Source organism: Lycium barbarum, chromosome 11, assembly GCF_019175385.1.
Source record: "Lycium barbarum isolate Lr01 chromosome 11, ASM1917538v2, whole genome shotgun sequence".
Taxonomy (NCBI): Eukaryota; Viridiplantae; Streptophyta; class Magnoliopsida; order Solanales; family Solanaceae; genus Lycium; species Lycium barbarum.
This window is the reverse complement of record NC_083347.1, coordinates 123,881,461-123,952,311: the sequence shown is the minus strand read 5'-3', so window position 1 is coordinate 123,952,311 and position 70,851 is coordinate 123,881,461. Positions and strand designations below refer to the sequence as shown.

At 35.7% G+C, this 70,851-nt stretch overlaps 7 protein-coding genes and 1 long non-coding RNA gene across 9 annotated transcripts in view; 5 read left to right on the top strand and 3 right to left on the bottom strand.

Moving 5' to 3' along the window:
- The window catches only part of LOC132618718 (uncharacterized), a 1,085-nt gene extending 484 nt beyond the window's left edge, over positions 1-601 (bottom strand). The window contains exon 1 of the long non-coding RNA XR_009574276.1: positions 48-601. This is a non-coding gene — a long non-coding RNA (uncharacterized LOC132618718). The remainder of the gene's footprint in view (positions 1-47) is intronic.
- A 1,177-nt stretch (positions 602-1,778) lies between these two features.
- On the top strand, positions 1,779-5,025 carry LOC132618935 (uncharacterized). The gene is made up of 3 exons (XM_060333921.1): positions 1,779-2,067; positions 4,434-4,574; positions 4,664-5,025. Exons 1-3 carry the CDS (start codon positions 1,828-1,830, stop codon positions 4,850-4,852), a joined length of 570 nt encoding a protein of 189 aa, XP_060189904.1. The 5' UTR covers positions 1,779-1,827; the 3' UTR covers positions 4,853-5,025.
- Positions 5,026-21,472: 16,447 nt separating this feature from the next.
- LOC132620278 (myb-related protein 315-like) lies at positions 21,473-23,785 on the top strand. Its single transcript, XM_060334951.1, has 3 exons — positions 21,473-22,152; positions 22,616-22,745; positions 23,218-23,785. The coding sequence occupies exons 1-3, from the start codon at positions 22,020-22,022 to the stop codon at positions 23,783-23,785; spliced, it is 831 nt and encodes a 276-aa protein (XP_060190934.1). The 5' UTR covers positions 21,473-22,019.
- An 839-nt stretch (positions 23,786-24,624) lies between these two features.
- On the bottom strand, positions 24,625-30,166 carry LOC132616766 (cystinosin homolog). Of its 2 annotated transcripts, none has more exons than XM_060331413.1 (8): positions 29,995-30,166; positions 28,067-28,199; positions 27,008-27,097; positions 26,693-26,817; positions 26,152-26,194; positions 25,872-25,989; positions 25,688-25,737; positions 24,625-25,086 (listed from the first exon to the last, which is right to left on the bottom strand). In XM_060331413.1, the coding sequence occupies exons 1-8, from the start codon at positions 30,111-30,113 to the stop codon at positions 24,940-24,942; spliced, it is 825 nt and encodes a 274-aa protein (XP_060187396.1). In that variant the 5' UTR covers positions 30,114-30,166; the 3' UTR covers positions 24,625-24,939. The 2 variants fall into 2 exon arrangements, with proteins under 2 accessions (XP_060187396.1, XP_060187397.1); XM_060331414.1 differs by lacking the exon at positions 29,995-30,166 and adding an exon at positions 29,607-29,740.
- A 13,278-nt stretch (positions 30,167-43,444) lies between these two features.
- On the top strand, positions 43,445-47,440 carry LOC132617218 (G-type lectin S-receptor-like serine/threonine-protein kinase At1g34300). The gene is made up of 3 exons (XM_060332177.1): positions 43,445-44,082; positions 45,317-46,454; positions 46,606-47,440. Exons 1-3 carry the CDS (start codon positions 43,485-43,487, stop codon positions 47,204-47,206), a joined length of 2,337 nt encoding a protein of 778 aa, XP_060188160.1. The 5' UTR covers positions 43,445-43,484; the 3' UTR covers positions 47,207-47,440.
- A 2,459-nt stretch (positions 47,441-49,899) lies between these two features.
- LOC132620277 (sugar transport protein 8-like) lies at positions 49,900-51,758 on the top strand. The gene is made up of 3 exons (XM_060334950.1): positions 49,900-50,008; positions 50,777-50,988; positions 51,510-51,758. The coding sequence occupies exons 1-3, from the start codon at positions 49,900-49,902 to the stop codon at positions 51,756-51,758; spliced, it is 570 nt and encodes a 189-aa protein (XP_060190933.1).
- Positions 51,759-62,486: 10,728 nt separating this feature from the next.
- Positions 62,487-66,017, top strand: LOC132617955 (sugar transport protein 8-like). Its single transcript, XM_060333019.1, has 4 exons — positions 62,487-62,658; positions 63,520-63,839; positions 64,378-65,004; positions 65,437-66,017. Exons 1-4 carry the CDS (start codon positions 62,553-62,555, stop codon positions 65,842-65,844), a joined length of 1,461 nt encoding a protein of 486 aa, XP_060189002.1. The 5' UTR covers positions 62,487-62,552; the 3' UTR covers positions 65,845-66,017.
- A 411-nt stretch (positions 66,018-66,428) lies between these two features.
- Positions 66,429-68,978, bottom strand: LOC132618551 (primary amine oxidase 1-like). Its single transcript, XM_060333583.1, has 4 exons — positions 67,787-68,978; positions 67,592-67,705; positions 66,968-67,509; positions 66,429-66,629 (listed from the first exon to the last, which is right to left on the bottom strand). The coding sequence occupies exons 1-4, from the start codon at positions 68,969-68,971 to the stop codon at positions 66,470-66,472; spliced, it is 2,001 nt and encodes a 666-aa protein (XP_060189566.1). The 5' UTR covers positions 68,972-68,978; the 3' UTR covers positions 66,429-66,469.
- Between the last annotated feature and the right edge of the window lie 1,873 nt (positions 68,979-70,851).

Here is a 70,851-nt window from a genome sequence, read left to right as displayed (position 1 = left end):
AGAAAATGGACAAACTGGCAAGACTAGAAAGAGCATTTAAAGTATACATTACTATCATTGTATAGCTTAAGTGCCCTTCCAGCATAATCCTTCAACTTGTTCACATTCTTTGGACAATCCAAGTAGTATGGCAGGGGGAAGACAATCGTCATCCAACACCGTCCAGGAAAATCTTCGATATCAAATCCCTACCAAAGTACAACAAAGCCAATAAGAGACAAATATCACCTAGAGCAACCAATTTGATATCTAACCAGTTAACCTTCAAAAAAATTGCAGAATCTATATCAGATGAGCATCCAAAAATTTATTGGCTTGTGCGTACCACATAACAGTGTTTCAATGCAGCCGCTGAAAACCAAGTAAAAGCTATAAATATTTATTCTTATTCCTTTATTTGGACAAGTAAATTTTCATGGTTTCTAACCCTACTTCCTTAATAACAGACAGAAATAGCCAGAGGTCGTGCACAGAATCCATTTTGTGCCATGATTCTGCCATTAATTTGAAATGTGCATAATCAATGCTAAACTCAGTAAATCCCTCATCTTTGAGGTAGGCTTCGCTTTGTCATTTAAATATAACCCTAAGCACCATTTGTCAGGCTAATAAAGGCTGGAGGAAACTTGGAGATCTTCTGTTACGGCTGTGCATTGAATGACGTTTGACCGGTGAGTTGGTACGCTCCTCCGAATGGGTTACCAAATTACTTATCCGGAGCTTCGTATGCTTTCCCATAAGCCCTCGTTCGTTGAATTGGATTTGACCTGTCGCCTTCGCCATGTGCCATCCTTTGATGCGTCCACTTGGTGTCGCCGGATGGTTTTGACAAAAAATAAAAATTAAAAAACACAAATATGAGGAGGGGCCATAAATTAAATAGCAATGCGTTTGAAGGACAATTCGTGCAAAAACTATCATATATATTACTATTATATATAAGAGCAAATGTGGGGACTTTTGTAGTCCTCACAATAATTTCCCAATTTTTTAAAAACTTTTTAATTAATTACTTTTAGGTCCTAATCTTATTTATTTAAATCAATTTTTTTTGTTTTTTGTTTTTAAGGTCTACTTTTCAAAAGCTATCGAACCTGGGGACTTTTGTAGTCCTCACAATAATTTTCAAATTTTTTTAAAACTTTTTCATTAATTACTTTTAGGTCCTAATCTTATTTATTCAAGTCAATTTTTTTTATTTTTTGTTTTTAAGGTCTACTTTTGAAAAACTATTGAACCTCCTACCTCATTTTTCATGCTCTTTGGTTTTTTGGTTGGTGCTCGATATCTGCATTTGAGCCCAATTAATCCAGATAATTCGCACTGTATCGCGCCTATTCGGGGAGAGCGCTTCCACCGAAGATTTTTTCCATATCCATGTTCGAACCGAGAAGAGCAGTTCCATCCGCTGCACAAGTTAAATTATGTATTTGTCTTAAAAGTTCATTAACTATGTATAGATTATTTATTTAGAACTAAATAACTTCAGAAAATTAGGATACATAAGTTATAAATGTCAAATTCTGGCTCCACATTTGATTTGAAGTAAATAATTTCATCGAAGTTAAAATATTAAAGGAGTGGGATGAAAATTTTGCTTTCATATAACTACCCACTTGTGGGACTACAATGGGTATATGGTTGTTGTTATTGTTGTTGTTGTACACTTGTACTAACACAAATTATATTTCTTTAGTTAAAATATCTACTTTTATATTAGCCCGGGCCTCACATAATATATATATATATATATATACATTAAAGGGCTAGACTAGAAATTTCGTTGCCAGTTTCCAACTGTAGGGTTGGGTTTTCTTTCTCTCTTTCATGATGAATTGTTGTTCGTCCCCACCGCAAAAGAAACCTAAAATCAATGAAGAGACAAGTTCCAGTGCTGAAACCACGATTTTCCCTGTTGATGAAGATGATGATTTTGATGATGATACATCCAGTCCAATAACACCTGATACTTACGATTCTGAGGAAGATTATTGTCCAGATTACCCTAACGGGAAAATGGATAAAGCTCTTTGGGACAAGTACTACAAACAGGTTGAGGAGAGCGAGGTAAATTTTTGAAATTGCTCTGTTTCTATCCTTGTTACATTTTGTTGTTATTATTCCCTCCGTCTCAATATATGTGATATATAGTTTGACTCAGCACGTAGTTTAAGAAATAAAGGAAAACTTTTGAATTTTGTGTTCACAGATCATTTCGTTAAGCATAAAATGTAAAATTTAAAGTTTAATTGTTGATAAATGAGTAAATGTATCATTCTTTTTGGACAGACTAAAATGGAAAGTGTATCACATAAATTGGGACAGAGTGAGTACAACGTTTGTATTGTATCATTCTTGGATTAACCTACCAGAAAAGTATGACATAGAGCGGATTAGTATTAGATAATATAAGTAAAGCTGATTTTGCATTAACCCACCCATGATTAGTTGGTTAGTTGAATTCTTGGCCAAAATTAAGCCTAGTTTTAACTTTGTTTGAGCACCATTTGTCCTCTAAGTTTTGAGAATCATAGAGTAATATAATATAGCTTTATTAAAGAGAAGATGTCTTCAAAATTTGTACTTTTATGTAACGGAATCATAGTAGAAAACTTAGACCAGTTTGTGGATTTCACTAAGTTGCACAGACTCTACACTTTTGCTGCCGCACCCGTCTCGACACGGTGTGGGTGCAGGATAAAGCATATTTAAGACCTGGGAAATGGCATACCTTCAATATTATAGTCCTTTTTGTCTCACCACTGCTTCATGTTTCATACCAAACAGAGAGAAATAAGAATTCAAGGGGTTGTGTACTTCTAGTAGACAATACGGTAAACCAACTTTGGTAGACGATCTGTAAGGAGAATTGGTGGAAGGCCTTGAATGACTTTCTTTTTTTATTTTTATAATTTTGCATTTTCTTAGCCGAATCCCCACACCTGTATTAATACCTGGATCTGCACCCCCGAATCTTAAAATTTAGATGTTGTCGAATACGACACTCGGATCCGTACCTGTATCGGATACCCGCAACCGGGTCCGAGCAACTTAGGGATTTCATAGGTGTTTTGGGTTCTGTAACTTGTTTTTCTTTGTGCTCCTTTAATGAAGTTTATTTACCTTATCAAATAAGTTATTGCTGACACATCAAAGAAACCCTTCAAACCGTAGAAATATAGGAAGCCAAATGAGGGAGATTTTAGTGTGTATCAAGTATAAAGTTAGCCACAATATTGCGGCAAAACAAGTTTAAGTTCCAACGTCCAACTACTATTATATTATGCAATGGTCAGTATCACATCAAATAATTAGAGTTTCATATTTGATCTATGAAGATGCCAAGTTTTCTTTTTACCGCTGTAACAACGTTTCTAAGTAAGACATAAGTCCTAAGTTGCTCGGACTCGGGTGCGGGTATCCGATTTGGGTACAGATCGGAGTGTCGGATTAGGCAAAATCTAAATTTTAAGATTCGGGAGTGCGAATCCAGGTATGGATACGGATGTGGGGATTCGGCTAATTACTCTCAAAATTATAAAAATAGAGCTGTAAAAAACATGACCCATTGAATTCTTGGTTTCTATCTGTTTGGCCTGAAACATGAAGCAACGAATATGAGACAAAAAGGCTATACTATTGAGGGTATGCCATTACCCATGTCTTAAATTTGTTTTATCATTCAGTTTGAGAAATCAAAATCTCAATTTTCCCCCTAAATTTGTCCATGGCCTCCGGTCAAAGTATCCGAAGTTGGTTTACCGTATTCAAGATGTATCTCGTGTCGAGACGGGTGCAGCATCAAAAACGAAGAGTCCGCGCAACTTAGGACATAAGAATTAAAAAAAAGGTTTCAAAGTCAGATTCAAAAAAAAAAAAAAAAAAACTTTCATAGTAAGCTGCATTGGCGACTTTCTTTTTATCTTGTCATGAGTAGCATGTGTTTTGTTAAGTTTTTTTCAAAGGTTTTAGCCACGTTTTGTTAGTTGGATTAAAGCTGCTCAAGTTTTGCAAACTGAAATGGTGTTTTAGGGTTATATTTAAATGACAAAGTGAAGCCTAGCTCAAAGATGAGGGATTTACTGAGTTTAGCATTGATTATGCACATATCAAATTAATGGCAAAATCATGGCACAAGATGGATTCTGTGCACGACCTTTGGCTATTTCTCTCTGTTATTAAGGAAGTAGGGTTAGAAACCATGAAAATTTACTTGTCCAAACAAAGGAATAAGAATAAGTATTTACAGCTTTTACTTGGTTTAATTCAGCGGCTGCATTGAAACACTGTTATGTGGTACCCACAAGCCAATAAATTTTTGGATGCTCGTCTGATATAGATTCTGCAATTTTTTTGAAGGTTAACTGGTTAGATATCAAATTGGTTGCTCTAGGTGATATTTGTCTCTTGTTGGCTTCGTTGTACTTTGGTAGGGATTTGATATCGAAGATTTTCCTGGACGGTGTTGGATGACGACTGTCTTCCCCCTGCCATACTACTTGGATTGTCCAAAGAATGTGAACAAGTTGAAGGATTATGCTGGACGGGCACTTAAGCTATACAATGATAGTAATGTATACTTTAAATGCTCTTACTAGTCTTGCCAGTTTGTCCATTTTCTTCTACTAACAAAGAAATTAAAGTTATCTCTACTGATGTTTAGGGCACCAGCTATGTGGTTGATGAGATTTTGAAGGTCAATGGAGGTGGTTGCCGTGCTTTTATTTTCTATATTACCTTTTCTGTCAAAAACGGCGTGGACAACATTTTTCAAGCAAAGGTGTCGGAAGATATAGGTTATCATTTGGAGTTTCCTATCGTCAGGCCAAAGCGTAAGGTTGTTGTGGGGTAAAAGCTGCTGTCAGAACCGTTAGTTTTGTGTTTCTTTTAATGTTCTTAGCGTGTTTGTGTTAAAGCAAGTTATTTGACTGCATTTTGAAATTGACAGTGTATCGAACATTTCCAAATGCATTATTTTCTATATACTCTAACCAAGAATGGGATAGGTGACGATGTTAAGGAGAATTATGTTGTGGGACTATTTGCTTAGTTTCTCAAACTAGATACAACATAATATAAATTGTATATTCTCAAAACAATTTCTGATAAATATTACACAGGTTAATTTTGTTGATTATACTTTCTTGCAATAGGTTATTAACTTATTCCAGCAAAAGCTCGTCTCTCACAAAGATTAACCTTTGGCGACATGTCATTGTTGCTGATTAGATTTTATTTGTCGGAAATCTTTCGTTATAACAGTGTGTCAAAAATCATGACGTATTTGCCATAAAAGTTAATCATTAACAACGGAAAAGGGCTAAAATTACCCCTGAACTTTCGGAAATAGTTTATTTATACCTTCGTTATACTATTAGGCTAATTGTGTCCTTACCATTATACTATGAGTCAAATATACCCCTGAACTTTTGGAAATATTTTATTTATACCCTTCGTTATACTATTGGGCCAATTGTGCCCTTACCATTATACTATGGGCCAAATTTGCCCTTTAGTTACACGGTCTGCCACGTGTCACAATCACAATGGCCCAACCCATTTCCCTCTATAATTACCCCCAATCACCAGATCCGACTCGTCATTTTATTCCACCCAACCCGTTTTGTTTATTTCAAACCCAAATAAAGTACTCGTACCCGTTTTGTTTATTTCATTACATGCTTCGTTTCATTACATTTTGGATTTTCATTTTGTAAACTACCATGTTTTACAGAAACGAAACCTGTAATGAAATAAACAAGATGGGTTTGAAATAAACAAAACGGTACTGGTACTTTATTTGGGTTTGAAATAAACAAAACGGGTTGTGTGAAATAAAATGACGGGGCGGATCCGGTGATTAGGGGTAATTATAGGGGGAAATGGGTTGGGTCATTGTGATTGTGACACGTGGCAGACCGTGTAACTTAAGGGCAAATTTGGCCCATAGTATATTGGTAAGGACACAATTGGCCCAATAGTATAACTAAGGGTATAAATTGTAACACCTCGTAACTTCGGACGAAAGTTTGACTCATAAGATGATAATATAATGGAACCAATATGAGGATTATAGGAAGTGTTTTGAAAACCAATTAAGTCATAAGAAATGTCTTTGGGCAAAGCAAAGTTGAAAACCACTCTACGGAGCATGTTTGCAAGAGAGTTTATAGAAGGTCATACTTCCAACGATTATAACCCCATTATTAATTTGGAATTTGGGAAAACATCCTTGATTAAAGTTGTAGCCCTTTGAAATAGCTTTCCAACGGTATATTATGGAGGTCAAACGGACATCTTTGCAAAGAGTTATGCCCATTTTACTGAAGCCTGTCTTCGCTGGAAAATGGGTGACTTCGACGGGAAGATCGACGTTTCGTCGATCTGATCGACGGTTCGTCCTTTGAACCGTCGATTGTGCATTGTTCACTGGAAATTTGACCAATTCGACGGAGCAGATCGACGCTCCGTCGATCTGATCGACGCTCCGTCGATCTGATCGACGGTTCGTCCTTTGAACCGTCGATTGTGCATTGTTCACTGGAAATTTGACCAATTCGACGGAGCAGATCGACGCTCCGTCGTTTGGTCCGTTAAGTACGTTTTCGGGTCAAAAGTCGGGTTTACGCGTTTTAAGCTATATTTAGGACTTGGGGTTATTTCCCCAGCCTCCCCATTCACGAAAATACTCTCTAAACTCATAGAGAACAAGTCCCAAATCTCAAGATCTTCCAAGGTAAGTTTCTATCATGATTCTAGATTGAATCCAAGTCCCTAATCCCGTTCTAACTTGAGTAAACCCTTCTAATCTATAGAGTTATGATTGGAACATTATAGTTGGAGGTGAAAACCCTAGAACCCGAACTCAAGAGGATTGGACTTCGAAAAGGTAATGTTTCTACTCTCTGAACATTTATAGTTGTGAATTGATGAGTTCTTGGGAGAATAGTAAATGGGTTTGATAAAGAGGATTATATGAACAATGCTAGAGTTTTGGATTGTTGACTTGGGATTGTTGTATTCATATGGGTGATGAAGGATGATGTTAGTTACATCTAATTAAGATTGTAGAATCACCTAGAAGTAATAGAATGGGAATTGGGTGAAGAAATCACCATTAATGAAGGTTGTGGAGCTTCATGCCCACCAAGTGTTTGATAAAATGCTTAGATGAACAAAATATGGATATGATTGCTAATATAGAATCCCTATGACTTGTATTGCTATAGATTGAAGTTGAAGGGGTTGAAGTACATTGTGATACGCTCAAAGGCGGAGGTTAAGGTAAGTAGAACTTCCATCCACATGTGGGAATCTCTACATTCTTCCCCATGATCCGTTTCGTAAAATCCATGAAGTTCAAATCCTAGGGCATTAAACCTAAATATTGGTAGCCCGTAATTATGTATTTATGTACATGAAGTTTGTATCCTTATTCGTTATTGTATTCCTAATCTTCCATTACGGTTATTAGGAATCCTAGCTAAATCCGTGAATCATGAATTCTTCCTCATGCGTTCTCATTATGTTTATATGAAACTTTATGATTTCATCTAGCAAGTTACAAGCATGTTTTCAAGACAAGTATATATATATATATATGATTTCGAACTATTGTTATTACTCATGAACGAAAAACATGTTTTTGCAAGATTATGACAAGTTATTTTATGAAACCATGTACAAGCAAGTTATGATTCATGATATACCATGGGCAGCAAGTGCCACTATTTTCATGTTCATGTTTTGGGAGTTGCATTAATTACCGAGGAGGGCTTCAGATAGCCTGAAACTACGTAGCCACCGTAGGATGAGGATCGCTCCACCCATGTCCCGGACGATCTCTCATAATGACTGGATCCTTTCATATTTTATTAAATCTCATGTTCCCTGGCAAGGACTGAGTGTTCTGCTGGCGGGACGCAAGCACCAGACCATGGATCGGTTATAAGTTATTGCTCTCCCTACTTATGATATATTTACCGTGTTTTTATATGTATATGTATGCACTCATGTTCATGTCCAGGTTTGCAGTTTCAGTTCTCATCATGTTATTCCATGTCCCGTGTTATTTCTTTCAGTTGCTATACATACCAGTACATTCAATGTGCTGACGTCCCCTTTTTATTGCCCGGGGGCCTGCATTTCACGATGCAGGTACGAACTTACAGGACGACGCCTCTGCTCATTAGGATCTGCACGTATCAGCTTATTGGTGAGCCCCATCTCATTCGGGGTTTAGTTAATTTTTGTTTATGATTAGTTATGCATCTGAGGTATGTTGGGGGCCTTGTCCCAGTAAGTATGTTTTCCAGACAGACTCATGATAGAGGTTTCATAGACTAGACAAGTCAGTTATGTCATGTCAAACATTTGGAGTCGTATAACCATTTTGGTTCACGTTATATTCCGCTTATGTTATGTATTATGCTGATTCAGCAAGCCATGTGGTTCGCTCGGTCACATGCAGTCAGGCACCGAGTGCCGTGTTACGTCTAGGTCATGGTTCGGGGCGTGACATAAATAAACTATTTATGAAAGTTCAGGTGTATGTTTGGCCCATAATATAACGGTAAGGGCACAATTAGCCTAATAGTATAATGAAGGATATAAATAAACTATTTTCGAAAGTTCAGGGGTAGTTTTGGCCCTTTTCCGTTGTTAAAGATTAACTTTTATGGCAAATACGTCATGATTTAAGATGTTATCGATGTGGTTAATTGTGCATTAGTAGAAGAATACAAGTTAATTAGACGTTTGGACATGTGATTTCATCTCATGAGATGAAATCAGCGTTTGGACATGCAATTTCATCTCATGATTTCATACCATGAGATGAAATCCCAAATCATCAAAAAGTACATGATTTGGGATTCCAAATCATGATTTCAAAATTTTAAAATGTAAATATTAACCCATAAGTTTATATTTTGTAAAAAAAAGATCCATAAGTTGGTAGATATATTTAACAACCATTTACATCATATATTAAAAGACCTACAAGTTGGTAGTATAGTTATAACAAATTTACTCTTACCAACCATGTGGAAGGATTATATCAAAGAGTAGCTACACTGCAACTCATGTTCAATTTTACATTTTATTGAATTAAAGTTTGATCAATTGATGTTGTATTCTTTAGAAATTCCTTTTATTAGAGTATTAATTTTGTTATAAATTATGACTTGTTCGTATGGTTAGATTGTATAAGAATTAGGAAAGTTTTGAAGGTTTTCACAACTTGTGGAAATTTTTATGTCTATAAGAAAAAATACAACTTAAAAATTTAAATTGCATGTCTAAACATGATTTCATATCATGATTTAAAATCACGAGATGAAATCATGTCTAAACGGCTCCTAAGTCTACAAAATTAGACGAATGAGTAATATATAGTAGTACTTCTTTAATTTAATAATTATAAGGCACAAATATTTTCTAGTTTTATGGCTAGTCCAATCAGGCATGCGTACGGATAACATGGTCTTGTCAAGTGTACATTGGTCAACGAATTTAAATAATTTCCTATGAGAATAACCAATAAGCTCTTACTTTTAAATGTTTAATATTAAATCCTTCCAAAGTTTAAATTTTGTGCATTGAGACCGTACAATGTCTTACACTATCGGGTAAAATTGATTTATAATAATAGAAAACTTTTTATATCAAGCCTAATACATTAACTTAATAAGCTTATAACAGTTAAATTGTATGGATATTGTTAAAATTATTTACACTGACATTGCATATAATTTAAATCATAAGCATAAATATCAAACCTCTACGCATAGACCCATTTCAAGATAACCTATGAAAAATATTGATTAGTGCATACATCAATACACACATAGGAGACAAGTGCAATCGTAGAATTACATGCAATTTTGACTTTGCGTATATGTCTGCACTCACAAGTCTTTGTCTACCAGTTTTCATTAAGATTTGAGCTGGTCGCATGATATCATTTTATTATTTCATAAAAGGCTTTATATACATCATTATAATAAATACTAATAATGAGAAGACCTCGAAGAAAAAGCAGATTAGAAAAAATGATTTCTGTATAATATATCTTTCTTTATAGACGATATGAACCTCATAACAGAAGTGGATGGAAGCTCCTATACGAAGCATAAAAATATATGTGAAATCATTAAAATTTCAATCACTATCAACAACAACAATAACAATATATCCAGTGAAATCTCATAATATGGAAAATTACAATCACTATCAAATTTCAGAAATCATAATTTTAGATGTACAATTAGTTTTGGGCTAACAACTTGAAGGTTCAACTAATCAAATTTACATGTTAAATTCATGCAATCAAGTTAAAATCTTAAATTGGTCTTTTCCTTTTGTCAATCAATGACATTAACTAGGTACTAGTAAATGAAATTTTGTATGCTCTATTTCATTCAGGACCTCGTCTTTTTTCGGATTTGATTCGTATACGATTTATAGCAATTAAAATATAAACTTACAATTCGTCGCAGCCCAACACTGACCAAATCAAACATCAAACTATATGAATGCCATTTGTTGTAATACCAAGAAAAGTTCTTTATTTTTTAGGAAAGATATTTTTTAAAAACACATAAATCTACTACATACCTAATTTAATTTTTTTAAGTTTTCTTACCAAGAATACAAGTGGAAGAAACTACTATAAAGCCATGAATTTGCAAGCTATTACTTACTATATCCAGCACATAACACATTATTACAAAGTCTAAAGTTTATTGAAAATGTCAAGTGCAAGGCCATTTTCTACATTAGTTATTTTTGTTGTAATGTTTTCAGTAGCAATAACATTGACGGGAATTTCTGAAGGGCAAACAAGTCCTCCAACAATTTCTCCTGTTCTTCCTCCAATATCTGGTGGTGGAGAAAATAGTCCAGCTCCCTCTGTTGCCGTTGTTAACTTTTCTCCAAATTTCTCAGTGACCATGATCGTCGCGTTGCTCGTTTCATTTTCTCTCTTTTTTTCTTCTAGATATTCATAGATCTGTATATTTTCTCATTTGTTCATGGTGATTGTGAAGTTACAGGGAGATGAATGATGATGCTTCTTTCGCACATCATGCTTAGTTGTGTTTGTTCTATTTCTTTGATGATTGTTCTGTTTTGGAATAAAGTAGAAGGTTTTCACATTATCTGGAAATCGCATGTGAGTTGCCATGAGAATTTATCTAGTATCATACCTTTCATCCCTAGTAGATTTGACCTTCCTGAAATCGCTATTTGCTAATTCAGCATATAAGGACCCCACCAACCAAGAAAATAGCATACAAATGACACACGAAACTTGATAGTCTTCGTATTGTTCTTATGCTCAAAATAGTCTCTAACAAACTTAACTATTCCATTAGCTGTCTCATATGCCTTATTTTTCAATTTAAAAATACAACCAAATGGGTTTTTTACATCAAGACCCATCATGTTCCATTCAATTACTATATTGGGGAAAAATTCAATGGTATCTAGATCGTCTCTATCAAACAATTGAGTGTGCAACCAGTTATAAAATGATTTGTCTCTTATCGGACCCCAAAATAAGGGTGATTGGTGCACTCATTTTGGCATGCTCTCTGCCAAAAAAATGTTAGCAAAAAAAAGTAATCAATTCATTCAAATAAATACTAAATAAAATATGTATCAACACAATGAGAAACTTACTTCCACTTAGATACATCCCAGTTGTTGAAGAGTTCATTAAAACCACATAGATAATGAAGTATCGACAATGGTTCATGGCATTTTAGTGCATTATTAACTATTGACTTAAACTTCAAATAAGCGATAACATCTTTGTTTGTTGCCTTTTTAATTAGCTTGTGTGACAATCTAGTTTGTTCTGTAAATTTGTTTGTTTAAACTTTAGACTAACATATATGATGGAATAATTGTAGGCTTGTTCCTATAAATTTGCTTAATGATAGGTGTGCCAACAGTTTCACGTTACTAGGCGATATATAGCATGTGTTGTGTGTTGTAAAATCTTATGATTGAGTTTAATCAGTTGAAATTAGGAGTGAAGACTACAATTGCAAGGGTAGAAAGACAGGATATGACAATTTGTGTATCATCTTTTATCGTCTAAATGATTGGACTCACTTTTATTTTTCTGTGAAGTAAAAAATTGCTACCTTTTCTCTTTTCCTCTTGGAGCCCGTTCAATAGTACTAGGACATGTACTTATAAAAAAATAATACTAGGACATGTAATTGTATATTGGATGTGCTATCATTTGAAAAAGGATAGAATAATAGCAGGATGCTTGTATAGGAGTTGTAACAAGAGTTAGCTTCTGAAAGATGTTAGTAGGTCTTTGTATTAGACCTACTGAAATCTTTCATTGAGAAAACCACCTGGACAAATCCTAACTTCTAAGAGCCCGTTTGGATTGGCTTACAGCTTAAAGCTGTTTGCAGCTTATAAGCTGAAAAAAATAAGTTGGGGTAGTCCAACTTATTTTTTTTGGCTTATAAGCTGTTTTCAGCTTATAAGCTGCTTTAGATAAACTAAGTCAAATGGGTCCAATTATTTTTTTGAGCTTATTTTAAACATAAAATGACTTTAAGCTGGCCAGCCAAACACTCAAAAAAGCTGAAAACAGCTTATAAGTCAACTTATAAGCCAATCCAAACGGGCTCTAAATCTCTATAGGGACACTATTTTGATTGTGGAATTTTTATACCATCTTGACTACATGTTCTCTAATCAGTAATCCTCATGGTTTTTATGGCCCTTATAACTTCATTAGACCTAATTATACTATTGTGACAAAAGTGCTGTATATCATTGCAGTAAGAAAATCTGTAAAGTTGCCCTTGTCAACTTAGTTTCCACTCTCTTTTAGACACACAATATCAACTTCCTCCTATCTAAGGCTTACGCTAATTCTTTTTGGTGTGTTTTTATTGATCCGAAAAATGTTTTCCCTCAAACTTTTAAGGAAAACATATTCCAAGATATTTAGTAACCAAACAAGGGAAATAGGAAAACATTTTCCATCATACCAAACACACCTTAAGTCTAAAGGAGATCAAAATTGACATTTTGAAAGGGAAAAAAGGGAAAGAAAAGAAGTTATGTTTCTTTGTAGAAAGTGGTGGTGTGGTTCAATGTTGAAATCAAAAAATGCACTACCATGTTTTCTCTTAATGTAAATTAGTTCTTGTTGTTTCAAATTCTAATCTGATTTGTGATGTTCTTAGGTGACATTTGAAAGCTAAATTGCATCTAGAGCCCAGGTCCTTATATTAAAAGTATTCTGCAGAGACTTAATTCTTAAAAGCATTCTGCATAGACTTAATTCTTTTGTTCATACAGCCAGATAAAGATTATCCTTTAGTATTACATAGAAGATGGTAATACTAATTGACATTTCCTTATTGTAAGTTCTGATGGCGAGCTCTTTGGCTAATAAGGAGAAGATGCCGGAAGAAAGGCTATGTGTCCCCGTACGACGGAGTTGCTCCAAGCCAGAAGCTAAAGAACTGGTCGACGACGATTTCTTTCAAAAGAACATAAGAACATCACTATTTTTAGATTGTATGTCCTTGTTTATTTCTAGCTTTATTAATTTGTTGCATCTACTGACTAGCCTGGGTATTATTTCAATTAGCTCAACATCAAATATATGCATATTTGAGTGCATTAATGTATTATATTTATTCAAAATATATATAATGAACTTGGAAAGTTAGTAATCTACCTACAGTTTAGGTAAAAGGGAATGTGAGGTTATTTTGAATGAATTTAAGAGATTTTGATTCGCATAATCCATATTTTTCAAGTTTCATAATGAGATATTTAAGGGATAATTGAAATTTATATATAATTTAATTAAAAAAGTCTTTAAAAGTTGTACATAAATTGTATTTGTGAAAATCTCTGGAAGTTATCATATTTTAAAAAAAAAATTACTACTCCTATTCAAATTTTGTATTCTGTGTAAATTTTTGCACAATTACAAAGATAATCAAATTACAAATTCAACTGCCAATTACATATATAGTCCACAATTGATGGCCTAATTACACATGTAGCCTCCAAATTATAAAAGTAACCTTCAATTGAAATCCAATGATCTTGATGGTTATCTTAATTCCTATCATCAGTATAATCTTAAGATTTTGTTTTATTTGTTTTAGATTGAATTCAGTTGGCTGGGCAGAGGAAAACTTCTTGATGTGGATGATCAAAAACATCTTCTCTAAAGAGGAGCTTTAGAGCAACGATAAAGTTGTTTCCATCTGATCCATAGGTCACGAGTTCGAGCCGTGGAAGCAGCCATTAATTTTTGCATTAGGGTAGGCTATTTACATCACACCTCTTGGGGTGCGACCCTTCCCCAGACCCTACTAATGAGGGGTGCTTTGTACACCGGACTGCCTTTTTTGCCAAATCTTCTTTATTGAAATTAAATTAGCCGATTAAAGGATTCAATATGTTTGACTCTCTGAATATGAAGATTTAATGCTCATACATACATAGTGCATTAGTGTCATCTGAGCTACCTGACTATTATCTGAAGGATAATAAAGTGTCAGTAATCTTTGTTCATTGTTATTGTCTTTTTTTTTTAAAAAAGAATTCATGAATGAGCATCAAGAATATGTTTTGATGGAGAGTCTCAACTACTAGCATATAATTTTGAGCCAAGTGTTTACTAAATTTGTTAATGAAAAAGTTTCCCCTTAACATGCCACTTATATATTATTCTACACCAGAAATAATTATACAAAACTTGTTCAAACTAACAAAATATAATAAGAAACACGATATAGTTGTTAGAGATGATAAAATATATCTTTATTTGTTAAAAACATAAAAAGAAATACCAAAATAAAATAAAAAAGTGGTATCAAAGCAAAGTTTAACATAAAATGAGTTCTGATACCGCATTTAAAATAACATTCAGAGCTCTGACACATTTGATAACTATTCGATATGTATATAAATATTTTGACATAAAATGACAATAATTTGTGACTAAACTAGTTACATAGGAGGGGGTCAAAATTCCTCGGGCCATTAAGGGGCGGCCTGAAGAATAAACGTCCGGATCAACTTTATTCTTTTGATGAGGAACTTGGTGGAGCTTACTTCCCATCGCCTGATTCACCAGTAGAATTGTCTTCGAGCACAAACTCTACCATACCATTGAGCGGCTCTTCATTTTTCTCAGAATTTTTGGGGAAACTAAGAGGAGGCCTGGAGAATAAGGGTTCTCAAGTGACACAACTTTTTGCTCACAATGAAAATAGCATTGGCTCAAGCATTGAAGATGTTGCTCACAATCAAGTATTTGATTCTGATTCAGATACTAAAGAATTCTTAACTGATGTGTCAAGCTCTGATTCTAGTCCAAAGAAAGTTGTAGAACAAAGCCAAATGGTTGTTTCTTGTTTCACTTTTCTAGGAGAATTCTTTAGGAGAGCATAGTACTCCTACTAAGAAAGAAATAACATTTTAACGGCATTTTGTTTTTGTCTACTGATGATGGAATGTGTAAGACGAGGTGACTTCATGTCTAGGTAAAGAGAGACTTCAATGGTCATTAGATGACATACTAATATTTTGTAAAGCTGAGACTACTTTAAGTTTGTATTTTAACCTATTTTAGTACTGTTAAGACTTAAGAGTCTCACGTCTGTCATTTAAGGAATGAGTGGTCTCCCATCATGATCGCTAGCTTTTGGGGTTGAATTAGGCTCAAGATTCATTTATTTACAAGAACTTTTAATACTATACTATGTCTATAATCAATTTTATTCTGTAATTATTTTTTCTCCTGTCAATATTATTGTTCTTATGAAAACAAATTTCTTTCAACATATTTATATGTAGTATTAAGTGTTCAACGTTTAGAAAAGTAAATTTAGTTTATTAATGTGCGGAAATATTCAATTCTTCTAACATATTAAAATACTACATCTAAAAAAATAGGAATATAACAAAAAAATTCATTAAAATACAACAAAAGTTCCATTCAAGCATGTTGTCTCTTTTCAAAAGAAAATGTTTTAATATCCAAACAAGCAAATCTAAAAGAAAGAAAGAAAAGAGTGAATTTCTATCTTTCTTCCAGACAAACGAATAAAATCCATATCCTTAGTCGAGTCGTGACTCACAAACGTGAAATCTATTTCCCAAGGACAAATATGTGGGTTTCTGTCCTTTCATTACCCCAAATTATTCAAACATTTTAATCCACAATGAATTTATTTAGAGAGTATTGGGTAAATTTATAAGTTAGGCAAATTAATTTATAAGCATCTTGTTGTCATAAAGTATAACTTGGTGCATTGGCCAGTGAAATTATAGCTTTGTTATATAAAAGTTGAAGAAGTGAGGTCATGCATTCGATGAAAAGACAAAAAGTTATTCATTGAACTAATAGAAGAAAACATACCATTAAGGGATAATAAGCTAGACACACTTGATTTTTGTATAATTTACAAAATGTGCAATATATCCACAAGATGAGTGACGTAAAAAGGTGGTGCAAAGACGGATGTGTGGTCATACAAGGTAAGATAAGATACAAGATAACTACATTTACCAGAAGGTGCAACTAGTACCCATCGAGGATAAAATCAGAGGAGGTCATTTGAGATGATTTGATCATGTCCTGCGTCCACCTGCAATGCACCGATATATAGGTGTAAACCTATGGTGAATGAATGATTGAATGTGTTAAAAAAAAAAAAACACGGTAGACCTAAATCACATGTAAGAAAATTATCCTTAAACAACTTACAATTTTTTGAAATTGATGCGCACTTATAGCTAAAAAAAAAAAAATAGAACTTAATGAAAGAGAAAGCTCTATTTAGGCGATATAAACTAGTTAGAAATAATTTTGTCTTATTAATAAGCTATTTAGCTCCGAACTTTTATTTTTAGAAGGATTTTAGCCTTATCATGGATTTATTATATGTCAGTAAAATCTATAGAAAACTTCTAATATTATATTTTATTGTACTCAGTAACTTTCTTATCCCGCGCAAGACTGATTTGTACTCAAATAAATGATTATACTTTAATTTATTCTATATTTTGATCATTTGTACTAACATTTTTTGTTTTGTTTAATGCATGTAGTAAATCAAGATTACGTGATTGATTATTTCAAGTTTAAATCTATAGTTAATAATGCGCTAAAGTGCTATAAGCCACTAGTGATACTTCATGATCTATATGGTTTCAATTTTTTCATCAATTTGGCCCATAGTATCTCAAATTGTACGAGAATATTGACTACCAATATATTATTATTGGAGATGATCAAAGAAGTGATAATATAATAATTTTCAAAAAATAGAAAAGTTGATTAAGCAACAACCAAATACTTGCATTACTCCTCATGTTCCAAACATTAAGAAATATCCTCGCAAAATACACGGATGATATTATTTTTTTGTCATCTTTAGCTAATTGATATGGTCTGTGTTATGCTTATTTTTGTGTTTTAAAATAATATACATGAGACCTAGTTTAACTTATCAAGTGAGTCCTATATCGTAAGTTATTGTGTTTGGGCCAGGTTCATTTTTTGACACCCGTATTTTTTAAAAATAATGTGCAATAGTCATCTATTTTTATGTATTTCAATTTTCAAACTCTCAAATAACTTATTTTCAATTAAGAGCTAAGAAAATACATTTTTCATTATTCAAAAAATCAAAACTTTAAATTCGGGAATCAATAAAATATGATTTCCATTTTGTTATTCTTGTATTTGTTTCTTTGTTAAAATAAAATATAAAGTATAAGGGAAAACATTAATGGACTAGCCCATTAAGATGATCTATTGAAGGTGGCCAGGAGTTACAGAGTCGGATTGGGTCTAAGGATGTCATAAAGTTGGGACCGTTGAACGTATCATTGTAAAATTTACAGCTAAGTTTCCTTTTATTTTTTATTACAGTTAATTTGTTAGCGACAAATTTTCGAGTGCTAAAAATTAACTGCAATCAAATAAAAAAGAAAAACGTAATCTTATTGATTAATCTAGTTGAGTACAATTTTGTTGTTCTCTTGATTCTTCTCTCCTAAACTTCTCTCCATGATTTGAGGGCCTTCAGTAACATATTTCTTGAGTTGCAAGATGATTTGGACCTCCTAGAAATGTATTTCGATCGCTAGGAATGTCGGGCAACACTTCGTCATTTCAGCTTGATCTCTGGAAGAACTCCGTTGACCACTTCTTCAAAGAACTAAGAACTATATGTAGTCGATGTTGATGTTTTCTCCAATGCTCGTTGAATTTCCTAAAGAGTAATGTAATCCCCCCCCCCCCCCCCTCTAGTTGTAGGGTGTAGGCAGTCCAAGTGAAAAATGAACTCTCTTGCCTCATTCTAATTGGTTCATGTGAGTCATCAAGCTTATCACAAACGCTATGTGATAAGGCTATTTGTGATTCGCCAAGACATAACATTTTGGACACTTGACAGCTTTTTTTTGGCATGTGCTTTGATTGGAAATTGCCACACCATTCGAACGCGTGACATCATTGTGTTGGTCTTGAATTTGACATGTCCGTTGACACGTGGCATGAGTTTGGGCCTTAAAATGAAATTGACCTTGCAATTAAATTAAATAAAATGGACGTATTTAATTATATTCCAAATTAATCGTTCAACCCAAATGAATATGGATTAATCCAAATTTTATATGAATTTAAATCAATAAAATTCGACAACAAATATTGGTCTGGGAAGAAGAAGGGGGAAAAAGTAAAGTCTAAGCGCATATGGCACGAAAAGGAAATCCTATTTCGATAAGACTTGATCTGAATCGTAGTTCAGATTCAAGTTGGTTTAGTGAGGGCAACCGCGAAAGTCATCGAATGGGTCTGTCTTTTAGTTCTCTCAGATTAGAATATCAAAGGAGGACGTTGCAGATGTCCGGAGTAGTGGCTGCAGTAAAAAGCAAGTTAACAGCTTTAAGAACCAACTAGTAGTTTATCTAGGTATGCAACTTCTTTCCCTTTTTATGTGACACACTTGTTATGTTTTTTGTTAGTATATAGCATATATATAGCTGGAGTGCCTTCTGTGAAGTTAATACTACAATAAATGTTATCCTTGGGATCCATAGGACTATGTAAGGTGCTAGAAATGCTAAAACACGACATATATGCATATTTTTCTTCTTTAAAGTTATGTTATATACGCGTATACACTGTTTTACACTAATATTGAAGTTTAACATGTGATAGTAGGTCAAATGCTAGGTTACCAATTAATCCTTTTTTTTAACCAATTAATACTTACCATTAAGATTTACATCTAATTTCCTTAAGAGTGATGTAGTTGTGTGAATATGTGATGTAGTTGTGTAAATATTTACACCACCTGTGTGTAAACCTTAAACTCTGATTTGTATAAGTATTAGGACAAAGTAAATGCCGTATCAACTTGTCCATTAATGGTCTCCAAGCTTGGGTCTAGTTCAACGCGCACTATGAAAGTAGGCATATGTTACTGGTACGATGAACCTCGAGGACAAAGGTGAAGTTTATACCGTGCTTCACTTGCCCCGGGTGATTTGTTGATTATCCAAAAACAAAAAACAAAATCAAATACCTCAAGTTATATGATCCATTTGACTTCACATGTATTTATGTTTTGTAGCTTGGCTCTTACGACTCTTCCAATTTTCATCAATATTATTGTCTTTTTTAGAACGGGAACCTAGATACGATGATAATAACTCTCACCTTCTGAATAAAGAGGTTATGAGCTTAAGCCGTGAAAATGTCCTCTTATAGAAATGCAGAACAACACTATGTACAATTGACCCAGTATCACTGTACGATCAAGAGGTCACGAGCCATTGCCAAGAAAATATTCTCTTACAGAAATGCAAGGCAACTGTGTACAATTTTTTATTTTTTATTTTCAAATCAGTCCTCTCTAACCGACTGTGTACAGTTGACCCAATGCAACCTTACCCTTCCCTAAATCCAGCGCATAACAGGAACTTATCGCATTGGGCTGACCTTTTATTACTTTCTTTTTAGTTCTCTGGAGCAAAAAAAAAAATTACTTTTGCTTAATAAACAGCAGGCTCAAAGTTCTTACAGCTAGCTGCAATTGAAAAAGAAACAACTTTTCTGTTAAAAATCCTCCAAAAGATTATGTTCCTTGTTGAATATTATAAATACATATTCAATAAACCAATTGTTTAATGCTCCCTTTATTAAACTTCATTCGTTGAACTTGACATTGCACTGAGTTCATAACAATCATTAGAGAATATGCCTGACTTGTATGCATGAAAAAGTCAGATACACGAACCCAACATTAACCATATTCAATCTGTATATTTAGTTTGGTTTCAAAACTTCATTGATTCCTTAAAGTTTGATAATGATGTTTTATGTACGTTGCTTTACAAGGTCGCAGGACCCTTTATGCCGCCAAAAAAAATACAAACATGCATATAATTTGACTTTTTGATTGGTTGAATTCTACCTTTGACAAAAAGTAGCTAAGCTTGGTGATGTAAAGTTCAAAATTGAAGAATTTCTTTTATCTCTATCCGAGATAATTTTTGAGGTGGTCATCCAACTTTTACTATATGGTATGGATTAGTTCATAACACTATTTTTTTGGTAACAGAAATAAATTCACCTATGGCTATATAATGCAGAAATTAAGAGATGCTAGCAAATGCTATAGTCAGTCTAGGAAAACGCAAATAGGTTGTCACATTTATAAATTTATCACGTAAGTATATCTACATCAAGAACTCACTTTACATAATACCCACGTTGCACTTGCACCTACTTAAAAATAAAATAAAAGTAAAATTCTTAAAGGTTGAATTTATAGAGCTTAAATGTTAAGATCTGCCTCTGGCACGAAGGAAGCTATTTCGTGCAATAATTTAATCTTCTGTCACCTTATTGTTTTAATGTTCCTGTTTGTGATAGTTACAAGTTAACAGTATGTGAGATGCCTAATTGAATTAAGCACTAAACAAAATTCTACATCTTAACCTTTAGTACTTTGAATGATTTTGAAAGGACGGAGAAAAGGAGTTGGCTACAACGACAAATTGCCAGCTTTTAAAGGGACCAAAGGAATATCATGCATTACATATTGTATTAATAGAAATCTTTCTTTTTAGTAGAAGAACCACTTATGAAGAAGACTTTGGCAGAATTATTCTTATTATATTTTCTCAATGGAATCAAAGACGACCCACGTCTGTTCTGTTGATACTTGGTGGCTTGGTTTTATTTTTTATCCCTTAATAGAAGAAATAACACCTTCAGAATTGTTTATTAGGTCCAAGCAATTGAGAAGTTGCACTATCGAGGATGTGATGGGATAGATAGTATCTCAACATTGTTAACTAGATGTCTTGGGTTCGAACCTCAAGACTGAAAAAAATCCTAAATAAGATATGTTTCGCCAGTCTAATCAGTCATTTACAGTGCGCAAATCTTGATTAGTCAAGCCAGAATTTTTGGGATGTCAAATTTTTATATCAAAAGAAACTATGAAGCTGCCATCACTACCAAAAAAAAATAATAATAATAGTAATAGCAATAGAATTAGCTACAAACCTCCTCTCTAAATACTTGTAGAGAACATTTTTTTGATAATTAGTTGTTAATCATCGTTAAATAGGATTGCCGACATATTTTATAGTTTAGCTACAAAGTTAGTTCTAGGGCATATAAATGATCAAGGTGATGGTGGATGGGCACTTCTATTAAAAATATATGATAAAAATTTCCTGCATGGTCATCAACCTTTGCAAGTTTTTTTTTTTTTTTTTTTTTTTTTTTTTTTTTTTTGCATTCAATCATGTATATACCCTCTTAAGAAGCACATCTCTTTTATTATTTGTCCTCACTGATCTGGCAGCATCTTTTCTTTTTTGCTTCTAATAAAAAATCCCCTTTGTGTGCCCCTCAAAGAAGGAAAACGAGTACCTATATATATTTGTGATTTTAATTAACTCTGCTTATCAGTTTCTTTTTCAAAATGGGAAGGCAGCCATGTTGTGATAAAGTTGGATTGAAGAGAGGTCCATGGACTATAGAAGAAAACCACAAGCTGTTGAATTTTATTATGAACAATGGCATTCTATGCTGGAGAATGGTTCCAAAGCTTGCAGGTTTCTTTCTTTACTGTCTATATCATCGCGAGATTTGCTGTCAAAGGCAAATTCAGGATTTAGAGTCCCGTATGTTCAAAATTCAGATTCGGTAGTCAATCTTGGCATTTGACAATTGATCCGATTTGACCATTATTTTCATATCCGTAAGCAAAAAAAAGGCTCCGTCTCCAAGTTGTTCAAGAATAGTAGCATTGAATTTCTTGACCCTTTGACTTAGGATTAGTCAATTCTATTTCTCGACGGGGCGGGGAGTGTGATCTTACTATATGTATGCATTTTAATTTGTGTTTGCATATGTATACATAGTTCAAGCCTAATGCAATGGATTCAGTTGGACTCACAGAACATGCCTTAGTTTTGCCTTTCTTTGCTGCTTGCATGTTTTAACTACTTTGTCCTATATGGATGGTAAACATGTTGTACTAATTAATTATTGACACTGCTTTAATTTGTGATGGAGGCTTGCTGAGATGTGGAAAGAGTTGTAGGCTAAGATGGATTAATTATCTGAGACCAGATCTTAAAAGAGGGCCACTATCAGAAGCTGAGGAGAATCAGATTATACAACTTCATGCCTCCCTTGGTAACAGGTCTTTTGCTCGTTTTCTCTAGTGTACAACAATATATTTTGTTGTATGATATTTACCACACTTTACATTTATAATGTTGGTTCTGATGAGGATTTAATGGTGTTGTATATTGTTATACACTTACTGTATGAACAATTTTTACACATCAATGTAGTTTAACCGGTATAGTACGTACGTAGGTTATTACTCTAGTTTTCAGTGAGTTTAATATATAGTAGCGTGAAAGAACTTACACTATCCGATCATCTAAAAGATATTTTACATGTAACCGTCCATAAAAAAGTAGGAATAGTAATCTGACAAATGAAACAAGTTACATGTTAAAATGAACTAGCATAATAACTCTTTTCACATATCAGACTTATTATAAAAGTTAACTGTTGTTTTAGGTTAATTTGGCATTATTTTGCAAAATAGTTTATACGCTGTTAGTGCTCGAAACTTCAACTTTTCTGTTAAACCCTTTATGCAGGTGGTCTAAGATAGCATCACATTTACCAGGCCGGACTGACAATGAGATCAAGAACCATTGGAACACTCGGATAAAGAAGAGGCTAAAGTTTCTGGGAATAGACCCTTTAACTCACAATCCAATTGAGCCAATTAATCTTGAAAATTTTGACCAAAAAGCAGATGAAACGATCATACAATCCAACATGCCAACACATACTCATGAAACAGAGAAGTCGTCGATAGATAGTGACACAAAGAGGATAGAAAGAGGCAACACATATGATAAGAGAAATGAAGCAAACATCAAGATTGATGATATTGCTAATGACTTTTCAGTAGAAGACAATGAGTACTACAATTTGTGCGGAAACTTGGATGTGGATTTGTTGAGCAATACTACTAAAACTATGTCCTATTCTATTGAAACTGCTGAATCTGCTACAGAATCCTCAAGTAATGTCATCCATGCAGGAGGACAAGACTCTATGAAACAATGGTGTTATAGTGTGGATTCACTTTTCTCGTGGGACAACAATGTCAATCAACTTGGAGAAGACTTTTTCTTTTGGAGAAACTACAATCACTGATTACTCAAATTTTTGATGTAATTTTGTCTACCATTAATATTCAAGAATTAATATTCGTTTTTGTAACAAAAGAAGGCCTTTATGCTAAGAAACTGGCCATTGTCATGCGATGAACATGAATTGTGAAACAGTGAGATTGGAAAAACTTCTAAAGCAACGGAACATACAACATCACACCATATTAGAATGCACTTACCATATATTATCTGTAAAGCTGGTTTCATCACCCAAAATACAACAAGTCAATAACACAAGAAACTAAAAGGGAGACAAGGGAGGTAAGAAGCTCAAAGAAACAAAGGTATTTGGAAATAAAGGAACAATAAGGGTGTGTTCGATATGAAAAAAAATGTTTTTCCATGAAAAATGTTTTTCAGAAAATTAAAGGGTTTCTTACTTATTTTCTTGTGTTCGATACGTAAACAATCAATGTGAAATGCCACTTGTGGAACTTGTTTTCCCTACTTTCACTAGAGAAGTCATTTTCTCCATTTTTAAGGAAATTGTTTTCCTAGAAAAAAAAAAAAAAATTGAGCAACCGAACATGGGAAAAATGGATATGGTGCTTGGCTAAGTATTTGCTATATTGCTCATAAAAGAATGACACTTCACACTGTCACAAGTGTTTTACCATTTCATCATAACAAAAGACCAGAATAAATGAAAAATTAACAGGGTTTCCTCTGATCCAATTGAATTATTCATACATGTCTATCGGTATTTTCACTATATTTTCTCTACTTAGCCAAGCACCATATCATATCACTTCAATCAATCCATCTTTCATCAACCAGCAGCAAGATATACATAAAGCGAGCAAAGAACCACACTGCCAAGCATTGCATACCCATTGTTCTTTATGCTTACAACTTCACAAATAGAAAAGTTACACATTGTTGTTTATGCTTACAAATTCACAAAATAGAAAAGTTACCAGGCGCAGTTTCTTTTCTTTAATTATGTATCTGTCTTCACTTCAGAATAACTGTATACAACAACACCTACACCTCAATCCCAAACAAGTTGTAGGCTATGTGAATTCTTACTGTCATGTGTCTCCATTTAGGCTCATCTACTTTAGAATAACCGTGAACATAATCAAAATATACATTTGCCATTTTACATTCGAGACACATTTTCTGATGAATAATGCATTATACATCTTCCTTGTTTTCGTCATCAGAAGTTTTAAGCAACGGCTTTTTGCCCGTCACATCAACATCTCGAGAAGTCACAGTCTTCCAAGCAGGATAGAGCAGATAATGTTGCAAAATGAAGAGAACATCAAAGAATATCGACACCTGCAACATTTATCGCCAAACCAAATAGTAGTCAGAGCCTCGTGATACTAGCAACAGAAGTGCTAAAATTAAGAAAAAAGAGGAACTTAGTTAAGAAGAAATTAGTTTTAATTGGTTCTGTATGCAGGTATTGCAGCGTCTTAGGCCTCAATTTCAGGAACCAAAGTTATTCTAACAAAGGCGAAAAAACATAGAAGATGTTCATCAGGCCAACCCGATCCCTAGTTCATACTGAGAAGGCCTTACAGGTTGGCAACGGCTAGTTCTAAGAATTTTTTTTGATTAAAATCTGGGCCGGTTCGCGGGAGGGGACCGGGCGGGTACACGGGAGGGGACTGGGCCAGTACCAGGATTGGACCGGTCCGAGACACTGGCCCAGTTCTTTGACCCATCTCATCCCCCAACCCCTTAACCCCTAAACTGATCCCACCCATGAACCAGGACCGGGCCGTTCCAGGACGGTACCGGGCTGGGATATCCCATCCCCCTGTACACTTTTAGGAAGTAGCAAAAAGTTTACAAACAGTGAAATTGAGTATAATAGCTATAGATATGATGAATGCAGCAAGCAAATAGATGGATAGAAAGTAATGTTTCATACCAATGACAATAAAGTCTTGCCTATGTTTCCATAAAAGTTCACCCACGAATCTGCGGAAAAGGAGTTCAAACAATATATTAACAATTAAGCACATGTATAACTTCTCCTTAGACTACACGAGAAAAATAACAAGAAACCGCAAATTATATCTGAAGAAGTCTATAATTGAAATACAGAAACTCACTCTGATCGATGGATTGCACTACCATCTGGCCATAATTTGTGACACCTCCAAGCAAGTCCAGCAAAATGTTGCCAATGCTAAATCCAATAGTGCTCTTCCGCTGAAAGTTCATAATAGCCTGTAGATTTGAAATAGGCAAGAAATTAATCCAGGAAGTACAAACAAACTTAACATAGAAGCAGAATCAACAAAACAAAGGACTTTAGACATCAAACAATTATGCTATTTTAAAGGGAAGAGAACTTCAATAGCAAATAATTTGAATGTATGCAGTTAATACCTGAGGAATGTACTTAATGACTGTCATGACAACCTGCAACGTGCTGCAATCAAGATTCAAACACAAAATGTTAGCACTGGGAACATTCACACTAGCGGTGAGTCTAAATAAGTCATACACAACGTACATAGCAATATAAGCACCTGGCCTTCAGAAAGAAAATGAAGAAGAAGATATCAAGGTCATAAGGTACTTCAGAAGTAGCAGGTCAACGGACAAACAAATACATCTATTACTCTACAAATTTCTCACCCTTTATATGAACACTCAAAAATCGGTGCCTTATTTGTTAAGTAATGATTCAACTTTAAACTTCTCATTTTACCCTTAATAAGATGATTTATAGCCGCATAAATATCTTTGGTTTGTTTTAGATCACAAGTTTCAAAAGTCTTCCTTTGATTCTTAAATTCCGTGCCCAATCAAACACCTTCACATAAACTGGGACGGAGGGAGTATTTATTTTGGAAGAAAGAGATATCATAGACTTATCAAAACTGATGAAATTTTCAGGAGGAACTAGAATAGGAAAGATTCTTACTTAAAGCAAGAGATCAGCCAAAGCCAGGAATGACTGGGGAAAGCTATGAACACACAAACTGCAACAGTTAACCAAGCAACACACACGATCCCAATGGAAGTCCTTGAGACCTTCTGGTTTCCACGCTGTAAAGAAAGAAATCAGTGCCAAAGTGAGTATAAAGGCATTTATAAGGGTCTCAATCAGCTTCAAATAGAATACACAGTCTCCATGAACTACCTTTCAGATATAGAAAAAAAAGAAAAGGAACAACCTTTACTAGAACGCATTCACCTCATTTGAACTGAAAAGGGTAAATAAGAATGGTCCACTTACATCATAAATAACAATCTGAAACAGGGTAAATGCTGTCAATAGAACAGCATGGATTGAGAAAGCAACGTCATTGGCAGCGACAGGTATCATCTGCAGTGAAATAATAAAACAGAATAAGCAAGAAAGTCACTAAACTACACGGAGGCTGCTTCCTCACATAATATCAATCAAGTTAACAAGAGATAAGACGCTAACAGTTCTTAAGAAAAGGAGACTAGACAAAAGTAGTATTATTATGACCGGTTAGTTATGAAAAAGACGCTGGTTTTCTTTCCAAAATAAGTATTTCGTTTTCAGAGCAGCTGTCATACTTCTTATTTTTTTCCTTTTTTGGAAGATAATGGTGTCTGATCAGCTTGCCTGCCTCGATCAATCAACGGACAGCTAACTACAAGTATACAACTCATAAGCATAGGTGCCAGCTAAAATCTGTCCACAAAGATGGGCTTACACTAGTGTTTTAGTACTCCCCCCGGTCCATTTTAGTTGTCATGCTGACTAAAAATAACTGGACCGATATAGTTGTCATTTTAGAAAATCAGGATATAATTAATTATTAGTTTTCACCTTTACCCTTACTCATTGATCAATTTAGAAAATCAAGATAAAATAGCCAGATAAAATAGCCAAACACCTCTACGTTTCTTATTGATCAATTTAAGCTACATATCAGTTTAATTTTTAAACGGGCTGAGCCAATAAGTTTGGCTGGTCATGTTTTCATGGGAATATTGCCACTCCAAGCCTCAATCACTCAACCATCCACTGCGGAGTTTGTTCTAACCACGAAATCAACTCAAGATTACCAGGGCATCCACTATTTCTTGGTCATCATATGTACAAATTTAAAATGAGTATCTATCTTAATTTTCTTTCACATATATATATATATATATATATATATATATATATATATGTATATATATATATAGTTCAAGCAGAAAGCAGTAGATGTGACTGTACACAGCTTACACAAGGCTAGATTCGCTCATGATTCAAATAGAAGCAGTGAACAATGAGAAATTAAAATAGAAAACCACAAAAAACAAAAATTCTAACCTCATTAAGGCCATATTTCTCAAGGTACTGCTTCTGAACAGCAGAACTAAAGAACATGGAAGCATTATAGATGAGATAAGACGAGTGTTTGGTCAAATTCAACAGCACGAAATCGAAATTCAACCCCACCACACTGCATTTCAATACACAAAACGAAAAGGGTCAGCAAGAAAATCCAAAAAGGCACAAGCTTTGATGAAAACAAACAGAGAAAAAGGATGTAACCGAAATCAACCCACGCTGCATTTCAATAAAAAACGAAAAGGGTCAGCAAGAAAATCCAAAAAGATACGCACTTTGATGAAAACAAACAGAAAAAAGGATGAATCGGAAACCTTTGAATCTCTTATTCATATCTACATATAGTTCATTAAGATTTCAATATTTCCCCTTTCGATATCGGGGAATCGCTCTTATAGTACATCTAACCACACAAACGTCCATAAATACTTATGTGCACCTGATGTTTACACTAGTCTAATAAATATATCAAACATGTCTTCAGATGCACTATCCTCACTATACTATAGCTAATTAATACATATCTTTTACATTTATTTATCACTTCATCATGACAAATTAGTATAATTTAGTGTAAACATCAAGTAAAGATAACTTTCAACCCCACCACACTACATTTCAATACACAAAACAAAAAGGGTCAGCAAGAAAACCCATAGAGATACCAACTTTGATGAAAACAAACAGAAAAAAAGGGAAGAAATCGAAATTCAACCCCACTATACTGCGTTTCAATACACAAACCAAAAAAGGTAAGTAAGAAAATCCATAGAGATACAAACTTTGATGAAAACAAACAGAAAAAAAGGATGAAATAGAAACTCAACCTCACTACACTGTATTTCAATACACAAAACAAAAAGGGTCAGCAACAAAATCCAAAAATATACAAACTTTGATGAAAACAAACAGAAAAAATGAAGAATCGGAAACCTTTGAATCTCTTATTCATATCTATATCTATTTCACAATAGCTAATGAATAAATATTTCTTACACTAATTTATCACTTAATCATAATAAATTAGGAGTATAATTTAGTGTAAACATCAAGTAGAGATAACTTTCAACCCTACCACACTACATTTCAACACACAAAACAAAAAGGGTCAGCAAGAAAATCAATAAAGATACAAACTTTGATGAAAAGCAAACAGGAAAAAGGATGAAATTGAAATTCAACCCCACTACACTGTGTTTCAGTACACAAAACTAAAAGGAACAGCAACAAAATGCAAAAAGATACCAACTTTGATGAAAAGAAAACAGAATAAAAAGGATGAAATCCAAATTCAACCCCACTACACTGTGTTTCAATACACAAAACAAAAAAAGGTAAGCAATAAAATCCATAAAGATACAAACTTTGATGAAAACAAACATAACAAAAAAAAAGATGAAATTGAAACTCAACCTTACTACACTGTATTTCAATACACAAAACAAAAAGGGTCAGCAAGAAAATCCAAAAAGATACCAACTTTGATGAAAACAAACAGAAAAAAGGATGAACCACAAACCTTTGAATCTCTAATTCATATCCTATGTTACTCGGACTATTCAAAAATGGACACGGGCGCGTGTCGAATCCTCCAAAAGTAGTGCATTTTTTAAGGATCCGACACGGGTGCGGCATCATTTTTTTAGAGTCCGAGCAACATAGTTCATATTTATATCTACTTCATCACTATACTGTAGCTAATTAATACATATTCTTACACTAATTTATCACTTAATCATAACAAATTAGCACCATAATTTAGTGTAAACATCAAGTAGAGATAACTTTCAACCCCACCACACTACATTTCAATACACAAAACAAAAAGGGTCAGCAATAAAATTCATAAAGATAAGATCTTGAATGAAAACAAACAGAAAAAAGAAGAAGAAGGTAGAATTGGAAACCTTTTGCGTTTGAAATTCAAGATGACTTGAGGGTAAAAGCTAATGGACCAAGAGAAAAATGCAATCCATCCTAAAGTAGTGTAAAGAACTTCAAGAGGAGTTGAATTCCATGATGCCATCACTACACTTTGATTTCTCCAAAATCCAAAATAATTGATCCAATTGGATTTCTCTGTTTATAGTAAAAGAAAAAAAAAGTAGATTCTTTTTGTGGAATCTCTAATCCAATTGGAATATTGGGTGTACCGTGCACGGTTCAACTGGGCAAGCGATTGGGCCCACCTTGGCGTTAAAAGGGGGACCCCATAGGTGTAAGCCTTTTGATGTAATGAATTAAGTCTACATTGCGGCTCAATGCTCATTGGGTCATGTGCACGATTGTCCTTTAAAGACAATGGTTCCCTGAAATCGGTGCTCTTTTAACTTTTGTCCTTCGTTTAATATTACGAGGTTTACGGTTTAAATCTAGATTCAATAAAAAAAAATCGCAAAATAGAGTTTCATAGCAAAGTTTAGCCTACCTTAAGATAGAATTTTATAAAATTCAACTGAATTAAAAAAATTGACCTTATTGCAAACCTCTACCTTAAGGTAGAGTTTTGCTTTCAGGTATAAGACAAAAGTCTGCCTTAAAGCAGAGTTTGCCTCAAAACTCAACCCGATCAGGTAGAGTTTGCAGGATCAGGCAGAGTTTGCCTGAAGATAGCAAAACTCTACCTGATTAGGTAGAGTTTGAGGCAAAACTCTGCTTTGCGAATTTTTATTTTTTATTTTTGACTAAGCAGGAATTCAAACTCGGAACCAAGGGATTTTTAGCGAAATGCAAAATTAAAGACCACCAATTTGGGTGGCAAAAATTAAAGATCAGTGCCTTTGAAGGACATTCCGCACAAAAAAAAATGATTTTCATTTGGATCATTTGAACTTTTGGGGATTTAGCGCACGTCTTTAATTTTTTCTCCTCATAACAAGTACTAAATGGGATATAAGTTTATATGATTGTTTCGAGGCATAGACGCTCCGGTGAGGAGGTGTGAGAGGCCAGTGATCGAGAGCCAGAAGAGAAATAGAGGTAGATCGAAGAAGATTTAGGGAGAGGTGATTAGGCAGGATATGGCTAGTCTTCAGCTGATCGAGGATATGACCCTAAATAGAAGGGTGTGGAGTTCGAAAATTAGGGAGGAAGGCTAGTCGTAGAATTAGTAGTATTTTCCTTTCTTGTTGGATCAATATTATTTCCGTCATTTTCTTGTATTTCTTATTTTAGGACTCGTTTGGCCATAAGAATTTTTCACTTTTTTGCGAAAAAACATTTTCATTTTATTTGGAAATCAACGTTTGGCCATGAAAATTCCAAATTGAAGTTGTACTTGGAATTTGAAAAATATCAAAAAATTTGTTTTCACTTTCAGTACATTCAAACAACAAAATATTTTTTGCAAAAATCTATATCCCTCCGGCATAACTTTAGTTTTTCCTTAAGGATTGTATGTCGGATCCGGCATACACTCCCCCCAGCCCTGCCTTGTGAAATTATTTTTTTATTTTATGCCCGAGCGAGGGTTCGAACCCAGAACCTCAGGTATCCAAGCGAAGGACAAAACTTAAAGAACACAAATATGAGGGGCAAAATTTAAAGACCACCCCAAAAGAAGGGCAATCCGTGCAAAAAAATGTAAGTAGAGAAGAAGGGATCATTTGCACTTTTGTCCCTATTTTATGCCGGTCTTTAATTTTTACTCCTACTCATTTTTCGCAGGTTATAAAGCTATATTTTAGCGTCATAATATTTCATAAGTTATGTCCTTCCTTAAAACGCTTATGCTCCATTTGGATATAGATTTTTGCAAAAAATATTTTGTTGTTTGAATGTACTGAAAGTGAAAACAGGTTTTTTGGTGTTTTTTAAATTCCAAATACAACTTCAATTTGGAATTTCCATGGCCAAACGTTGATTTCCAAATAAAATGAAAATGTTTTTCAAAAAAAAGTGAAAAATTCTTATGGCCAAACGAGTCCTAAAATAAGAAATACAAGAAAATGACGGAAATAATATTAATCCAACAAGAAAGGAAAATACTACTAATTCTACGACTAGCCTTTCTCCCTAATTCTCGAACTCCACACCCTTCTATTTAGGGTCATATCCTCGATCAGCTGAAGACTAGTCATATCCTGCCTAATCACCTCTCCCTAAATCTTCTTCGATCTACCTCTATTTCTCTTCTGGCCCTCGATCACTGGCCTCTCACACCTCCTCACCTGAGCGTCTATGCCTCGAAACAATCATATAAACTTATATCCCATTTAGTACTTGTTATGAGGAGAAAAAATTAAAGACGTGCGCTAAATCCCCAAAAGTTCAAATGATCCAAATGAAAATCTTTTTTTTTTGTGCGGAATGTCCTTCAAAGGCACTGATCTTTAATTTTTGCCACCCAAATTGGTGGTCTTTAATTTTGCATTTCGCTAAAAATCCCTTGGTTCCGAGTTTGAATTCCTGCTTAGTCAAAAATAAAAAATAAAAAATCGCAAAGCAGAGTTTTGCCTCAAATTCTACCTAATCAGGCAGAGTTTTGCTACCTTCAGGCAAACTCTGCCTGATCAGGCAGAGTTTGACTGCAAACTCTACCTGATCAGGTTGAGTTTTGAGGCAAACTCTGCCTTAAGGCAGACTTTTGTCTTATACCTGAAAGCAAAGGTAGAGGTTTGCAATAAGGCCAATTTTTTTTTTTTTTAATTCAATTGAATTTTATAAAATTCTATCTTAAGGCCTAACTTTGGCATGAATAGGCCAAACTTTACTATAAAACTCTGTCTTGCGATTTTTTATTATTGAGCCGAGATTTGAACCGCAAACCTCGTGATATTAAATGAAGGGTAAAAATTAAAGACCACCGATTTGAGGGACAAAAACTAAAGACCATTGTCTTTGAAGGACAATCGTGCGCATGACCCAATGAGCATTGAGCCGCAATGTAGGCTTAATTCATTAACATCAAAAGGCTTACACCTATGGGGTCCCCCTTTTAACGCCAAGGTAGGCCCAATCGCTCGACCAGTTGAACCGTGCACGGCACACCCAATATTCCAATCATTTTTTTGCACGGATTGCCCTTCTTTTGGGGTGGTCTTTAAATTTTGCCCCTCATATTTGTGTTCTTTAAGTTTTGCCCTTCGCTTGGATACTTGAGGTTCTGGATTCGAACCCCCGCTCAGGCATAAAATAAAAAAATAATTTCACAAGGCAGAGCTGGGGATAGTGTATGCCGAATTCGGCATACAATCCTTAAGGAAAAACTAAAGTTATGCCGGAGGGGGCAGACTTTTCCTTGAGACATATTTTTTTATTATTATTTTCAAGACAAACTTTTAATTATGCCTTAAGGAAAAGTTCCGCCTTATGGGTCATACTTTTAGTTAAGAAATATAACTAAAAGTATGCCCCATAAGGCGGAATTTTTCCTTAAGACATAACTAAAAGTTTGCCTTAAGGAAAAGTTCTGCCTTATGAAGCATACTTTTGGTTATGCTTTAATTAAAAGTCTGCCCCACAAGGCATAGTTCCTTAAGGAAAAGTTTTGCCCCATAAGGCATAACTAAATTATGCCTTGAGGAAAAGTTATGCCCCCTCCGGCATAACTTTAGTTTTTCCTTAAGGACTTTATGCCGGATCCGGCATACACTCCCTCCAGCCCTGCCTTGCGAATTTATTTTTTTATTTTATGTCTGAGCGGAGGTTCGAACCCAGAACCTCAGATATCCAAGCTAAGGGCAAAACTTAAAGACCATAAATATGATGGACAAAATTTAAAGACCATCCCAAAAGAAGGGCAATTCGTCTACTTATTGGGATTGACATTTTGGGCCTGCCTGCGTTTACCTGCCTGATATGGGCCCCATAGAGTTAAAGCCCTTTGATGTAATGATTTGAGTGTACATTACGTCTCCATTCTCATTTTCCACCGCTTGTAACAAAACGAATTATTTAACTATAATATATACTCCCGCTTTCCGATGTATGTGCATTATTTCAACTTGTATTACATTGTTTAAACCAACTGATATGACTCTAATAATAGAATATGTGAACACATGTGGGATGTATTCATTGAAAATTTGAAGTATTGTAATATCGGATGTGAAAAGATATTTATCGATATTTGTGTCTATAAATTATCTCATTAAGGATAGATGTGCAATAAAACGATTCCTGAGACCAGAAGGGGGGAGATTGAATTCTTAATGAAATAGAGTTATATAGGTATGGATAAGAGATAACAACAACTAACTACTTAATGTAATATTATAAGTGGAGTATGAAAAGAGGAGGGAGGGAGGATGTACACAAACCTTATTCCTATCTTTGTGGGTAGAGAAGTAGTTTTCGGTAGACCTTCGGCTTAAAAGTATGAAATAAAAAATATTCAAAATAATAAAACATTAGAAACATGATGAAAATATTGCCGCACGTGATCATATGCCCAATCAGTAATAAGTTGGCTTCATCTTAGAAGTCGGCGTCTAAGACTCAGGTAAAGATATTAGCCTAGCTAAGAACTAAAATAGAATAGCAATCCCCTAAAGCCTATTATTGACCAAAACTGAATAGTGAACTTAGCTGCAAAGCTTGAAGTGAAGGTTTTACCTTTCCTTTAATCAATTCAAAGCCAAAAAGTTTAACTTAAATTATTTCCTTTTTTTTTTGGCGCGGATTGTCCTTCATTTAGGGTGGTCTTTAATTTTTGCCCTTCAAATTTGTGGTCTTCAAGTTTTTCTCCTCAAAGTGGTGGTCTTTAATTTTTGTCCTCTGCCCATGCAAATTCTGTCTTAAGGTAAAATTTACAAAATTCTGCCTTATGCAATTGCCCAATTATTTCTAAATGAAAATAGTAAAACTTATATAAATAGCTACCTTTTAATAGCTTCTAACTAGTTATAACTACAAGTTGAAGATTTACAATTCGTAGTTGTTTTTTGTTGTATTTCAGTTGTATCTCGCATTTTTGAAATACAGTGAAATATAGCGAAATACAGAGAAATACAAAACACCTTAGAGTAAATTTAGGCTCTAATTTTGGAACATATATTTTTTTTTTAATTCTGAGAGAAAAAATAGGCTATATTTTTGGAACATAATATTTTTTTCCTTTTTAAATAGTAAGTCAAGTTAAATCAACCATATTTCACACAAATCACTGAAAAGTAAAATCAGGCCCTATTTATAGAACAATTTTTTTAAAAAAAAAATTATGGGATTCAATTTAAAACTTCCCATAAATCACGCATAACGGTTGTTCTTCCATAAAAGCTTACGAATCTCTCTCAACTTTTATCACTGAAAAATACATACCGAAATATAATGAAATATGGTTAATTGTTTAAGAAATATAAAGTTGTAGTATGCGTATATACAATGGAATACAATGAAATATCAGAAACTGTTTCATAAATTAGAAATACAAAATGCAGAAATACATTGAAATACAACGAAATACAAAAGTCGTGAAAACAAAGTGTAGTAAAAATAGGCTTTATATTTGGAACATTCACTATATTTACACCAAAAAAAGATAAATACATTGAAATACAGCGAAATAATATACTGAAATATACAAAAAATTAAATATACTATTTGTTAATACACTGAAATATACTGAAACATTTTATCAAACACTTGGTGGGCATGAAGCTCCACAACTCTCATCAATGGTGTTCTCATAGGAAAGAAGCGAGTCGTCTCAGATTGCTACAAAAAGGGCGTTATCCGGAAATAAAGACTTTCAATTGGACTAGTTAATAAAGCTTCACTCCGTCGTCCTTCACCGTTGTTAGAGCTCTTTTTTCCACTCCGTCGTCGACCATGGCTACTGCTACTACTATAGGATTCTTCTGATTTGTAAGAGAAAATGAGATCTAGGGTAGGTGATGGAACAGAGAGAGAAAGAGGGGTGAGGGAGAAAATAAATTTGGTAGGTGAGAGAAAATCAATTTAAAAGATTAGGAGATGGAACAGAGAGAGAAAGAGGGGTGAGGGATAAAATAGATTTGATAGGTGAGAGAAAAAAATTTGAAAAAAAAATTGTAGGTAAGTGGGAGAGAGATACCTTATTTTTAGGGAAATGCACTGCAGTTACAAAAATAATTTATAAATGGTAATTTGATAAATAATTAAGCTACCAAATATAATTAAAAAGAAGGTAGCTATTACTCATAAATAAGTCTTAGAGGTAGTTATGGATCATTTTTAACTTCTTAGTCTCTCTGTTTCTTGGGCCAGTAAGAATTGAGCCTTTAAGATAACCCTGAACAATTTAATTTGGGCCTAGCCCAAAACACTCCTCAGCTAGCAGTATCAATTCATTCGCCATTGAACTGTTTCCTACAAATATGGCCGCAAAGATCATGGAAATAACTCTTAAAACGTCAAAAGCTGCATTCTTTTGAACCTTAACCACTTCCCGGACATGAAGCCCCAATTTTCGCCTCTGAATGGGTCATTTGCTCTTTTCCCCTATTTTGTGTTGATCTCTTAACTTTTTGTCCCCAAGACAAACAACTTTTTCGTGCGGTATATGTTTATATTTTCACATCATAATATCCTACAAATTATGTCCCGTATGTCCCACTAGCTATACGTTCGATTTTAAAAGACAAACTTAAAGACCAACCCATTCAAGTTCTTCTTTTAGTTGTTGTATTTGTAATTGAATATGTTCCTTATACTATAGCTCCGCCTTAGCATAACCACAGCGTGAAAGTAGTGGTCCGTCAAAACTCATAGGCGTCGTTTGGTAGATAGTCGAAATTATCCCGGGACTAATTTATCCCATCTATTGAGATTATTTTATACCATCTAAATAAGTGGGATAAGAAGGTATAAGCTGAGATATCCTAGCACTAATTTTTGTACATGTTTGGTATAAGGTATAAATTTATCCCAACACTAATTTATACCTTGTACCAAACATGATATAAAAATTAGTGTTGGATATCCAACTTATACCTTCTACCAAACGAACCCATAAAATAGGTGTTTGAGTTTCCTTCACTTATACGACTAACAATAACATCTACATAAAAGCCCTCAAAAAAGACAAGTCCTTTTTCCTGGTCATCGCAAGGAGACGCTTGAGTGACTATGCTCACGCCATTTATAATGACTGGACCAGTTGTTGGTAAACGTCAGTCACAATTAAATTGAAATATTTATGTTTACTGTCCTTTAGAGACTAGTGTACAATTCCAGTTATGGTTTCAGCCGAATTCAATGAATTTAACCTAAACTTCTTTTCTTACAAAATATGTTAAAATATAGTGCTATATACGAGTAGTTGCTACTATTCCCTCCGGATCAAAATGTATATTCACTTAGCTATTTGCACACTCGTTAAGAAAATACTAACTTTTAGACAAAAATAGTAATTTGACTAAATTACCTCAAATTAAATAGATATTAGCATTTGATCACTTAATAAAGGTCATTTTGAAAGAATAAGGTCAATTATTTCTTGATTTGGTAAGTGAATACTCTTTTTGATCCAGCACTATTTTAGAACTTAGTAACTTAAAGGAATAGGATTTCAAATTCATGAATTTTAAATTTTGAATTAGCCTTAGTTGTCCTTCCAGTGTTGAAGAATACCTTCACAACAACACCTGCGTTTAATACTCCCTCCGTCCCAAAAAGATTTTCTAACTTTCTTTTTTAGTCCGTCTCAAAAAAATTAACACTTTTCTATATTTAGAAATAATTTAACTTTTTGAGATGATTTACAGCCACACAGATATCTAAGGTTTGTTTTGGACCACACATTTCAAAAGTCTTCCATTGTTTCTTAAACTTTGTGTCAATAGTGATAATTAAAGGAGCAGGTTTCGGGGCAACTTTGACTGTGGACACTGGAATCATCCCTTAGTGGTCGTTTGGTTTGAGGTATAAAATGGGTTATGCCAGTACTAATTTTTATACCACGTTTGGTATAAGGTATAGATTTATCCCGGGGTTATTTTATACCTTGTACCAAACGTGGTATAAAAATTAGTGCTGGAATAACTCAACTTATACCTTCTTAACCCACTTATACTGGGATTATTTTATACCATCTTTCAGATGGTATAAAATAATACCAACTGATGGGATAAATTAGTCCCGGGATTGTAATCCCGGGACTATTTTGACTAGCAACCAAACGACCACTAGTATCCACTGGAAATTCCATTCTCATAGTGAATGACTTTGAACTTTGAAGTTTGAACAGAGTCAAGAGACCCGTGTTTCAATTTTCTAATTCTCAATCATAAACAATGACAATAAAATATAGAATGGTACTTCTAGAGAATTTAAGGTCACTAAAATATAAGTCTCAATACTAAATGCAGTGCTCCATTTGTCTCAAATTTTGACATACCTAGTAAATTTTTTCAAGAATATAACCCTTTTATATTCTTAACAGATGGATCTATAGTTTTAATTGCGTATACACAATTACACATAGTATAATTTTCAAACAAAAACCCCATCCACTAGAATAGTCGTAGTTAAAGGAGTAGTTTCGGGGCAACTTTGACTGTCATAAAAAATACGATTTTCGTGCTACAGAAAATTCCTATTCTTTTGGTGATTCGTTAATGACCAGAAGTGGATTCAGAATTTAAATTTTATGGGTTCAGAATTAAGGTTTCTAGCATTAAATTCATTATATTTTTTTAAATTATGAGTTCATATCTATTATTTATTATAATTTTTTACACATAAATTATGTGTGTTTCGAAAGTTTATGGTTTTAATTGAACTCCTTACTCCTCTGTTAATGACTGAACATTGGGAATCGAGTCAAGAGACCCCATATTCCAATTTTTAGTTCTCAATAATAAATAATGTCAATATTAAAATTTGTTAATCCCTCCGTTTTAATTTATGTGAACTCATTTGACTGAACACGATATTTAAGAAAAAGTGAAGATTTTTGAAACTTGTGGTTCAAAATAAGTCTTGAATATTTGTGTGACTGTAAATCATTTCATAAAGTGAATTTGTTTTCAAATTAGGAAAGAGGTCATCCATTTTAGTATAAATTAAAAAGAAAATAGATTCACATAAAATTAAAACAGAGGAAGTAATAGAATTGCCTATTTCGTAGTTTGGGACTTGAGGTAACATTATCTGAGGAAGAGCTGAATTATAATAATACTTCAAGAAATTTGAGTTGACTAAAAGATATAAATCTCAAAACTATAATTAAGTAGTGCTCCCATTCGTCTTAAATTTTTAAAATACATAATAATGTTTTCAAGAACACAACCATTTTATAAACAATGAGCATATTATTTTTCTGAGATATAAGATTCTATATTATAGAACTACGTCCAAAACACTGAAGTGAATTTACAATTGAACTTCCAAAATTTCATAAGACCAATAAAAAACAAGGAAAAAGAGATTCATAATACCTTAAAAGGAGTCACTACAAAAAAAAAAAAAAATTGCGGAGGTTGAAAGTTACAATTCGTGGAGGTTTTAATCTCTAATAGTTATTAGAGGAAGCTAAAATCTCCGTAAATTATAACTTTCAACCTTAGCAAATTATATATATATATTGTTTTTTTGTAGTGAGTTCATCTAGAAGAATTAATTTAATAAGACTGTGACACGATGAAGAAGCAATGAATGATCCTTATCCCTTGTTTTCTCGTCTTCTTTGAAATGGTCCCAAATTATCGGCATACATCATAGGTTACTGAATTTAATTATCAAGTTATTATCCCACTTGCAATTTTTTTTTCAAATTATTTATTCCATATATATGTAGTCACCTACTTCAAAAGTTCTAGTCGCATTTAGAGGCGAAGCTATGATTTTCACTAAAGGAGTTTAAAAATATAAAAGTGTAAGAAATGAGGAAGCCAAGGGGGTTCAACACCTACTATTATACATAAAAAATAATTTTAATCTTGTATGTACATGATAATTTTTCAATGAAGGGTTCAGGTGAACACCCTGGCTACCATTTGACTCCGCCCGTGATCGCATTATGTAACTGAGAAAATGTCAAAAATAGTCCATTGTGTTTGATGGAATAAGGTGAGATATTCAGGATTAAGTTTGAAATTAAATTTATACTCTATTTGGTTGAAGGTATAAATTTATCCCATTATATTTGTAATAAGTCTAAAATAGTCTCGTAAATATTTTACTGGGTGGTAGTTTTCGTCACTTAAGTTTGTCCAAAATGACTACTTTCGATCTACGTCAAATATTTACAAATTTTGATTATTAGATTTCGCAAAATCTAGACTGTTTTTTCTTTTATGACAACTTAAAGAGTGCGATTTTTATTTATTTATTTATTTATTTTTGGTGTCTTGTACAATTTCTGAAATTTGACGTGACTTTCTGATATTTCAACTCAAAATTTATTTTTTCTTATACCTCTCGTTAAATCTAACTCCGAGTTATGAACCTAAAACTTTCCTAAAAATAGAGTTAGACAATCATTTTAAACCTATTTTTAAATCGGTAAATACTTACACCCACAGGGAATTTATATTGATCCAATAAATACCTGACATATGTCTTCACAAATATTGCTATCACTAAATTATAATTAATTAAATACTTCTTATTTTAATTATCACTTAATCGTGATAAATTAATATAAACTACTCTCAAATATATGGCACACTTGGTCTTGCGTAGGGTTGGGCATAAATACTGAAAACAAAAAAATCGAACCGAACCGAACTAGTTTTTGGTGTCCATCGTCAAAAAATCAAAACCGAAATAGCCGAACAGAAGTTTGATAAAACCGAACCGAAAAAATGAACGGGCACCGAAATTTAATACATTACCCAAAAAAATTTAAATAGTCCAGGCCCATTAAGTTTAAAGCAAAAAAAAAAAATCCAATTGTAATAAGTCCTCTTTTGCATTTGTATCCCTAATTTTCCACTTCAATTGAAAAAATCAAATATCCTTAACAAAGAAAGGTAACTAGGATGTCTCTTTAGGATTAATGTATGTCCTTTATGTGTTTTCTTAATTATTCTTACGGTATGTATATAACACCTAGTAATCCTATGTCATGATTATATTTTTATGTTCTTGTGTATCCTGTTTGTTTGATTTTGATTTCAATTTATCAGTTTTATGTTTTATTCCTTTTGAGAATATGAATTAATGTCAATGGAATCGCTTCTAATATTATATTAAAAAATCGAAACTGAATTGAAAAAATCGAAACCGAAAGAACCGAACCGAACTAGTTTGGTTCGGTATTTGGTGTCTACCTTAAAAAAATTGAATCCGAAATAGTCAAACTGAAGTTTGATAAAACCGAAGCGAAAAACCGAACGCCCACCCCTAATCTTGCGTATTGCAAGGTTCAATTGAACGCTATATATTATGTATTTATCTTTTCCGATGTTGTAGCAGCAAAATCAATGGAGATTTCTCCGGTGAAATGTTGGAACGATGGAACGATTGAAAGGTTTGTTGTTGGAATGATGGATAGGTTTAATTGGATGTTTGGGGTTCGTTACAGACTTTCAGATTTTTATATGTAATGGGTATGAATACTAACGTCTTTTCTTATTATTTTCTAGCTTAAAAGAGCAAATATTAAAACCACACATTACGGGGGCAAAAATTAAAGACCAACGCATTTGAAGGGCATTCGCGCGAATTGCCCCTCCAACAATAACATCTACATAAAAGCTCTCAAAAAAGACTAAGTCCTTTTTCCTGGTCATCGCAAGGAGACGCTTGAGTGACTATGCCCACGTCATTTATCATGACTGGACCAGTTGTTGGTAAACGCCAGACACAATTAAATTGATATATTTATGTTTACCGTCCTTTAGAGGCTAGTGTACACTTCCAGTTATGGTTTCAGCCGAATTCAATGAATTTAACCTAAACTTCTTTTCTTACAAAATATGTTAAAATATAGTGCTATATACGAGTAGTTGCTACTATTATTCCCTCCGGATCAAAATGTATATCCACTTAACTATTTACACACTCGTTAAAAAAATATTAATTCTTATGTAAAAATAAATAATTTGATTAAATTACCTCAAATTAATAGATATTAGCATTTGATCACTTAATAAGGGTCATTTTGAAAGAATAAGATTAATTATTTCTTGATTTGGTAAGTAAATATTCTTTTTGATTCGGCACTATTTTAGAACTTAGTAACTTAAAGGGATAGGATTTCGAATTCATGAATTTTAAATTTTGAATTAGGCTTAGTTGTCCTTCTAGTGTTAGAAGAATAGGGCTGTTCAAAACCGAACCGCCACCGATAACCCAACCGTAAAATTGGCTTATTGACTTATTGGTAGTGGGCTATCGAATTAGCGGTTGGGGAATGGATTAAAATTTTGTAGTTAATGGCTTATCGGTGCGGGAGCGGATTACACAATTTTCTTATTGGTCAAACCGTTAACCCGCTAAGAATTTATCATATTTATATTTTTACCCCTAAACATATAAAATATATATTGTAAACCTAAAACACTAAAATCTAAAGCTAAATCACTAAAGTGAAAAGTCTGAACCATTAGTAATTATCTTCGGTAAACTCTTCCATTAACCATAAATTATTATTATTATTATTATTATTATTATTATTATTATTATTATTATTATCATTATTATTTTGTGTTGGAAGTTACTATTGCAATAATTGTGGTTCCAGAGAAAGGTGGTGAAGTGATCACCATCGGAAGGGTTGAGATTAAACTTGTGAATTCTTAACTGTTAAGTCATGCCCTGTGGCTATGGGGCTTAATTGACTTCCTAGTTGTTAAATTATGAATAAAACGTTTGTCTTTCAAGGCAAAAAAAAAAGATAGTAGTTACGTAATTTAACCGATACACCGCCCGATAACCGTCCGATAATTGTTAACCCGATACCGAACCAACCGATATCTTATCGGTTGGCTAGCGGATTAGTACTTTTAAAAGCCGATAACCGTTAAGCCAAACCGTTAAGCGTAGTTATCCGTCCAATCCGCCCGATAAGCAGCCCTATTGAAGAATACCTTCACAACAACACTTGCGTTTAATACTCTCAAAAGGAATAAAACATAAAACATTTAGTTTTATGTTTTATTTCTTTTGAGAATATGAATTAATGTCAATGGAATAACTTCTAATATTATATTAAAAAATCGAATTGAAAAAATCGAAACTGAATTGAAAAAATCGAAACCGAAAGAACCGAACCGAACTAGTTTGGTTCAGTGTTTGGTGTCCACCTTAAAAAAATCGAATCCAAAATAATCAAATCAAAGTTTGATAAAACCGAATCGAAAAACCGAACGGCCACACCTTAATTTTGAGTATTGCAAGGTTCTAAAATCTGCCAGCCAAAGTCAACTGTCATAGCGTCAACTCATTATCACAACTCTACAAAAAGCCGCCATTAATCCAAACAAATGCACACCTTTTTTTTTTCTTTTTGCTTCTTCCAAATGCAACCATGTCTTTTCCTTCTTCTTCACTTCTCTTTCTCCTCTTCTTTTTCTTGAATCCATTAATCACTTCTTCTCAAAAAACAATATCATTTTTCAATTCCAAAAATACCTCTTGGAATCCAAACCAAAACCAAATCCTTATTTCACCCAACTCCACTTTTGCAGCTGGCTTTTACCCAATTTCCAATAACTCCTTCACTTTCTCCATTTGGTACAACAAACTCCCCCAAAACCCCAAAACTATAGTTTGGTCCATTAATTTCCCACTTAATTCCAATTCTACCCTTTTCATTTCTCCCTTAGGTGAACTAAAATTAACCCAAACCCCATCCACGTCAGCTCCAAACTTATGGCCCACAAATACCCAAAAAAACACGTCAGCTATCCTTGTTTTAACAGAATACGGTAACTTAATTTACGGTAACTGGAACAGTTTCTTAAGCCCAACTGATACTTATCTTCCAACCCAAAACATTACTGGAACGAATTTAACGTCGGGTAATACAAGATTCCAATTTAGTGGGGCCAATACGCTTTACTACGACGGAAACAATAGTTATTTCGATTTTCAAAATAATGCCCTTCAGCGTTTAGAAGAAACAGGTATTAATTAGAATTTGATATTTTAATTCATATCTTGTTACGAAATATATGAATAAGTTTTTTAATTTATTGTAAAAGTAGATTTTTTACTATTTATACGCTGGTACAAAATTCCCACCAAAATCATAACTTGGTCCACTAAACCAAATAAGTACCCACTTAATTCCAATTCTACCCTTTTCATTTCTCCCTTAGGTGAACTAAAATCAACACAAACTCCATCCACGTCAGCTCCAAATATATGGTCCACAAATACCCCAAAAAAAACGTCAGCTTTTCTTTTTTTAACGAAAAACGGTAACTTAGTTTACCAAGTTATTATGTGGTTACTTTATTGTCTAATTATTGAAAAAAATTATTCAATTTATGTCTTGATTTTTTAAGGTGATATTTATTATGAGATAAATTTTTTTGGCTAAGGTGACACTTATTATGGGACCGAGAGAGTAGCATTTAATAATAAGGATAAAATATAAAATGATAAATTTTCTGTTAATATTTTAAACTGGACAAGTAAAAATGAACTTATATTTTTAGTACAGTAGACAAGTAAAAGTTCAAGGAGGGAGTATTTGGGAAAATTGCGCTCTATGTCTACTGGGAGAAAAAATTTACACGATTTAGCCCATACGTTGAATTTGTTACGCAATTTAGCCCATATTTGTGTGTAAACATCTTTGATGCATTATTATACACTTTATAAAGGTTGATACATTATGTATAATGCTTTCCGCCCCAGGTATAATGTTGTATAATTTTGTATAAACTGAAAATATGGCTACGTGGCGTAATATTTCATGTTTAATTCTTGTTTAGTTAGGATTTATTGTCAAATTTATATAGGAATAGGTTCTCCAATTGGGAAACTTACATAAATATACCCTTCAGTTATCTAGTTTACGAAACGCGGCCGAAGTATACACTACCTATACACTTCAACTGTATAGGTAGTGTATATTACATGTATATGTATGTGTGTTATATGTATAAGTATGTATAGTATCTGCATATTTAGTATAAACTATGCACTACCTACACACTGTTTACATAATTTGTAAACTAGATGGCCAAATGGTATTTGATTGTAATTTTCTCTTTCCAATTTATAGTAGAAGTAGGTTTCGTATTATTATTATTATTATTATTATTATTATTATTATTATTATTATAAATAGGGGTGTTGCTAGCTATTTTTCTATAGTGGAGATTCTGAATAAATATTTTTCCTTCACAGGTGACGTTATTCAAACTAATGGAAAATTTTACTCATCCGATTTCGGCGAGCCAGGGAAATTAAGAAGGTTGAAGCTGGATAATGATGGGAACTTGAGAGTTTACAGTTTTGATTTCAATTCAAGAAATTGGACTGTTGTTTGGCAAGCCATTTATGAGTTATGTACAATACATGGTACGTGTGGTACAAACTCTATATGCATGTATGATACTTCTACAACTCAAACTTCTTGTGTTTGTCCACCTGGTTTTAGGAAGACAAACAGTAAATCTTGTGAGAGGAAAATTTCGATGACAAAGGCCACCAAGTTTTTACCTCTTGATTTTGTTAGTTTTACTGGTGTGGGTAACCAAACAGACCTTAAAGTTTCGAACTTTTCGAGTTGTGAAAAGAAATGTTCGGATAAGGATAATTGCTTAGGTTTTATGTTCAAGTATGATGGGACTGGCTATTGTGTGCTTGTATTGGAGAAACTGTTGTATGGATATTGGTCACCGGGGACTGAAGTTGTTATGTATTTGAAAGTCGATAATAGAGAGACCGATCTTTCGAATTTTAAAGGCATGACTAGTTTGATGGAAACTTCATGTCCAGTGAAAATTAGTCTTCCATTTCCACCAGAAGAATCTAAGGCAACCACTAGAAATATTGCGATCATTTCGACTATTTTTGCAGCTGAGTTGATTAGTGGAGTTTTCTTCTTTTGGGCATTTCTCAAAAAGTATATTAAGTATAGGGACATGGCTAGGACTTTTGGTCTTGAAGTCATGCCCGCGATTGGACCGAAAAGGTTTAGTTTTTCTGAGATAAAGAATGCAACTAACAATTTCACTGATAAAATTGGGAGGGGTGGATTTGGTGATGTTTACAAAGGAAAGTTGAGTGATGGTCGGGTTGTCGCCGTGAAGTGCTTGAAGAATGTTAAAGGCGGTGATACTGAGTTCTGGGCCGAGGTCACGATCATTGCACGGATGCACCATTTGAATTTGGTGAGGTTATGGGGCTTTTGTGCTGAAAAAGGTAGAAGGATACTTATATATGAGTATGTACCTAATGGTTCATTGGGTGAATTCTTGTTCCAAAAGGCTCCGATCGGGTCACCAGACCAACAGAAACCCATACTTGATTGGAATATCAGGTATATTTTTTTCATTTATTTTAGGCGTTTTTATTTGGAATATCAGTCCAAGCAAGTATATTTTTTTCATTTATTTTAGGTGTTTTTATTTGGAATATCAGGTGTATATATATACATATATTTTTTTTTTAATTTTTTTTTGGAATATCAGGTATAGGATAGCACTTGGCGTGGCACGAGCAATTGCCTATCTACATGAAGAGTGTTTGGAATGGGTATTACATTGTGATATCAAGCCTGAAAATATTCTCTTAGGCGACGATTTTTGCCCAAAGGTGTCTGATTTTGGGCTAGCGAAGCTAAAGAAAAAAGAGGAGATGATGACCATATCAAGATTTCGAGGCACACCAGGATACGTAGCACCGGAATGGACCAAGGCTGACCCAATCACTCCGAAAGCTGATGTGTATAGTTTCGGATTGGTGCTGTTTGAGATAGTTTCAGGTTCAAGGAACTTTGAGCAACATAACTCGAAGGTGGAAAGCGATCAATGGTTTTTCCCTGCTTGGGCATTTGATAAGGTGTTCAAAGAGATGAATGTTGATGATATTTTGGACCCTCGAATCAAACATTCATATGACTCGAGAGCACACTTTGACTTGGTGAACAGGATGGTGAAGACAGCAATGTGGTGCATCCAAGATCGTCCAGATGCACGACCATCAATGGGGAAAGTGGCCAAGATGTTGGAAGGGACAGTTGAGATCATCGAGCCAAAGAAGCCTACCATTTTCTTTTTATCAGAAGAATAATATATAGCTCCAATCCTGTTTATGATTTCCTTAAAATGCTGTCTCGACTAGTTGCAGCGAGCATGTATTCCCTATTACGTGTTGTATATTAATAAAAAAGTAGATGGGAATCAGGATCATGTTGTGTGTTTTGTCTTTTTTTTTTTTTTTTTTTTCAGTCTTGTAATCTTGATTGAGTTGTAATTTTAAAGTATATTTTGATCAATGAAGAAGTACCTGGTTGTTTGGTAAGAAGCACTTGGTTGTTTGGGAAACGAACTTTTTTCTTTCTTCAGTTGGAACGAACTGATTTGGGAAATTCACCCCTCATAAGCCATTATCTTCACGTGGAGAACCTACAACCAAAGTTTACTCAGTTTTTGTGCTTCCTTGTATATCCATAGGTACATCTATTTTTATCAATCATTAATACACAACTTTCTTGAATTTGTTTTTATAATTTAAAGGGTCTTTCATGTTATGAAAATAACTAGTCGTATAGCACGACGAACATGAATTGTAAACTAAACTAGTGAGATTGGAGAAAACTCTCAAACAACAAAGAGAACAATACTCACACCATGTTAAGAGTACAGTTAACAAGTTTTCTCACTAAACGTGTTTCGTCGCCAAAAGAAGGTATTTGCCAATAAAGGAACAACAAGTAATTGCTCTATTGCTCATTCAAGAATTCATGCTTACAAATTTACCAAAGTGTTAGGTTACTATTTTGTGTGCAACAACAAAGGCAACACTTGCACCTCAATAGCAAGTAAGCTGAGGTCAATTATATGAATCATCATTGTTTATAGCTATTTTGTTCGGACTGTTCAAATATATTGTCGCACCATTATCAGATCCTCAAAATATATACTCCCTCTGTTCCAATTTATGTGATACACTTTTCTTTTTAGTATGTCCCAAAAGGAATGATACATTTCTACAATTAGAAATAATATAACTTTGAACTTCCATTTTTATCCTTAATGAAATGATTTACAGTCACACAAATATCTATGACTTGTTTTAGACTACAAGTTTCAAAAGTCTTCATTTCTTTCTTAAACTCCGTATCTAGTCAAACTATATCACATAAATTGAGATGGAGGGAGTGCTACTTTTGCAGGATTTTCTTTTTTACACACACCCGGAGATATTTTTGAAGAGTCGGAGAAACATTGGCGAACATCACTCCATTTAGACTTAGTTACCTCAAATCCAAGCTTAACAAGCTTAATGGGTGATTATACATATATATATATATATATATATATATATATATATATATATATATATATATATATATATATATATATATATATTTAAAAAAAAATCAAAATAACTTTGTACATAATCAAAATAGATATTTGCTATTTTAAAGTGGAGACATTTTCCAACGAATGGTGCATTACTGTATTGTATATCTAGCCGAATTTTACACACGGTCATAACATTATGAATCGGTCAACAAGTGAAATCAACAAGCATGGTAAGAAGAACTTTCATATATGCTAATAATAAAATATAGTATATGGTAATAGTTTAAAGTTTCTTATTGATTTATGCTAAGGAAATCTTTGACTGATTGTTAATGTCTATCCAAAACATATCACTTTTGAAATGATTGTAACTGCCCCTTTTGTCTTTTTTTTTTTTTTTTAGCAATCCTCCCAAACATTTCTTATGTACAAATAAATATACAGTAGATAAAATATTGCAGTAGCAATTTTGTTACAAAAATTGCGATGCTTAAAACTTGTAAATGCATGAATATGATGAAATTAATTAATATATGCCCCTTCTACTTCCTTGAATTACGATGGATTTTTTATTTCTACTCCTCAAAAATATTTACAAAAAAAAATAACAAAACATCAATCAAGAACCGACATTTTAAAGAGTTTACACAATCACGGTAGGGGAGTTAATAAATAGTTACACAATTAGGTTACCTAAAGCTAAAAGGTACTAATTGCATGTAACTCTATGTAATAGCATTGGCCGGAAACCTCTAGTAAAGAACAAGCAGCTTGTTATAACATGTTAAATTGCACTCATAATTAATGGTGGATGAATATCCAAATTTTTTGGAAAACCAAAGATTAATTAGGAACCTAATTAAATATGAGCCCGTTTGGATTGGCTTATAAGTTAGCTTATAAGCTGTTTTCAGCTTTTTTGAGTGTTTGGCTAGCCAGCTTAAAGTCATTTTGTGCTTAAAATAAGCTCAAAAAAATAATTGGGCCCATTTGACCTAGCTTATCTAAAGCAGCTTATAAGCTGAAAACAGCTTATAAGCCAAAAAAAATAAGTTAGACTACCCAACTTATTTTTTTTAGCTTATAAGCTGCAAACAGCTTATAGGCATAAGCCCATCCAAACAGGCTCATAGTCAGTAGTTAAATCGAAAAGTAAGCAAGAAATCAACTATAATCTGACACTATAAAAGGCATTGACTTTATTACATTAATTTATTTCCAGCAAAAAAACAAAAACTAGAGAGTCAGAGACAAAGAATAGAGTATTAATCTGCTCTAGAATTCTTTGTCTCTTCTCTTCTATGTAATATTTTGGGCTGGTTTATGTAAAAAGATTGTATATATAGGGAAGTGCAGAAACTAATCAAAACAAGAGTGTAAAATACTATACATTAGAATTATCTTTTGAAATTTTTTGCAATTTTGGAGATTTTAGAAAAAAAAACAAAAACAAAAATGACGAGTGCTCAGACGAATAATTCTAAAATCACAATTTATGTGCTCTCTTGTTGGATTTTTGCTGCCTTTGGTGGCCTCATGTTTGGTTATGATATTGGTATTTCAGGTATTTTTTTTTTCTTGTTCTATTTGTTTGAGTTTTTTATACTTGAACATTTCTTATGTTGTCAGTATAAAAAAAAACAAGAGAATTACTTATTCGTAGTTACTCTATTGCTAAATAAGTTTTTTTTAGTGATCACTTCAAACTAAGTAAGATTAACGATGATTTTTTATTGAAATAACAGGCTTTCATAAAAATTCTTGTGGAATCGAGAATGAGGCTTTAGTTCTGTATATGTCAGATCATGAACTAGTAACTTCTTTTACTTTCCAAAATAAAAAATCCCAGTTCCGTTGAAAATTCCATTTTTAGAATAGTTACGGAACCTCCATGAATAGGCCCAAACCTTATTCCATGGTGTTTACATGAGGTTTCTCTTTAAGAAAGTTCTTAGAGGGCTTAGTTGATCCATGATTTATGTTCCATCGGGATATAATTTGTCCATTGTTAATTTCCTAGTGAAAATTCTGATTCTGCCACTGTTTGTTGCTACGCGTATTAATTCGTCGCTAAATAGGATTAGCAGTTTTTTTTGTTCTTTGGCAATGAAATATGTACGTAACTATAACGGTAGCTCCGCCTCTGTTAATTTGAGTTTGCTATAGGAATTCATAAACTTCAAATCTTAGATCTGCCTTTAGGATTAGCGACAAAATTTATAAGTTGCTAACTCCTATTTTTGTCAACTGCATTCTTACATCAAGAAGTGCAAAAGATTAAATTTTTTATGTTAATTTTTGTTTTGTGTCGGGTTTTATTTGTTTTAATCAGGAGGAGTTTCTAGAATGGATGATCCTTTGATGAAATTTTTCCCACATGTGTATGAAAGAAAGCTACATGCCAAAGAGAATAACTATTGCAAATATGATGATCAACTTCTCCAACTCTTTACTTCATCCTTGTACTTGTCGGCTCTTATCGCGAGCTTTTTCGCTTCAAAGGCCGCCACTAAATTAGGGAGAAGACCTACCATTGAAATGGTTGTAACTCTTACATTATCTTTCGTTCAATTCCAAATTTTGTGAATTGGATTAATTCAGTCTAAGTTGTTGTTGTTTTTTTTTTTTTTTTTTTGGTGGAATATTTACAGACTGTTCCACCTTTTCTAACTGAAGTAGCACCAATCCAACATAGAGGAGCTGTGAATATTCTCTTCTAACTCTTTGCGACAATAGGGATATTCATTGCAAATCTTGTCAACTATGGAACTTCAATGATGCATCCACATGGTTGGAGAATGTCACTCGGCTTTGCAGCAGAGCCTGCAGTAGTTCTGCTTATTGGTTGCTTTGTGATCACTGACACCCCCACGAGTCTGATTGAGCGCGGCAAGGATGAACAAGGCAAGGCTGCGCTCAAGAAGATTAGGGGTGTTAGTGACGTTGAGGTTGAGCACCAAGAAATCATGGTGGCGTGTGAACAAGCCAAGCAAGTTAAGCATCCGTTCAGGAACTTAGCAAAGGCTGCTAGCATTCCACCACTTGTGATTGCTATCTTGTTGCAGATTTTCCAGCAATTTACTGGAATCAACGCCATTATGTTTTACGCGCCTGTCCTGTTCCAAACTATGGGTTTCAAGACCGATGGCTCGCTTCTATCCTCTGTCATTACTGGACTTGTTAATGTTGGCAACACATTTGTTTCCATCTACCTTATTGACAAGGTTGGAAGGAGAAAATTGCTCCTCCAAGCGTGTTGCCAAATGTTAATTTCTCAGGTACAATATAATGTTCATCTACAAAACTATGCATGATTCATCTAACTGTCATTACTACGTAAAGGCCAAATTTTACTTATATTAAATCTTGAACTCCCTTGCCCAAAGTTCGTGGTTTTGTCTCACAAGAGGATTCAACAAATGCTAAAACGTCACTACTAGGAGTCGAACGCATGATCAAAAACATTTTTTTGAACCCCCTTTGACAAACGGATTTCAATTGGCCAACCTTGGACCGATGTGGCGCCTCCACAGTCTGTTATATCAAAATTGAGAAGCTTTTTTTTTTTTTTTTGGTCCTTTTCTGATGGCGCCTCGGTTTTAATGTTGCAGCTGGCAATTGGAGCTATTTTGGTATCAAATCTGAAGGAGACCAGAACGTTGGACAGGAAACTGGCAGCAATAGTGGTGTTTCTCGTGTGTACTGTTACGCGGCGCCTTCCTGAGACTTCTTGGAAGGGCGACGTAAGGCTAAGCAACCGAAGATTCCAAAGTTGCTATCCGCCAACCGGGGTCCCCTCCGCACGCTAGACGAGACTGTCACTGCCGTGCGGGAAAACCAATGTCAGGAACAATTGAGAGAACAGAAAAGTGAATTGAGAATGAGAAAGAAAGAGAGCTTGTTTGCATTAATGAAAATTGATTACAATGAGAGCAAGCGGTGTCGAGGGGGAGAGACACCAGTACAGAGAATTGATTGCTTGCTTGAAAGTTTTGATTGTTTGATCCCCCCTAATAATGCTTAAAAAATAAAAACCCAAGTCATAGAGCTAGACATGGTTTTGCTAGAGAAACACAACCAAAATTACATAAAGTAAACTACTCTATAATTACAACAAAAGAGACCTAACTAGAGCAGGTCCATGTGCACCCTCGGTCGGGGCACTGTCATGCGCGCAAGGCACGGTGCGCGCGCGCACTGGGGCGCGGGCGCTAGGTGCTGGGCGCTGGCACTGTAGCTGGGCTGCACTGACATTGGGCGCTGGGCACGCGTTGGGGCACGGCCAGCACAGGGGCGCGCGCACTGGAAATTGATGGGGCGACATAGGCAGAAGCAACCTTGTCACTTGGGGCGTCCGAGACCACGGGGCCGTCCATGGCGCTAGGCGCTGAGAGGCTTGCCATGGCGCCATGGGGCGCGCCCAAGGGGTCATGGGGCATGGCTGGAAAGCCGCCCATGACATTCTCCCCCACCTGAGTTGGCGACGTCCTCGGCGCCTTGTTTGCAAGATAGTCATCGATCAGGTGCTTGTAGGCTTTGAGGCTGGTGCCTCTCTCCCATGTATTCTCTTCGGCATCACATCCCAACCATTTCACCAGGAACTCTTGGTGATCTTTTCTTGAGGCATGTATGACTCGATCGTTGAGGATGGCTTCTACTATCTTTTTTTCGGTTGCTTGTGGGCCTCGGATACTGGGTATTGTGAGCTGGCTGCGTGAAGGATCTTCTTTGTCTTCTCGAAAAGGCTTTAGAAGACTGACATGAAACACAGGATGAATCTTCCACCAAGCTGGGGTATCCACCCGGTATGCTACCTTCCCAATGCGCCTCTCAATGGACAGAGGGCCAATGTATTTTTGCAACAGGCGGGGGTCATGGACCCCTGCAAATAGGTATCTCTTTGGGATCTTCACCATCACCTTGTCCCCAACCTGATATTCCACAAAGCGGCGATTTTGATCTGCATGCCTCTTCATCCGCTTTTGTGCCTTCACTAGATAGCTCCGCACTATCTCTAAATTCTGCTTCCATTCTTTCGAGAAGCTAGCTGCTCGTGGAGATTTGGCCATGTTTGGGGCATTCACAGTGTGTGGGAGTAGCGGTTGCTGCCCGGTAACAATTTCAAAAGCGCTCCTGTTTGTGCTAGAGCTCTTTTGTGAGTTGAAACACAGTTGGGCCGCATCCAATAGCTTCACCCAATTCTTCTGCGAGCCGGTAACAAAGTGCCGCAAGTATTCCTCCAACATGCCATTGAACCGCTCCGTCTGGCCATCGGATTGTGGGTGAAAACTTGAGCTGTGACTCAATTTAGACCCCAAGCACTTAAAGAGCTGGGTCCAAAAGTTGCTAGTGAAGCGAGAGTCACGATCGCTAACAATATCCTTGGGCAGACCCCAATATTTGACAACATGGGTGAAGAAGAGTCGAGCTGTCTCCTCTGCTGATATATACTTGGGTGCTGAAATGAAAGTAGCATATTTGGAAAACCGATCAACCACGACCAAGATAGTCGTGAGATCTCCAACCTTGGGCAAGCCGGTGATGAAATCCAATGAGACGCTTTCCCAAGGCCTCTTTGGGACAGGTAATGGCTCCAACAGGCCCGCTTGCGTCAAGCGATCGGACTTGTCTTTCTGGCATACTAGGCAAGTCTTCACATACTGAGCGACATCATCTGCCATCTGGGGCCAATAATATGCACGGCGTAGCAGTGCCATGGTACGCTCTTCTCCCGGGTGGCCTGCCCATAGAGTATCGTGACATTCCATTAGGAGAGTTCTCCGCAAATCTCCTCCTTTAGGAACATAAAGGCGGTTTCCTTTTGCCTTCAAGAACCCGTCCTCCATGTAGAACTGGCGAGTTTTCCCTTGACCTGCTAGGTCGACCAAGTACTGTGCCGAAGGGTCTTTGCTGAGAAGATCCTGGATTTGATCTTTTATGGTGGTAGCTACTTCGCTCCCCCTGAGGGTGGCGAGCAAGCATACCGATGCTAGATCGGCCCTTCGGCTAAGTGCATCCGCAACATGGTTGGTCTTCCCACTTCGGTATTCCAGATTGAAGTGAAATTCCGCTAGGAGTTCCTGCCATCTGGCCTGGCGGCCATTTAGACTTGGCTGGGTCATGAAGTGACTGACAGCCGTGTTATCCGTCTTCACCACAAATGGGGATCCCAGAAGATAGTGCCTCCAAAGGCGCAAGCAGTGGACAACAGCCAATAATTCTTTCTCGTGAGCCGCATAGCGCCGTTCTGCATCCTTCAACTTTCTACTCTCGTAGGCCACCGGGTGCCCCTCTTGTAGCAAGACTCCGCCCAAGGCGTAGTCGGAGGCATCCGTTTCCACCTCGAAAGGTTTGGTCAAATCAGGCAAGGCCAAGACAGGGCTACTAGACATAGCCGCTTTTAGTGAATTGAAAGCGTCTGCTCTCTTTGGCGACCAATCCCAAGGTGTGATCTTCTTGAGTAGTTCCGTCAGTGGTAATGCAATGAGGGAGTAGTCCTTGACGAACCGCCGATAAAAGTTGCATAGGCCAAGGAAAGCCCTCACGGCATGGATATCCTTGGGTGGTGGCCAATCTGTGATAGCCCTGATCTTTTGTTGGTCCATCTTGATGCGACCTTCTTCAACAACATGCCCGAGGAAGTCAATCTGTTTTTGGGCAAAAGAGCATTTGGACAGCTTTACGTACAATTCATGCTCTCGCAACCGAGTTAGGACTTTCCTCAGGTGCTCCAGGTGTTCGCCTAACGTTTTGCTGTACACCACAATGTCGTCCAGGTATACTACCACAAATTCGTCAATGTATTCTCGAAAGACCTGGTTCATTAGGGTGCAAAACGTGGCCGGAGCATTGGTCAAGCCGAACGGCATGACCAGGAAGTCGAACGAGCCATATCTGGTTACACATGTCGTCTTGGACTCGTCTCCTTCAGCAATGCGGACTTGCCAATAACCTGTCTTCAGGTCTACTTTGGTGAACACTGTGGCTCCGCCCAGTCTATCAAACAAGTCCGCCATTAGTGGTATGGGATACTTGTTCTTCACGGTGATCTTGTTGAGAGCTCGATAGTCAACACAGAGCCTTAGGGTACCGTCATGTTTCTTTTGGAATAGTACAGGTGACCCATAAGGTGATTTGGAGGGAACGATGATCCCCGTGTCCAGCATCTCCGTCAATTGTCTCCGAAGCTCGGTGAGTTCGGGTTGTGACATTCTGTAGGGTGCGCGGGCAGGTGGCTTCGCGCCAGGCACCAATTCAATTTCATGATCGACCGTCCGCCTAGGCGGGAGTCGCTTCGGCATGTCTTGTGGCATGACATCCTCAAACTCCTTCATGAGCTCCTTCACAGGCGTTGGAATGGGGCCTGAAGAAGACTCAATCTCTTCATTGCAAAGGGTAGCCAGGAACGTGGGTTCTTGTCGATGGACCCCCTTCTTCAGTTGCAATGCAGAGATATTTCCTGATGCCATCTTTATGGTTGTGCACGGGACAATGCAAGGTTTGGCCCCGTTTGCTCCCATCATCAGAAGCATGTCCGCATAGGGTATGGGAATGATGTTAGTTTGCCTCATGAATTCCAACCCCACTATCAAGTCGAAATCGTCAATGATCACAACCCGCAAGTCGAACTTGCCTTCATAAGGACCCATCTTTACCGGCACTCCTTTGGCTATTCCGCCCACCAATTGGGGTGGCGAGTTGATAGCTTTGACACGACCCTTACCCTTTCCAACAACTAGACCAAGGCGTTCCACTTCTGTGGTGGCCAAGTAGTTGTGCGTAGCGCCTGTGTCTATCATGGCCTTAATAGGCTTGCCATTTACTCTCAAGTCGACAAACATCAGGGTCTTCTCCTTTCTGGGAGGAGGCCCGTTGCCTGCCTTTGCTTTTCCCTTCTTGGCCGTTGAGCTTGGGTCTTTCTTTTTGCATATGCCGGCACTGGTGCCTTCTACAGCATTGGAAATGGAACAAACAAGTGCATTGAAGGCACCTATTGGTTCTGTCTGATCCGCATCATCCTCATCATCCGTCCCATCATCCAAAATTTGATGGGCGTTCATCTGTGCCTGTGGGCATTCATTGTTCCAATGTGGTCCGCCGCAATGACGACACCCTGAGGGGGGCTTCCGCCCCCGATCATTATTATGAGATGCAGCACTATTGCTGCCTGAGGAAGAACCTTTTGATTTGGTCGCACTACGATCTCCCCCACTTCTGCTGGGGCCAGCATTGTAGGATTGGCCCCCTTTGAATCCCCCACGGGCTGGTGGTTGAGGTTTATCCTTTCGAGCATCCACTTGATAGTCACTGAGGCATTCCGCAGCTTGGATGGCCTTGGGCAACGTATCCACCCTCTGTCTTTGTATTTCCATGCGGGCATAGGGTTTCAAGCCTTCCATGAACGTGAAAAGTTTGTCCTTGTCGCCCATGTCCCTTATGTTCAGCATGAGGGCAGAGAACTCGCGGACATAATCTCGGACTGACTTCGTTTGCCTGAGCTCCCGAAGTTTCCTCCGTGCATTATACTCGACGTTCTCGGGGAAGAACTGTAAGCGGATGGCTGCTTTTAGTTCATCCCATGTCTCAAGAGCATCCTCGCCCGCTTTTATGGCTTCATATTTAACACGCCACCAGAGTTTGGCGTCGCCTTGTAGATACATGGCAGCAGTTGCGACCTTCTTTGGCTCTTCCAGTTCGCCCACAGCGTCAAAGTACTGCTCGATGTCAAAGATAAAATTTTCCACTTCTTTGGCATTTCGAGAACCCTGGTAGGGCTTTGGTTCAGGAATCTTGAGTTTCTGGGGTGCCAGGGCAATGTTTGCCGCGCCCCCAATGGGATTGCCCCCTCCTCGGAGTAGGCCTTGTAAGGCAGCATTGACAACATTGATCTGATTAGTCAAATTGTCGATGGTTACTTGCATGGCAGTCAGTCGATCTGCCTCCTGAGTCCTATGGGCTAGGTCCTCATCTCTTTGTGTGGCGGCCGCCTGTGCGGCTGCATCAGTGTCAGTAGCAATGTTTACAATGTCTTGTTCGGCCTGCCGCATCCTGCGGTCCAGGTCCTCCACCCTTTCAGGCACGGGTCGAAATCTGTTGACCGCCGTTTCCAAAACCAAGAGGCGGTCTCCATGGTTCACCATGGTCAGAAAATGATGACAATAGCAACGTGTTCCCTCGTCCGATGTCGAGCCTAAGCTCTGATACCAACTGTTACGCGGCGCCTTCCTGAGACTTCTTGGAAGGGCGACGTAAGGCTAAGCAACCGAAGATTCCAAAGTTGCTATCCGCCAACCGGGGTCCCCTCCGCACGCTAGACAAGACTGTCAGTGCCGTGCGGGAAAACCAATGTCAGGAACAATTGAGAGAACAGAAAAGTGAATTGAGAATGAGAAAAAAAGAGAGCTTGTTTGCATTAATGAAAATTGATTACAATGAGAGCAAGCGGTGTCGAGGGGGAGAGACACCAGTACAGAGAATTGATTGCTTGCTTGAAAGTTTTGATTGTTTGATCCCCCCTAATAATGCTTAAAAAATAAAAACCCAAGTCATAGAGCTAGACATGGTTTTGCTAGAGAAACACAACCAAAATTACATAAAGTAAACTACTCTATAATTACAACAAAAGAGACCTAACTAGAGCAGGTCCATGTGCACCCTCGGTCGGGGCACTGTCATGCGCGCAAGGCACGGTGCGCGCGCGCACTGGGGCGCGGGCGCTAGGTGCTGGGCGCTGGCACTGTAGCTGGGCTGCACTGACATTGGGCGCTGGGCACGCGTTGGGGCACGGCCAGCACAGGGGCGCGCGCACTGGAAATTGATGGGGCGACATAGGCAGAAGCAACCTTGTCACTTGGGGCGTCCGAGACCACGGGGCCGTCCATGGCGCTAGGCGCTGAGAGGCTTGCCATGGCGCCATGGGGCGCGCCCAAGGGGTCATGGGGCATGGCTGGAAAGCCGCCCATGACAGTACGTATGTAATGCCGTTCGCGTGGTCATGAGGACCACTTGGTTGGTTAATTCCGAGTGAGACATTCCCGTTGGAAACAAGGACAGCTGGTTTCGCGTTCGCGGTCAGCACGAACATGCTTTTCACTTCTCTCATTGCACAAGCTTTCTTGACTATGCTATGCACTATGCAAGCCTACATTTTCTTCTTCTTTTCCGGCTGGATCGTTGTTATGGGACTTTTCATCATCTTCCTCTTGCCTGAAACGAAGGGAGTCCCGATTGATTCCATGGTCGAAAGAGTGGATGCAACACCCCGTTTGGAAGAAACTCTTCTAAAATGCATTGATTTGATCAGATGGATTAGAATATCAGTTTTAGTGATCAAAAGTTTGTTAGCTTCTTATTTGTTCCCTCCTCCCTATGTTCCTATCCTTTTATCGAGTTTTGACTCCAAGTTTTGTTCATAAAAGAAGAATATATAAATCTAGAAAAGTTAGTGTCGTCTGGATTTTATAGATTGATTGTTTAATTACCCAAACATACAAACACGTCTCGAGAAACTTTATTTTGTGCCTAGCACTATGTTTGAGGGTTGTCTATGTTTGGTAAGTGGATTATGGATCCCACACATTCAACGTGTCAAACATTGGTCAGGCGAGGCTCAATAAGACCCGGGGCCTAAAGTCAACTTTAACTGGAGGCCTTATTTTTTCGGCTCAATATTTTTTTTAAAAAGATTAACCTATAAATCTATTGTAGGTAAAAATTATGCCTCATTCTCCCTTAACTAAATGTCTTGGGTTCAAGCCTCAGAACAAAAAAATCTTGCTTAGGAGTGCTTCCCTCTTTAACCGGCCACTGACAATATTCACACAACTTGAATCAGTTGTATACGGTACAAAGTAAAAAATTTCATATTTCTCCTTCACGGTGACTTGTTTTTCCACTTCCCAAAAGTAACGAGGATTGTTAGTCCTTTAGGCAATTTGTCAGAGTCCGGAGCCTAAAGGGTATAAAAATACACGGTCTTTACCAAAAGGGAATGACAAAAACTTAATATACCAAAAGGGGTATATCGTGGATCAGCCCACGATATACCCCAAATTTTTTTTTCCGTGTCAGAGTTAGTCAACGAAAAAAAAAATTATTGTATAACGTGGACTGATCCACATTATACAATATAAATTGTATAACGTGGATCAGTCCACGTTATACAAGTTATAATTGTATAACGTGGACTGATCCACGTTATACAAGTTATATTTTTTTCCCAACGTTTTACAAAATAGGAGTCTGGAACCAAAATGCCTGAAGTGTTTTTTTCATACTTTGACCAACGATTAGTCGTGTGTCAAGACTCCGAAACGTCAATATTTTATCTAGAACCTGATATTTTTTTCTGCGTACAATAATGTAGGCCCAATATGTCGAGAAATTTAGTCAGCTTTGTTTTCAAAAATTGAAACCATAGAAGTGAAATTGACATTCACAGCTACATTACCCCAGAATTTTTACGTTGAAATCTATTGCGTATCATCATCTTATAAGTACATAAAACTGAAAATTTCAGGCCAATTTGGGGGAAAATTGAAATTGAATGGGATAAAAGGTGTTTTTTCAAAAATCGGCTCGGCCAGTTTATCCGCGTAGATCTCGAAAAAATACGCAGGTTAAAAAAAAAACGCGTAAAACGGACGTCCGAGCGCAAAGTTATGACCATCTAAAGTTTGACCACTTTACAACTAATTTTCAAACAAAAATTACTTCGGGCACCTTTTCAACCCCTAAAATGACGATCCGAACGTCTACGTATCCTTGATGTATTGAGCCTACATTATTGTACGCAGAAAAAAATATCAGGTACTATATAAAATATTGACGTTTCGGAGTCTTGACACACGACTAATCGTTGGTCAAAGTATGGAAAAATCACTAAGTTTTTTCAAACAAAACTTACTTCGGGCACCTTTTCAACCCCTGAAATGACTATCCGAACGTCTACGTATCCTTGATGTATTGGACCTACATTATTGTACGAAGAAAAAAATATCAGGTTCTAGATAAAATATTGACGTTTCGGAGTCTTGACACACGACTAATCGTTGGTCAAAGTATGGAAAAAACACTTCGGGCATTTTGGTTCCGGACTCCTATTTTGTAAAATGTTGGGAAAAAAATATAACTTGTATAACGTGGATTGATCCACGTTATACAATATAAATTGTATAACATGGATCAGTCCACGTTATACAATAATTTATTTATTTTTTTTCGTTAACTCTGACAAGGAAAAAAAAATTTGGGGTATATCGTGGGCTGATCCACGATATACCCCTTTTGGTATATTAATTTTTTGTCATCCCCTTTTGGTAAAGACTGTGTATTTTTATACCCTTTAGGCTCCGGACTCCAATTTGTCACCTACGTACTTGTGAATATGATCAGAGCGGATCCTTTTAAGAGTTTCAAGGTGTATCCGGTTTGGTCAAAAATTTTGAAAATCATTTTCTTTAGGAAAATAAGTTTCTTAAAAATGGTAAATTGACTTCCCTAATCAAAGTAGGGAAAATAAGTCCACAAGTGATATTTTACCAACCACCGACCAACCCCTCCCACAACCCCACGCACCACCCCCACCCCCTCAAAAAATTCTTTTTAAAAAAGATTTCAAACTTTTTTTTTTGAGTCCCACCTCCCCCCCCCCCCCCCAGCGGTCCAAAAATATTCTTTTTAAAATAAGTTATAAAAACTTTTTTTTTTGGATTTTCTACACTCTCCCTTTCCTCTCCCCTTCCAAAAATATTATTTTTTTCTAAAAAAAAGTTTTAATTATTTTTTTATTTTTTACACCACCCACCCCCACGACAGCCCCTCCCCTCTCCCCCCTCCCCGAAACACTCCACCACCCCCTCCAATTTTTTTTTTTTTTTTTTTGTGTGTGTTTTCTACAACACCCCACCCCACCCTCCCCCCTCATACCCCCTCTCGAATTTTCTACTTTATAGTTAATTTTACCTTTATTAAAAATTTATAAGGATGAAAAGTTTATGTGGTTAAATTTGGTATGGGGTGGGGGTGGGGTGGGGTGGGGTGGGTGTGAGGGTTGGTGTGGTATGGGCTGGTGGGGTTGAGTGGGGCTGGTGGGACTCGGGTGGGTATTTTACTTATTTCTCAAGAACACGTTTTTCAGGAAAACATTTTCTTCCATACCGAACACACCCTTAGTCACTGACAGAGTAAAAAAAAATATTTACTTAATGAGATTACTTAAAAGGTATTAATTATAGACAACTCTATTTATTAACATTGATCGGTAACCTCAAGTAAATGGCAAGCAACTTGTTATTGTATTTTGACTTGTACAGGGGTGTCTCAAGGGGGAGATGAGTAAAATATTTGTTTTAGACCTCCAAAATTTTGAGGCCTCAAAAATATTTAATAGTATATTTATGATTTTATTATCGCGTAGATAATATCGAAATTTGTAGAAAAATGAAAAGGTAAAAAATCTTTAAGAAAGAAAGACCCAAGATTTTTAACACTATAAATATTTTAGATCTGTGAATTAAACTACTTAATTCTTCATAGTAAATTAAGTTTTTTACAACAATAGCCAAGGTAATGTATTGCAAACACATGGCTAACATCGTTTTCACTTGAATTAATTCATATAATATAAATAATAATAATAATACTATGTGAAGTTAAATGCCTTGTGTCTTCTAAGAATACCATATTATAAACAACAAATATGGTAATTTTAATGAGCCACTCTTGAACTTGTACAGATGGTAACAAATTTATTACACTGTCAGCGTATTACACTGTCAGTGTAAATCTCCAGCTTAAAAGAACTGTAACCAAAGTGTATATAAAGTACTATTTTTTTCAGATCTACTATAAAAAGTTTGAACATGGATAATGTTGGATGAATAGCCAAAATTCATGGAAGACCAAATCTCACACTATAACAGACATTGACTTTATCAAATTAAGTTACTTCCACCATAATAGTAGGGATAAAAAAATTAATCTGCTCTAGATTTCTGTCTTTCTCTTTCTATGTAAAAATATTTTATATATAGTTAAGAGCACAGTGTGTAAAATACTTTACAGAGAATTATCTTTTAAAATTTGGGATTTCTGAAAAGAGAGTAAAAATGTCTGCTGAAAAGAATAATTCTAAAGTCACAATTTATGTGTTCTCATGTTGGATCTTAGCTGCCTTTGGTGGTCTCATGTTTGGTTATGATATTGGTATTTCAGGTGTGTTCATCTTGTTTTATTTGCTAGGGTTCTTTTTATTGTACATGCCATTACTATTAAACAAAATGAATTAGCTATTGATTCGTCTCTAAATATCTAGTCCTTAATAGCATCTTTCGATAATTTGTCGCTACTCATAATCTGTCGTTAAATAGGATTATCCGGGGGCGGATCTAGAGAGTAAGTGGTGTAGCCACATAGTGTAATGGGTGGTTGAACACCCTTCGTCGAAATCTTTTAGTGTGTACATAGGTCAAAACCTACTTTTCATACATACATATTAAACCTTAAAAACACTCAGTGATATTAATGAGCCACCGTAGTGGGTCAGTTATGGGTTCATGTGTGTGTGTATATATATATATATTAAAATATTCATTAAATATCTATAAATATTTTATTATGAATCTAGTTAGCATTGTATTCTTAATTTGCAGAGGCGGATCCATGATTTTTAGTTTATGGCTTCTAAGCCATAATCCTTTGTTACTTACTAGATTATTGACTACGAATCCAGTTATCATTGTACTATTAATTTGCAGAGGCGGATCCAAGATTTTTAGTTTCACAATCCATATTACTTATTAGGTTCTTGATAGATTATTATACATATTAGATAAAAATTGAATTCAAAAATAATGTTTAAGCCAAAGCTACTGGTTCTTCCGAACACTATAATGGTAGTTCTACTACTGTTAATTTGAGGTCGCTATAGGAATTTATAAACTTCAAATTCTAGATCCACCTTTAGGATTTATCCATTGCTAAATCTTGCTTTCTGTCAAGTGTATTTTTACATCAAGAAGTGCAAAAGATAATTTTTTGATGTTATTCTTTTTTTTTTGTTTTTGTTTTAATCAGGAGGAGTTTCTGGCATGGATGATTTTTTGATAAAATTTTTCCCAAATGTGCATGAAAGAAAGAAACATGTCAAAGAGAATAACTACTGTAAATATGATGATCAATATCTCCAACTCTTCACTTCATCCTTGTACTTGGCGGCTCTTGTTGCGAGCTTTTTTGCTTCAAAGGCCGCCACTAAATTAGGGAGAAGGGTTACCATGTTGATGGCTTCAATTGTTTTCATCGCCGGAGCTGGCTTGAGTGCCGCCGCGAATAACAAAGTGATGCTCATTTTTGGTAGAATTTTGTTTGGTATTGGTGTTGGCTTCGGAAATGAGGTATGTTTAGTCAAAAAGATTTCGTTCACTATCTGTGCATTTTGACCTTTTACCGATTAATGTTTGTATACATTTTACTGCAATTGCATTTTAATTGACCTGATAATGTAAATTGTTTTTTTATCGTCAGTGCATAGAACTTATACTTGAGGTGCTTAGAATATTTTGAAATGGTTGTAGCTTTATGGTATCTTTCGTTGAATGTGTAAATATTTTACCAAAAAAAAAAAGTCCTTTTTGAAGTTGTTTTTGGTTGGCAAAAATATTTTCCCGCGGAAGTCATGTTTCTTCGTAATTATCTCAACTCTTAATTTCATATCACCATTTCAACCAACATTAGAAAGAATTTAATCCTTAATACTCAAAATTTCATCAAAACGCTATCTGATTTGCTAACATTATTATTAGTCTTTAGTAAGTAGAGTGTGTTCAAATCTTGATAAACGTGAATTGATTAGGTCCAAGTTCTTCGGAATATTTATCTACTAACTTGTTTGGGACTGAGACGTAGCTAATATTGTTGTTGGAATACTTACAGACTGTTCCACTATTTCTAACTGAAGTAGCACCAATCCAACACAGAGGAGCTGTGAATATTCTCTTCCAACTCTTTGTGACAATAGGAATATTCATTGCAAATCTTGTCAACTTTGCAACCTCAAAAAGCCATCCAAATGGTTGGAGATTATCACTTGGCTTTGCAGCTATCCCTGCAGCGGTTCTTCTTATCGGTTGCTTTGTGATCACTGACACTCCAACGAGTCTGGTTGCGCGCGGCCATGAGGAGAAAGGCAAGGCCGCGCTCAAGAAGCTCAGGGGTGTTAGCGAGGTTGAGGTTGAGTACCAAGAAATCGTGATGGCGGTTGAACAAGCCAAACAAGCTAAGAATGCGTACAGGAACTTAGCGAAGCCTGCTAGCATTCCACCACTTGTGATTTCCATCTGGTTGCAGATCTTCCAGCAATTCACCGGAATCAACGCGATTATGTTTTACGCACCTGTCCTTTTTCAGACTATGGGTTTCAAGACCAGTAGCTCACTTCTGTCCGCCGTCATGACTGGACTTGTTAATGTGGCCAGTACATTTGTTGCAATCTTCGTTGTTGACAAGGTTGGAAGGAAAAAATTGCTCCTCCAAGCTTGTTGCCAAATGTTAATCTCTCAGGTACAATATAATGTTCATCTACAAAACTGTGCATGATTCGATCAAACTGTTATTAGGGGCGGAAGCAGGATGGGATACAAAGGCTGGGGCGTAGGGGTGGTTAGGATAACACCTGAAAAAGTATACTGCGTATAAATTTTACTTTTTTTTTTACATATATTCAATCTTGAACACCCTTGACGAAGTTCCTGATGTCGTCTCACAAAGGGATTCAAAGATGTTAAAACGTCACTACTGGGAGTCAAATCATGATCAAAAACATTTTTCTGAACCCTGCTAATGCAATAAAATTTCCTGATTCGTGATCTAATTCTTTGACAAACGAGCTTCAACTGAACCCTGTTGGACTGATGTAGATCCACCACAAACTGTTGTATCAAAATTGAGAGCCTTTTTTTTTCTTCTAATTGCCTTTTGGTTTTAATGTTGTAGGTGGCAATTGGATCTATTTTGGCAAAACATTTGAGTGCGACAGGATCCTTGGAGGGGACACTGGCAATAATAGTGGTGCTTCTCGTGTGTACGTTTGTGATGGCATTCGCGTGGTCATGGGGACCTCTTGGTTGGTTAATTCCCAGTGAGACATTCCCATTGGAAACAAGGACAGCTGGTTTCGCGTTCGCGGTCAGCACAAACATGCTCTTCACTGCTGCCGTTGCACAGGCTTTCTTGACTATTCTCTGCACTATGCAAGCCTACACTTTCTTCTTCTTCTCCGCTTGGATCGTTGTCATGGGAATTTTCGCCATCTTTTTCTTGCCTGAAACTAAGGGAATCCCGATTGATGCCATGGTGGAAAGAGCTTGGATGCAGCACCCCATTTGGAAGAAACTTTTCTAGAATGCATGGTTTTTATCAAATGGATTAGAATATTACTTTTTGTGATCAAATTTGTATTAGCTTCTTATTTCTTCCATTCTCCTTATCTTCCTATCCTTTTATCAAATTTTGTCTCCAGTTTTGTTCGTAATAGAATAATATCTAGAGAAGTTAGTGTCATCTTGCTTAATACAGTCTTGCTTACACGCGCACACATGCATCTCTCGAGAAACTTTATTTTGTGCCTCAGGCGATGCGTAAGGGTTGTCTATGTTTGGCAAGTGGATTTTGTGTCCCACACATTCAACGTATCAATCATTGGCAATAGTTACACAACTCGTATCAGTTGTGTGAGGTACAAAGTGAAAAAAAAAATCATATTTCTTCTTTGCGTGGACATGATCTTGTTCCATGTTCAAAATGAACAAGAATGGCTCGTCTTTTAGGCGGGTTGTCACCTACATGCTTGTGAATATGGTTCACAGAAAGTCAACCAAATATTTAAATGGCAAAAGAAACTAAATAGGCTAAAGGTAAATCAATTTTTCTTCTCCATGTATAACTTTATGTAGTAGAGTAAAAAAGAATCATCAAAGCATATTACAATTAAGTTCCTTGTTTAAGTGACAAACTTGAATTTCACGTATCATTGTTTCAGCAATGGATTTCTTTCAAAGAAATTTGTTGGTCGAAGCTCGAAACCATCATAAATAGAAGGCATTACTGGAAAATCTTCTTGGCATGGTACATGATGCAACCCAACAGTGTACCAAAGCACAATGTCCTTGTTGTCAATAGTCCTATTCCTGCATACAACACAAAATCAGCTTATATAATATCATTAATCAAGTAAACAAAGAAGATTAAGAGAACGTCGACTATGTACTAATTGATCTTGGTCAATTAGATCAATTCAAGAAATGCACATCTCAGATTCATATAGCCAACCCCAACTTGTTTGGGACTAAGGCGTAGTTATTGTTGTACGTAACACCCTAGGCAAATCCTACATGGCAAGCACGAGAGAGATGCTGCATATTTTAAGCCCTAGACCTTAGTGACACATTTTAAGTTGTGTGGTTCAGGCATAGGTTCAAAGCAGACAATATCACTAGTGGGATATGCTACCACATACTAAAGTTACCTGCGGCTCAATATTGCTAGGCCATCATCTCCTCGGCTCCTATCAGCGTAGAACCCTCCAGCCCATCTTTCTGATTTATTATATGGTGTCACCCATAACTGATACTTGGTATAGGCTGCTCGACGTTGAGGATAGTCATCGTACGATAGCAAGGACATGGCTGGTCGACTTGGTATTATCCGATAAGATACATCATTTCCAATCTTTGTCATCTTATTTGGATTTACAATCAACAATTCAGTTGGTTCGAGTCCTAAGTGTGTCTTAGCCTCAATTTCTGTTTTCATAGTTTTTTTAACAACTTTCCAATAACTCTTTCTAGGTGAAACTTTTCGGTCCTTCACCCTCATAGTTTTCAATTTAGCTTTTATAAATGAATTATCGGTACCATCAACATCAACATCAAGGTAGTAAGTAAGGAAGTGATCATGGTTCACTGCAATTGTGTTTTCCGCTACAAGAGCCCCGTAAACAACCTCCGTAATTTGATTATTGTTTGTGTATTTCACAGCCTTGGTCTCCATAACTCCATTTAAACTTACCTGCAACAGACAAATTGAAGAATAAAGATTGCGAAATCAGAAGGATTAACATTTAACAAGCATAACATCTTAATTTTCTTACTCCAACTCTGATAGTTCCACTTTGTTTGAACTCCCAATCAAGTGTATAATCATAATTTCCCACTGTTGCTACCATTCTAACAGCCAGATTGACTTCTTGCTGTCCCTTAGTGTTCTGCAAAAACAAATTATTGATTATGTCACTAGACAATCGCTATAGGAAGTATGCAAAATATTTATGATTAGATACTCTTACTATATTTCCCGGTACTCCATTTTCTGTATGCCTCCAAGCAGCATCGCTAGCATATCTTTCAAATATGCAAATCGCCTTAGGTACTTGCACTACCCGTCCTTCTGAATCAGCCATATATCCGTCAATATACACTGCATTTCTCGGACAATCTAGCAATGGGACAAGACTACTAGCAGACCTTCCAAAACCAAATTCACCAATATCCATGAAAGTCCTATAATACCATTCGAATGTAGGATCCATATAAGGCACAAACGTCTCTGATACATGACCTCTATAAAGCACACGTCGATATTCATTTCTAGCAGCATCAAATATAGAAGCTGTAGACACGATCGTTCCTGCCCTCGTGTTGAATCCAACGTGAAAAATCCAATTATCCCATTTAACTTCATGGCCTTTGATGATAATATTACTGGTGTCAGTGTCATTGGAAGCGACTGATCGTTGGCTGGATGACTCGAAATTAGCACTCTTGGCTTTAGGCAAAGGGGATATGAATCTATCTATATATTTTATTATCTTCATGGATTCAATATCTACTATTGTAGTGATCCCTTCAATTGGCCTTGCCCAAAAATTAGTTGTCCCTCTTCGATAAAAACATGGAACGTTAAGAACTCTTTGTGTCTTTAGCTGCCCGAACCATCCAACAGGCTGTGGTATGCAACTTACTTCTGATATATTCAAACCCCTTTTCAAAATTGAATCTTGAAATCGACGATTCCTCAATGTCAGCCTGCTGGATTGTACAATGTCATCGAGAGTAAGTGGAGGGAAACCGTGGCCAATATACAAAGTTTCTGATATGATAGACCGAGTGGCCAAGTCCACAACGACTTCATAGGTCTCACCATTTGCACGAACAACTACCTTGGCTCGACGATAAGGAAAAGGAACACGTTTGTGCTTATGCAAGGACATCCAATGAAGGACATCCTTTTTCTCAGGCTCTTCAAGATCAACAAAGTGAAATGTCAAATTGGAGAGTGAACTAAGATGAGACTTTTGAATAATGATTCTAATCTTGTTGAATTCAGTAGGGTTAAGAGGGTCTAAAGGATGGCATTGGCTGCTAGTAAAACAGAACAAGAAGACAATAGCAAGAATTGGAAGAGTAAAAGATGTGGACAATACTTTTATGAACTCCATAGAGAACTTGATTGAAAAATGGTGCTTTGACATTGCAAAACTGTTTGCACATATATATTGTTGGCTGATCTTCTCTTCTTTTCTTCTTTCTCCCTCTTTTGTACCCCTTCTGTCCCATTTTATGTTACAGTATTTGACTGGACGCAGAGTTTAAGCAAGAAAAAAAGGCTTTTGAAACTTGTGATTTGAAACATGCTATCGACATTTGTGCAGCTATAAAATCATGTCATTAAGGGTAAAATGAGAAGCGTAACGCTAAATTATTTCTAAGTGTAAATCTTTTTGGGACAGACTAGAACGAAACTGTCACAGAAACATTACACAATCATGTAGCTTCATTTAGCATTTACTTGCTTTGACCAGTTCAAAAATCTTATAAAGAAGATAATAAGCAACGTATCACGTTTAATACAAGTAATGGAGCAATGCTTCTTGTTGTTTCTTGCATTAAAAGTTAAGGATGCTTGGGTTTGCTCTTTAATAACTTAGTACAAAATTGCTAAATTAAGAGCCACTTGCCTTGTGAAAACAGTTTTTAATTGATGAACAATACACTTCTAAATCAAGCTAATTAATATCATCATTGATCATCCTCAGAGAAGCACAAGCCACCGAAGATTTGTTATTTGTTACAAGTAGAGATATGTCTAATTTTTTTGAATATGGACTTGTTATAATAAATAATTTTGTTTTTCAAGTTTAAACAAATACTCCCTCCGTTTGTGCACCTGTGAGACTTTTTGGACTTTAAGGAAAAAAAGAAAGACTTTTGAAACTTATAGTATTAAACATGTCATGATATTTGTGTGGCTATAAAAACTTGTCGCTAAGAGTAAATTGGTTCTTGGGATGCAGAGGTCACATGGCTTTCTCATCAGGTTCAGAACAATAGACCAAGGTCAGTGCTGCAGTGATATAAGGCAGAGAGGAATGCTAGGAGCTTCCAAGCAAAAAGCAGAACTGAAGTTCAAATTGTTTGAGAAATTGTTTTACAGTTACATATTAGGTGACAAAAAAAAGTGTAAATAAAGTAGGCTTTTACATAGTTTACAACAGTATCCTGTCCAGGCTTTCCAAATATAATTGTTTCTGATACTTTAGCATAGGAAAGAATAGGATCTGGTTCCATAGTCCAAAGTGAACCAGTAGTGTATAAATGATATTACTTGGTTGAATAAAAAAATTCTGTTTGACAAAAAACAAAGAAAATTAAAGTTAAAGTATCTCCAAATATAAAAATGTGTCATCTTTATAAAATAAACAAAAAAGGAAAGATTGTCACATGAAATTAAACACATGTAAATATTTCTTTGAACACTCAATTCTGACAACTTTAAGGAACAAAGTTAGTTCTTTAAGTTAGCTTAAGAAAAAGATTCTCAGTAATCAAAAGAAAGGAATACAAATAAAATAAAATATAATAAACTACCAATAAAAAAGGCCTGATTAGAAAATATGTCCTAGATTATGCTTAAAGATATTTGTTGGCCATAGCTTAAAGTTGTTTGTATCAAAAATCACACGCATTGGTTTTTTTAATCAGGCCTTTGTTTCTTCTTTCTGTTTTTGGATTAGATCTGGCCCTTTTGTTAAAGTTGAACTTCTTCTTCTTCTTTTTTTTTTTTTTTTGGGTCTAAAAGTTGAACTTCTAACTTTATACAGAACTTGCATCAATAGGTAACATGTCTAGTAGAAATTAAGCAACATGTTTAACTTGAAGATGTTTTTCGCATAAAGTCATCATTAATGATCGTAAATAGGCCTTATGGCTTATGCATTATTCTCGTAGAAATAGCATTCATTAGTCACTTTTCAGCCCTGTCTTTGAAAAACAGTCATTTTTTAAATTCTATAACAGTGGTTATTTTCAGTTTTAAGGATTGAAAAATGGTTATTTGTGAATTTTCCCTCTC

Coding starts and splice junctions, on each gene's coding strand:
- LOC132618935 (XM_060333921.1), top strand. CDS start 1,828: ATGATGAATTGTTGTTCGTCCCCACCGCAAAAGAAACCTAAAATCAAT. Junction 2,068..4,433: donor AACAGGTTGAGGAGAGCGAG/GTAAATTTTTGA, acceptor GTACTTTGGTAG/GGATTTGATATCGAAGATTT. Junction 4,575..4,663: donor AGCTATACAATGATAGTAAT/GTATACTTTAAA, acceptor ACTGATGTTTAG/GGCACCAGCTATGTGGTTGA.
- LOC132620278 (XM_060334951.1), top strand. CDS start 22,020: ATGGGAAGGCAGCCATGTTGTGATAAAGTTGGATTGAAGAGAGGTCCA. Junction 22,153..22,615: donor AATGGTTCCAAAGCTTGCAG/GTTTCTTTCTTT, acceptor TTTGTGATGGAG/GCTTGCTGAGATGTGGAAAG. Junction 22,746..23,217: donor CATGCCTCCCTTGGTAACAG/GTCTTTTGCTCG, acceptor CCCTTTATGCAG/GTGGTCTAAGATAGCATCAC.
- LOC132616766 (XM_060331413.1), bottom strand. CDS start 30,113: ATGGCATCATGGAATTCAACTCCTCTTGAAGTTCTTTACACTACTTTA. Junction 25,990..26,151: donor TCATTAAGTACATTCCTCAG/GTATTAACTGCA, acceptor TCAAATCTACAG/GCTATTATGAACTTTCAGCG. Junction 25,738..25,871: donor AGTGCAATCCATCGATCAGA/GTGAGTTTCTGT, acceptor CCTTTTCCGCAG/ATTCGTGGGTGAACTTTTAT.
- LOC132617218 (XM_060332177.1), top strand. CDS start 43,485: ATGTCTTTTCCTTCTTCTTCACTTCTCTTTCTCCTCTTCTTTTTCTTG. Junction 44,083..45,316: donor TCAGCGTTTAGAAGAAACAG/GTATTAATTAGA, acceptor TTTCCTTCACAG/GTGACGTTATTCAAACTAAT. Junction 46,455..46,605: donor ATACTTGATTGGAATATCAG/GTATATTTTTTT, acceptor TTGGAATATCAG/GTATAGGATAGCACTTGGCG.
- LOC132620277 (XM_060334950.1), top strand. CDS start 49,900: ATGACGAGTGCTCAGACGAATAATTCTAAAATCACAATTTATGTGCTC. Junction 50,009..50,776: donor TTATGATATTGGTATTTCAG/GTATTTTTTTTT, acceptor TGTTTTAATCAG/GAGGAGTTTCTAGAATGGAT. Junction 50,989..51,509: donor GACCTACCATTGAAATGGTT/GTAACTCTTACA, acceptor ATCTTGTTGCAG/ATTTTCCAGCAATTTACTGG.
- LOC132617955 (XM_060333019.1), top strand. CDS start 62,553: ATGTCTGCTGAAAAGAATAATTCTAAAGTCACAATTTATGTGTTCTCA. Junction 62,659..63,519: donor TTATGATATTGGTATTTCAG/GTGTGTTCATCT, acceptor TGTTTTAATCAG/GAGGAGTTTCTGGCATGGAT. Junction 63,840..64,377: donor GTGTTGGCTTCGGAAATGAG/GTATGTTTAGTC, acceptor GAATACTTACAG/ACTGTTCCACTATTTCTAAC.
- LOC132618551 (XM_060333583.1), bottom strand. CDS start 68,971: ATGTCAAAGCACCATTTTTCAATCAAGTTCTCTATGGAGTTCATAAAA. Junction 67,706..67,786: donor ATGGAGTACCGGGAAATATA/GTAAGAGTATCT, acceptor TTGTTTTTGCAG/AACACTAAGGGACAGCAAGA. Junction 66,630..66,967: donor CTAGCAATATTGAGCCGCAG/GTAACTTTAGTA, acceptor TGTTGTATGCAG/GAATAGGACTATTGACAACA.